Source organism: Chlorocebus sabaeus, chromosome 7 (assembly GCF_047675955.1).
Source record: "Chlorocebus sabaeus isolate Y175 chromosome 7, mChlSab1.0.hap1, whole genome shotgun sequence".
In the NCBI taxonomy this organism is placed as follows: Eukaryota; Metazoa; Chordata; class Mammalia; order Primates; family Cercopithecidae; genus Chlorocebus; species Chlorocebus sabaeus.
The window spans coordinates 21679464-21751552 of NC_132910.1; the positions used below are offsets into that span (position 1 = coordinate 21679464).

The following is a 72089-nucleotide window of genomic DNA, read 5'->3' on the forward strand; positions in this document are numbered from 1 at the left end:
GAGACGGTTACTGAAGCTTGTGCATTTGTCACGTATTTCTCGTGCCATGGTTTTCGTCTCTTTCATTTCGTTTGTGAGCTTCTCTGCATTAATTACTCTAGCCATCAATTCTTCCACTTTTTTTTCAAGATTTTTAGTTTCTTTGCGCTGGGTACGTAATTCCTCCTTTAGCTCTGAGAAATTTGATGGACTGAAGCCTTCTTCTCTCATCTCGTCGAAGTCATTCTCCGTCCAGCTTTCATCCGTTGCTGGCGATGAGCTGCGCTCCTTTGCCGGGGGAGATGCGCTCTTATTTTTTGAATTTCCAGCTTTTCTGCCCTGCTTTTTCCCCATCTTTGTGGTTTTATCTGCCTCTGGTCTTTGATGATGGTGATGTACTGATGGGGTTTTGGTGTAGGTGTCCTTCCTGTTTGATAGCTTTCCTTCTAACAGTCAGGATCCTCAGCTGTAGGTTGTAGCTGTAGGAGATTGCTTGAGGTCCACTCCAGACCCTGTTTGCCTGGGTATCAGCAGCAGAGGCTGCAGAAGATAGAATATTTCTGAACAGCGAGTGTACCTGTCTGATTCTTGCTTTGGAATCTTCCTCTCAGGGGTGTACTCCACCCTGTGAGGTGTGGGGTGTCAGACTGCCCCTAGTGGGGGATGTCTCCCAGTTAGGCTACTCAGGGGTCAGGGACCCACTTGAGCAGGGAGTCTGTCCCTTCTCAGATCTCAACCTCCGTGTTGGGAGATCCACTGCTCTCTTCAAAGCTGTCAGACAGAGTCGTTTGCGTCTGCAGAGCTGTTGCGTTTGTTATTATTTACTGTGGCCTGTCCCCAGAGGTGGAGTCTACAGAGACAGGCAGGTTTCCTTGAGCTGCTGTGAGCTCCACCCAGTTCGAGCTTCCCAGCAGCTTTGTTTACCTACTTAAGCCTCAGCAATGGCGGGCGCCCCTCCCCCAGCCTCGCTGCTGCCTTGCCGGTAGATCACAGACTGCTGTGCTAGCAATGAGGGAGGCTCCGTGGGTGTGGGACACTCCCGGCCAGGTGTGGGATATGATCTCCTGGTGTGCCTGTCTGCTTAAAGCGCAGTATTGGGGTGGGAGTTACCCGATTTTCCAGGTGTTGTGTGTCTCAGTTCCCCTGGCTAGGAAAAGGGATTCCCTTCCCCCTTGCGCTTTCCAGGTGAGGCAATGCCTCGCCCTGCTTCAGCTCTTGCTGGTCAGGCTGCAGCAGCTGACCAGCACCGATCGTCTGGCACTCCCCAGTGAGATGAACCCAGTACCTCAGTTGAAAATGCAGAAATCGCCGGTCTTCTGTGTCGCTCGCGCTGGGAGTTGGAGACTGGAGCTGTTCCTATTCGGCCATCTTGCTCCGCCCCAAAGTAATAGAATATTACAAAGCAAGTGGAGGCAGGACGAGATCACAGGATGGCGTTAAAATTAAAAATGAAATTTTGGGCACGCATTGTCATTGATAACATCTTATCAGGAAACAGGGTTTGAGAGCAGACAACCTGTCTGACCAAAATTTATTAGGTGGGAATTTCCTCGTCCTAATAAGCCTGGGAGCGCTACAGGAGGCCGGGGCTTATTTCATCCCTTCGGCTTCAACCGTAAAAGGCGGCACGCCTCCAAGGGGGTCGTTTATAGGCCTACCCTTAGAGCGCATTCTCTTTTTCAGGGATGTTCCTTGCTGAGAAAAAGAATTCAGCGATATTTCTCCTATTTGCATAAGAAAAGAGAAGAAATATGGCTCTGTTCCGTCCGGCTCACCGGCGGCCAGTTCAAGGTTGCCTCCCTTGTTCCCTGAACATTGCTGTTATCTTATTCTTTCTTTCAAAATGCCCAGATTTCATATTGTTCAAACACACATGCTCCACAAACAATTTGTGCAGTTTAAGGCAATCATCACAGGGTCCTGAGGTGACATATACCCTCCTCAGTTTACAAAGAAGATGATGGAATTTAAGAGATTAAAGTAAAGACAGACATAAGAAATTATAAAGGCATTAACTTTGGAGAACAAATAAATGTCCATGAAATCTTCACATTTTATGTTTTTCTGCCGTGGCTTCAGCCAGTCCCTGCATTCAAAGTCCCTGACTTCCCGCAACGTTCTCCCTCCCTTTTCCTCTATATAAATGTGCCATGGCGATGAAGGCTTGTTCGTTCTCTCGATTCTGACGCAGGATTCTTCGACTGGTCCGGCACACTAAAAACAAGCCAATTAAACAGAGACACATAATTCCAAAATTTACTGCAGTAGAGTTTCCAATAGACTTAATCCAAGTCGTGGGGTTTGATCCATAAAGATTTTTTGCCACTTGATCTAACGCCTCAGCTCCAGGCACAAGATTTAAGTGACTTTGAGAGGCTTCAAAAATTTGTTCTTTTAATTTAGAAATGTCTAAAGTGAGATTATCTTCTCTTCCCTGAAGATGGCGTCTAACCATGTCCCAGTGATGTTTAGACTCATTATAAACTTGGGGTGTAATACAAAAATCTGATGTATTCCAGTCACACTGTAACTGAAAACGATGTTCCAAGCTCATGAGTCTATCTCCCATCCAAATGACAGTTTGTCTAAGATCATTAATTTGATTTGCCAATTTTTGATCAATGCCAGATTGTGAATTCCACAACCTTGTGGAATTCTTTTGCCAATTGTCAACAAAGCTTACTGTCTGAACAGAAGAGTGCAATGCAACTCCTGCCACAGTGGCTGTAGCTGTGACTGCAATTAATCCCATAATCACTGCAATTAAAGTAAAAATGAATCTTTTGGATCTATTTAAAACGCCTTTTAATACTTCAGTCAAAATATGGATAGATGGTGAGGCCTCCCATGGTCGGTCCATGGACACAGGGATCCACACGCCTTCTCTTGCTCTCACCAGCAGAATACGGTGCTGCCAATCAAAAGTCGAATCAATGCAAGTAAACAATCTGCAATTTTCACAAGTTATAGTTTGGGAGTCTGGTTTAATAACTATATTTCCTATGACTAACATATAAGGGGGCTTTACACAACTTTGTAAAGGAACTGTTAGACTGGAATTTAGGTTGATAGAGTAAAATGGCTTATAATCTCTTGTTTCTATAGTTTGATTTCCAGACCAAATTCTAAGGCGGTATGAAGCCACAGTAAGCCTCCATAATTCTGGATGTTCAGGACCAAAAACAGGACTTATCATTTTTGGTCTTGGAGTAGAGATTCCTTTTTCTCCCCATATCCAAGGGTAGAAAGACTGTAATTTTTTGTGCTTATGTTTGTCTAAATTTTCCGTAAAGTCACTATCAACAGTTGGACTCACCAGTGCACTGGGACAGAATTGATTTTGTCCTGTGCAACTGTGGTAGAATTGACCTCTAGGTGCCCAATCTATAACAGTTCCAAATGAATTGTTTTGTAATATTACCGCACTATCTGCCACACATTCTTCCCAAACTAAATCTTTTGATTCTCTGGAAATCTCCTTGGGGCAAGGTTTCCCTTTTGGCCTAAATTTTAATGATTTTTGATAAGAAAAGTCTTGTAAATAGTTTACCTGTGGTTTGAGTGACATTCCGCTTACCATGTGATAAGTAAATCTACTGGTGGGACTGACAGTAGGTACTTCTACCAACCAATTTTGAATAGCAGGCATTAAACATCCTGGTGCTCTCCCTAGGCAAATAGGAGGATAACGATACCCAATGGAAATATTTATCATCATTCCTTCTTCCTCCGGTTTGGCAGGGCAACGATCATCTGTGGGACCAGGTACCCACACACTATTATTAACATATACTTCAATAGGATTATCCATCCATGTGACTGCCCGAATTAAGGGCGGGAAAGGCACATAGGCCCAATAGGTATAATTAGTTGCAGCTGCTCCTGCAGGCATGGGGAGACTTACCACCGTTGATACAATCATTAAAGCTGTAAGCAGCATTTTTTCTGGGGTTTGTGTCACCTTTGTGCTAGCTAGGCTTTTTCCAGCTAACAGTGTCAGCTTCTTTAACTGTGCCCAGGTCGGCAGCTCCGCCTTCTTGGTGCGTGGTGACTTCATCTGTTCTTCTGATGCCATCACTTGGCTCATCATGGGAGTCAATGGTGCTCGATTGCGGTGTTTCCGTCTCCGTGGAGGCGCTTTTCTTTGCATCTCCGATGGGTTCATTGTAGAACTTCAAATGTCTAGTGGGTATCCAAACAGGAAGCTGATTTTCTCCTGGTGAAACACAAGCAAAACCTCTTCCCCAGGTTATCACCTTCCCTATTTCCCATGTCTTATTTTTGTTGTCTTTCCACCAAATCAGTTTTCCTTCATGTGGACTGTTCTTTTTACCAGTAAGATGTTGTTCTGCAGAAGTAGTAGTCTGATTTCTATAAATGTTTAAAAAATTTAAAGTATAGAGTGCTAGATTAAGCTGCATCTGAGGAGTGGTACACTCCTTACTGTCTCCCCCTTTTTTTTGTTTAATTAACTGAGTTTTGAGTGTTCTATTAGTTCTTTCAACTATGGCCTGTCCTTGGGAATTATAAGGAATTCCTGTTGTATGTGTAATATTCCACTGATTTAAGAATTTTTGGAAAGCTTTACTACAATAACCTGGTCCATTGTCAGTTTTAATTTTTTCTGGAACTCCCACTACAGCAAAACAAGATAATAAATGTTTTTTAACATGGGAAGTACTTTCCACTGAAACCTGGTGGCTGGTTCTTTATTATTTATGGCTGGTATAGTAAAGGCAAATTTTTCACAATCTTGCTCTGCCAGAGGAATGGTAAAAAAGCAGTCCTTAAGATCAATTATAATTAAAGGCCAGTCTTTTGGGATCATGGCCGGAGAGGGCAATCCGGGTTGAAGAGGCCCCATGGGTTGAATTACAGCATTTACGGCTCTTAAGTCCATTAACATACGCCATTTGCCTGATTTTTTCTGAATTACAAATACAGGAGAATTCCAGGGTGAGAATGAAGGCTCAATGTGTCCCTTTTCTAATTGTTCCTTTGCTAATGAATGTAAAGCCTCCAGTTTTTGCTTCGGTAGCGGCCACTGATTTACCCATACCGGTTTTTCTGTTTTCCAAGTTAATGGAATGGGTTTAGGAGGCGCTATAGTGGCCGCCCCTAAAAAGGATACCCTATTCCTTTTCTTTCTTGATTTTTCTCAGTCTCAATTGGGACTTTAATGCCATTTTCATTTTTTCCTAACCCCTTTCCTGGTATATATCCCATCTTAGTCATGATTTTTTGACTCGTGGGGCTGTATAATGGAGCGGGCATAATGATTTCCGCACCCCATTGCTGTAATAAATCTCGACCCCATAGATTAACAGGAATTGAAGTAATCATTGGCTGAACAGTACTTTCTTGATTATCTGGTCCTAAACAATGTAAAATCATTGTACTTTCATACACTTCTGAAGCTGTGCCTACGCCGACAAGTCTTGTAACAGCCTTTTGTTTAGGCCAATTTTTTGGCCACTGATTTAAAGCAATGACAGAGATATCTGCTCCAGTGTCCACCAACCCTTCAAACTGTTTTCCTTGAATAATGGCCTTACACACAGGTCTGCTCTCAGAGACCAGACTTGCCCAATATGCAGCCTTTCCTGTCGGATCAGTGCTTCCGAACCCTCCTGTTCTTTTTATCTCACTGTTTCCAACTTTAATATAAGGTAGGAGTAATAATTGAGCAATCCTGTCTCCTGGACTGGCACTCCAAGGAATAGAGGAACTAATAACCAATTGAATTTCACCTTTATAGTCTGAACCAACCACACCAGTATGAATTTGAACTCCTTTTAGATTTAAACTTGATCTTCCTAAGATTAGTTCTACAGTCCCCTCAGGCAATGGGCCATATACCCCTGTGGGGATTTTTCGAGGAGGCTCCCCTGGAAGCAGAGAGACTGCTTGTATGGTGCATAAATCTACTGCTGCACTGCCGCTTGTGGCGGGGGATAATTGCTGTATTGTGATAATTGGCTTATTCCCTGAGACACTTGTGACAGTGGGGGTTGTTGTTCCTGAAAACCCTGAGGAACAAAGGGCTGAATTTTGAATGCCCCAGTTTGTTGCGGGGCCTGAGGCTGGCCCCTCCTCTTGTTTCCCGACAGTGGTTGCCCATTTTTATCAAATTTAGAACGACATTGATCACCCCAATGTTTTCCCTTTTTACATCTTGGACATAGGCCAGGTGGCTCTTTATCTGTTCTTGTAGTAGCTTGAGTAGTTACATTTTGTTTATTTGAGACTAGGCAATTCTTTTTTAGATGACCAATTTGACCACAATTATAACATCTTCCCCCAAATGTTCTAACCTGTCCTCCTAAAGCAACTCCTGTGATTGCTTGAGTCATAAGCATAGCTTTATGCATAGCTCCTCCAATTCCATCGCAGGCTTTAACGTACTCTGAGATTACATCTGATCCTGCGGGAACCCTTCCTTTTAGTGGCTTAATGGCTGATTGACAATCAGGATTGGCATTTTCATATGCCATCAACTCCACTATGACCTTACGGGCATTTTCATCGGTAATTGACTTTTGAGCAGCATCTTGAAGTCTTGCTACAAAATCAGGGTAGGGCTCTTTAGAGCCTTGTCTTATTGTATTAAAGGAGGGGCAGGCGGTTCCTGGGTCTTGGATTTTCTCCCAGGCCCTAAGGCAGATAGCCCTGATTTGCTCAATGGCCTCATTTGGCATTATTACTTGTTGGTCAACAGTGCTCCAATTTTGACCTATTCCTAATAGTTGATCTGCATCTATGTCAATTGGAGGATTGGCAGTCCTATTTTTTCGGACCTGTACTTGTGCCCCATCAATCCACCAAGTCTTAAATTGTAAAAATTGAGAGGGTGAGAGAGAGGATTTTGCCAGAATCTCCCAATCATAAGGAATGAGTCTATGTCCATGAGCAATGGAATCTAATAATGTTCTCATGTAAGGAGAGTTGGGTCCATACTGTTTTACTCCCTCTTTCATTTCTTTTAGCATTTTTATAGAAAAAGACTTATATCTGGCTTCAGCTACGGGAAGCTCTCCCTCTAGGGCTCCTTCTCCAGGTGGTCTTGCTTCTAATATTACTGGGAATTGCCACGCCTCAATATCTCCTTGTTTTCTTGCCTCATCAATAATTTTATGTAACGTACTACCCTGTGTACTAGGCGGTGCTGTAGGATTAAGTCTCATGGTGGGCGGCTGAGGATATGGCACCCTGCCCTGTGGCACTGGAAATGTTCCTGGCTGTCCATACTGATTTTCTGGGGGCTGCCAATACTGCAGTTCAGCTGGCGGCCAGTATTGATAGGCTACTGGTGGCTGGGTCTTATTTTCTACCGGCTGATAATGTGGACACTGCATTTGGATTGGCATTGCCATGACAGAGACTCTATCTTTTCCTATTTGATCTTCTTTTGGAGTTAGTACTTGTTTAACCTGCATTTGAGGTTGTAAAGTTACAGGCATCTGAGCTGCTGGAAGAGGAGTTGGCCATCGTGGTTTAGACTCTGATGGCTTTGCTAATTTTGGATCTTTTTCCTCTAATTTTAACGTTTCAGGATATATTACCTCCTGTAATTGATTATTGTCAACATTTTGCGTTGACTGAGCCATTACCGGCTCTGATACACATTCACAGTGTGAACTTTCCTTTCCTTTCCAGGATTCTATCCCTGCCTCTTTTTCACAATCTACTGCACAGCTTTTAGGGACATCAGAAATTGGAACGCTATCTTCTTCTGTTTGAAATGGTTCTAAAGCTACTTTAATAATGACCCAATCATTCCATACTGTAAGCGGAATGTTTTTACCTTCCCTACTTGCTTGTTTTAATTCTTTGCCAATTTTTTCCCAATCTTTTAGATCTAAAGTTCCCTGTTCTGGAAACCATGGACAAAACTGCTCTATTGTTTGAAATAGCGTAATTAGATTTTTGGTAGAGACTTTAACTCCCCCTCTCTTTAAGAGAATTTTAATAAAGCTGCGATAAGAAGCATATTTACTCTTAGTTTGCCCCATTGTTACCCTAGGTTCTTCCGAGCACACAAGCTTACCGCAAGGCTGACTGTAGACATACTCGGGAGTCTCTCGTCGACTTGTCCTCAATGACCATGCTCCAGCGTACCTTCACCTTAGAGAAAAGCCTCCACGTTGGGCACCAGATGAAGGGGTGGCCTGCCCCTCCACACCTGTGGGTGTTTCTCGTAAGGTGGAACGAGAGACTTGAGAAAAGAAATAAGACACAGAGACAAAGTATAGAGAAAGAAAAGCGGGGGCCCAGGGGACCGGCGCTCAGCTTACAGAGGACCCACGCCGGCACCGGTCTCTCAGTTCCCTTAGTATTTATTGATAATTATCTTTACCATCTTAAAGACAGGGGAGTGGCAGGACAATAGGATCAAAGAAAAAGAGGAAATCGGCAGTAAGACATATGAACAAAACCTCTGAGACATGAATAAGTTTAAAGGAAAATGCTGTGCTTTGAGATGCATATGCAAACATCTCCATAAACCTTTTAGTAGCATTGTTTCAGTCTATCACATGGGGAGAAACCTTAGACAACACCTAGCTTTCTTAGGCAGAGGTCCCTGCGACCTTTGGCCGTGTACGTGTCCTTGGGTAGTTGAAATAAAGAGAATGGTGATGACTTTTAACCAGCAAGCTGCCTTCAGACATTTGTTTAACAAAGACACATCCTGCACAGCCCAAAATCCATTCAACCTTGAGTCACCGCAGCACATGTCTCTTGCAAGGACAAGGTTGGGGGTAGGGTCACAGATGAACAGTATCTCAAATACAGAACAAAGAACAAAATGGAGTCTCTTATGTCTACTTCTTTCTATATAGACACAGTAACAGGCTGATCTCTCTTTCTTTTCCCCACAAGATGGCTATAGATATAGGTATATGCACCATGGAATACTACTCAGCCATAAAAAGGAATAATGAGATAATGGCATTTGCAGCAACCTAGATGGAGTTGGGGACCATTATTCTAAGAGAAGTAACTCAGGGGAAAAAAAAAATCATATATTCTCACTTATAAGCAGGAGCTAAGCTATGAGGGTGCAAAGGCATAAGACTAATATAATGGACTTCGGGGACTGTATTAGTCAGGGTTCCCTAGAGGGACAGAACTAATAGGATAGGTATATATATGAAGGGAAGTTTGTTAAGGAGCATTGACTTACACAATCACAAGGTGAAGTCCCACAATAGGCCATCTGCAAGCTGAGGTGCAAGGAAGCCAGCCCGAGTCTCAAAACCTGTCAGTAGGGACACTGACAGTGCAGCCTTCAGTCTGTGGCCAAAGACCCAAAAGCCCAAAAGCTGGGCTGAGAGTCCAAAAGCTGAAGAACTTGGAGTCTGATGTTCCAGGGCAGAAAACATCCAGCATGGAAGAAAGATGAAGGCTGGAAGACTCAGCGAGTCAGTTCATTTCACTTTCTTCCACCTGCTTTATTCTAGCCGCATTGGCAGCTGATTAGATGGTGCCCACCCAGATTGAGGGTGGGTCTGCCTCTCCCAGTTCACTGACTTAAATATTAATCTCCTTTGGCAATACCCTCACAGACACACCTAGGAACAAGACTTTGCATCCTTCAATCCAATCAAGTTAACACTCAATATTAACCATCACAGGGGCTTAAGGAGAAGGGTGGTAGGGGAGTGAGGGATAAAAGACTACACACTGGGTACAGTGTACACTGCTTAGGTGATGGGTGCACCAAAATCTCAGAAATCACCACTAAATTACTTTAGCATGCAACCAAACACCTCTGTTCCCCCAAAATTATTGAAATAAAAATTTAAAAATAATAATGTTTGTGCCTGCATATTAGCCAGCAAACATATTTCAAAGCACTCTGAACCATGTAACAGAAAAATAAATGTCTTTGTGGTCATATAGATCCTCGTTTGAATTACCCACTAATTATTTACTTACTTTGACAAATTACTTCCTTTCTCTGAACTAGAATTTTTCTAGCAGAATAGAGAGATAACAATACCTAAATAGTCTAGAACCATAATGGCACATAGTAGATGTTCATTCTGTTTCAGTTCCCTTCATCTGTGTAAAAGTTAAGTGAGAATGGTATTATTATTAATACACTTGAATATAAAGTCAAGAACAAAACATACACTTAAAACAAACTGAAAATAACCCTCAAAAAGAATCAAGTATAGGCAGGGCATGGTGGCTCATGCCTGTAATCTCAGCACTTTGGGAGGCCCAGGTGGGTGGATCACGACGTCAAGAGATCGAGATCATCCTGGCCAACATGGTGAAACTCTGTCTCTACTAAAAATACAAAATTAAGCTGGACATGGTGGCACATGCCTGAAGTCCCAACTACTTGGGAGGCTGAGGCAAGAGAATCATTTGAACCTGGGAGGCGGAGGCTGCAGTAAGCTGAGATCGTGCTACTGCACTCCAGCCTGGTGACAGAGAAAGACTCCATCTCAAAAAAAATAAAAAGAAAGCAAGCATCAAGTATATAGTTACGTACTCACATAAGGAGCTGTCCAAGATATTGTTAAGTGGAGAGAAAAAAAAAGTTTAAAAATAATATGTGGGGGGCGGAGCAAGATGGCCGAATAGGAACAGCTCCAGTCTCCAACTCCCAGCGCGAGCGACACAGAAGACCGGCGATTTCTGCATTTTCAACTGAGGTACTGGGTTCATCTCACTGGGGAGTGCCAGACGATCGGTGCTGGTCAGCTGCTGCAGCCCGACCAGCGAGAGCTGAAGCAGGGCGAGGCATTGCCTCACCTGGAAAGCGCAAGGGGGAAGGGAATCCCTTTTCCTAGCCAGGGGAACTGAGACACACAACACCTGGAAAATCGGGTAACTCCCACCCCAATACTGCGCTTTAAGCAGACAGGCACACCAGGAGATCATATCCCACACCTGGCCGGGAGTGTCCCACACCCACGGAGCCTCCCTCATTGCTAGCACAGCAGTCTGTGATCTACCGCCAAGGCAGCAGCGAGGCTGGGGGAGGGGCGCCCGCCATTGCTGAGGCTTAAGTAGGTAAACAAAGCTGCTGGGAAGCTCGAACTGGGTGGAGCTCACAGCAGCTCAAGGAAACCTGCCTGTCTCTGTAGACTCCACCTCTGGGGACAGGGCACAGTAAATAATAACAAACGCAGCAGCTCTGCAGACGCAAACGACTCTGTCTGACAGCTTTGAAGAGAGCAGTGGATCTCCCAACACGGAGGTTGAGATCTGAGAAGGGACAGACTCCCTGCTCAAGTGGGTCCCTGACCCCTGAGTAGCCTAACTGGGAGACATCTCCCACTAGGGGCAGTCTGACACCCCACACCTCACAGGGTGGAGTACACCCCTGAGAGGAAGATTCCAAAGCAAGAATCAGACAGGTACACTCGCTGTTCAGAAATATTCTATCTTCTGCAGCCTCTGCTGCTGATACCCAGGCAAACAGGGTCTGGAGTGGACCTCAAGCAATCTCCTACAGCTACAACCTACAGCTGAGGATCCTGACTGTTAGAAGGAAAGCTATCAAACAGGAAGGACACCTACACCAAAACCCCATCAGTACATCACCATCATCAAAGACCAGAGGCAGATAAAACCACAAAGATGGGGAAAAAGCAGGGCAGAAAAGCTGGAAATTCAAAAAATAAGAGCGCATCTCCCCCGGCAAAGGAGCGCAGCTCATCGCCAGCAACGGATCAAAGCTGGACGGAGAATGACTTCGACGAGATGAGAGAAGAAGGCTTCAGTCCATCAAATTTCTCAGAGCTAAAGGAGGAATTACGTACCCAGCGCAAAGAAACTAAAAATCTTGAAAAAAAAGTGGAAGAATTGATGGCTAGAGTAATTAATGCAGAGAAGCTCACAAACGAAATGAAAGAGACGAAAACCATGGCACGAGAAATACATGACAAATGCACAAGCTTCAGTAACCGTCTCGATCAACTGGAAGAAAGAATGTCAGCGATGGAGGATCAAATGAATGAAATGAAGCGAGAAGAGAAACCAAAAGAAAAAAGAAGAAAAAGAAATGAACAAAGCCTGCAAGAAGTATGGGATTATGTAAAAAGACCAAATCTACGTCTGATTGGGGTGCCTGAAAGTGACGGGGAAAATGGAACCAAGTTGGAAAACACTCTTCAGGATATCATCCAGGAGAACTTCCCCAACCTAGTAGGGCAGGCCAACATTCAAATCCAGGAAATACAGAGAACGCCACAAAGATACTCCTCGAGAAGAGCAACTCCAAGACACATAATTGCCAGATTCACCAAAGTTGAAATGAAGGAAAAAATCTTAAGGGCAGCCAGAGAGAAAGGTCGGGTTACCCACAAAGGGAAGCCCATCAGACTAACAGCAGATCTCTCGGCAGAAACTCTTCAAGCCAGAAGAGAGTGGGGGCCAATATTCAACATTCTTAAAGAAAAGAATTTTAAACCCAGAATTTTATATCCAGCCAAACTAAGTTTCATAAGTGAAGGAGAAATAAAATCCTTTACAGATAAGCAAATGCTTAGAGATTTTGTCACCACTAGGCCTGCCTTACAAGAGACCCTGAAGGAAGCACTAAACATGGAAAGGAACAACCGGTACCAGCCATTGCAAAAACATGCCAAAATGTAAAGACCATCAAGGCTAGGAAGAAACTGCATCAACTAACGAGCAAAATAACCAGTTAATATCATCACGGCAGGATTCACACATAACAATCTTAACCTTAAATGTAAATGGACCAAATGCTCCAATTAAAAGACACAGACTGGCAAACTGGATAAAGAGTCAAGACCCATCAGTCTGCTGTATTCAGGAGACCCATCTCACACGCAGAGACATACATAGGCTCAAAATAAAGGGATGGAGGAAGATTTACCAAGCAAATGGAGAACACAAAAAAGCGGGGGTTGCAATACTAGTCTCTGATAAAACAGACTTTAAACCATCAAAGATCAAAAGAGACAAAGAAGGCCATTACATAATGGTAAAGGGATCAATTCAACAGGAAGAGCTAACTATCCTAAATATATATGCACCCAATACAGGAGCACCCAGATTCATAAAGCAAGTCCTTAGAGACTTACAAAGAGACTTAGACTCCCATACAATAATAATGGGAGACTTCAACACTCCACTGTCAACATTAGACAGACCAACGAGACAGAAAGTTAACAAGGATATCCAGGAATTGAACTCATCTCTGCAGCAAGCAGACCTAATAGACATCTATAGAACTCTCCACCCCAAATCAACAGAATATACATTCTTCTCAGCACCACATCGTACTTACTCCAAAATTGACCACGTAATCGGAAGTAAAGCACTCCTCAGCAAATGTACAAGAACAGAAATTATAACAAACTGTCTCTCAGACCACAGTGCAATCAAATTAGAACTCAGGACTAAGAAACTCAATCAAAACCGCTCAACTACATGGAAACTGAACAACCTGCTCCTGAATGACTACTGGGTACATAACGAAATGAAGGCAGAAATAAAGATGTTCTTTGAAACCAATGAGAACAAAGATACAACATACCAGAATCTCTGGGACACATTTAAAGCAGTGTGTAGAGGGAAATTTATAGCACTAAATGCCCACAAGAGAAAGCAGGAAAGATCTAAAATTGACACTCTAACATCACAATTAAAAGAACTAGAGAAGCAAGAGCAAACACATTCGAAAGCTACCAGAAGGCAAGAAATAACTAAGATCAGAGCAGAACTGAAGGAGATAGAGACACAAAAAACCCTCCAAAAAATCAATGAATCCAGGAGTTGGTTTTTTGAAAAGATCAACAAAATTGACAGACCACTAGCAAGACTAATAAAGAAGAAAAGAGAGAAGAATCAAATCGACGCAATTAAAAATGATAAAGGGGATATCACCACCGACCCCACAGAAATACAAACTACCATCAGAGAATACTATAAACACCTCTACGCAAATAAACTGGAAAATCTAGAAGAAATGGATAATTTCCTGGACACTTACACTCTTCCAAGACTAAACCAGGAAGAAGTTGAATCCCTGAATAGACCAATAGTAGGCTCTGAAATTGAGGCAATAATTAATAGCCTACCAACCACAAAAAGTCCAGGACCAGATGGATTCACAGCTAAATTCTACCAGAGGTACAAGGAGGAGCTGGTACCATTCCTTCTGAAACTATTCCAATCAATAGAAAAAGAGGGAATCCTCCCTAACTCATTTTATGAGGCCAACATCATCCTGATACCAAAGCCTGGCAGAGACACAACAAAAAAAGAGAATTTTAGACCAATATCCCTGATGAACATCGATGCAAAAATCCTCAATAAAATACTGGCAAACCGGATTCAGCAGCACATCAAAAAGCTTATCCACCATGATCAAGTGGGCTTCATCCCTGGGATGCAAGGCTGGTTCAACATTCGCAAATCAATAAACATAATCCAGCATATAAACAGAACCAAAGATAAGAACCACATCATTATCTCAATAGATGCAGAAAAGGCTTTTGACAAAATTCAACAGCCCTTCATGCTAAAAACGCTCAATAAATTCGGTATTGATGGAACGTACCTCAAAATAATAAGAGCTATTTATGACAAACCCACAGCCAATATCATACTGAATGGGCAAAAACTGGAAAAATTCCCTTTGAAAACTGGCACAAGACAGGGATGCCCTCTCTCACCACTCCTATTCAACATAGTGTTGGAAGTTCTGGCTAGGGCAATCAGGCAAGAGAAAGAAATCAAGGGGATTCACTTAGGAAAAGAAGAAGTCAAATTGTCCCTGTTTGCAGATGACATGATTGCATATTTAGAAAACCCCATTGTCTCAGCCCAAAATCTCCTTAAGCTGATCAGCAACTTCAGCAAAGTCTCAGGATACAAAATTAATGTGCAAAAATCACAAGCATTCTTATACACCAGTGACAGTCAAACAGAGAGCCAAATCAGGAATGAACTTCCATTCACAATTGCTTCAAAGAGAATAAAATACCTAGGAATCCAACTTACAAGGGATGTAAAGGACCTCTTCAAGGAGAACTACAAACCACTGCTCAGTGAAATCAAAGAGGACACAAACAAATGGAAGAACATACCATGCTCATGGATAGGAAGAATCAATATTGTGAAAATGGCCATACTGCCCAAGGTAATTTATAGATTCAATGCCATCCCCATCAAGCTACCAATGAGCTTCTTCACAGAATTGGAAAAAACTGCTTTAAAGTTCATATGGAACCAAAAAAGAGCCCGCATCTCCAAGACAATCCTAAGTCAAAAGAACAAAGCTGGAGGCATCACGCTACCTGACTTCAAACTATACTACAAGGCTACAGTAACCAAAACAGCATGGTACTGGTACCAAAACAGAGATATAGACCAATGGAACAGAACAGAGTCCTCAGAAATAATACCACACATCTACAGCCATCTGATCTTTGACAAACCTGAGAGAAACAAGAAATGGGGAAAGGATTCCCTATTTAATAAATGGTGCTGGGAAAACTGGCTAGCCATAAGTAGAAAGCTGAAACTGGATCCTTTCCTTACTCCTTATACGAAAATTAATTCAAGATGGATTAGAGACTTAAATGTTAGACCTAATACCATAAAAATCCTAGAGGAAAACCTAGGTAGTACCATTCAGGACATAGGCATGGGCAAAGACTTCATGTCTAAAACACCAAAAGCAACGGCAGCAAAAGCCAAAATTGACAAATGGGATCTCATCAAACTAAAGAGCTTCTGCACAGCAAAAGAAACTACCATCAGAGTGAGCAGGCAACCTACAGAATGGGAGAAAATTTTTGCAATCTACTCATCTGACAAAGGGCTAATATCCAGAACCTACAAAGAACTCAAACAAATTTACAAGAAAAAAACAAACAACCCCATCCAAAAGTGGGCAAAGGATATGAACAGACATTTCTCAAAAGAAGACATTCATACAGCCAACAGACACATGAAAAAATGCTCATCATCACTGGCCATCAGAGAAATGCAAATCAAAACCACAATGAGATACCATCTCACACCAGTTAGAATGGCGATCATTCAAAAGTCAGGAAACAACAGGTGCTGGAGAGGATGTGGAGAAATAGGAACACTTTTACACTGTTGGTGGGGGTGTAAACTAGTTCAAGCATTATGGAAAACAGTATGGCGATTCCTCAAGGATCTAGAACTAGATGTACCATATGACCCAGCCATCCCATTACTGGGTGTATACCCAAAGGACTATAAATTATGCTGCTATAAGGACACATGCACACGTATGTTTATTGCAGCACTATTCACAATAGCAAAGACTTGGAATCAACCCAAATGTCCATCAGTGACAGATTGGATTAAGAAAATGTGGCACATATACACCATGGAATACTATGCAGCCATAAAAAAGGATGAGTTTGTGTCCTTTGTAGGGACATGGATGCAGCTGGAAACCATCATTCTTAGCAAACTATCACAAGAACAGAAAACCAAACACCGCATGTTCTCACTCGTAGGTGGGAACTGAACAATGAGATCACTTGGACTCGGGAAGGGGAACATCACACACCGGGGCCTATCATGGGGAGGGGGGAGGGGGGAGGGATTGCATTGGAAGTTATACCTGATGTAAATGACGAGTTGATGGGTGCAGCACACCAACATGGCACAAGTATACATATGTAGCAAACCTGCACGTTGTGCACATGTACCCTACAACTTGAAGTTTAATAATAATAAATAAATTTAAAAAATAATAATAATAATATGTGTACTGCTATCTTATATTTTGTTAAAATATTAATATTAATGCTAAATGATAATTTTAAATAATATACAGGTATTTAAAAATATATAGGATTTAAAATATAGAGAGAATTATTATAAAGCATACAGGTATATATTTTTAAATATATAGGAATATATACCAAATTTTTTAAAATTATCTGAGAAAAAGTGGAAGTATTCATAGGGGACTTTAACTTTCTACAATATTATATACTTCTCTAATATCTAGATTATTTTTAAAATATTAACTATGGGTGCATTGGCTCACACTTATAATTCCAGCATGTTGGGAGGCTGAGGTGGGCAGATCTAAACCCGTGTTTAGATTCAATAGCAATTAAGTTCAAAAATGTACTTGGATCCTAAAGATCTATGTTTATGTTTTAGCAATCACACTGAGTAATGTATATTTTAGAGTATGATGGGCTGTACTTGGTTCAGGTAATGTGGTCCCCAACAGTTATTCATACTAGTTGCACATAGTACTATTCTAACATATGCATTTGTGTGTAAGTCTGGGCCTAGAGAGAAATGATTAAGCTTCCAGAAGATTGATATAACCCTCACTCACCAATATATTATCATCTGCATATTTTGCTTCTACCATGAAACTCTGGGTGGTGACCAAGATGTTCTTAACATGTCCCCTCAGCTTGACTAAACTTTATATAGGTTTCTTTCTGGCCATAGGCTCTTGATCACTCTTGTCCTAGAGCATTTTACAAATATTGTGATTGCATATCCTTTCTCTGCCCCTTTGAAATGTAGATAAATCTTCCAGCCTCTTGCCTGTCTTATAGTCCCCAAAATGTCTTTCTCAAGGACCAAAGAACCATCCTTTTGAAATGTCATCATCAAGAAAAATAGCTCCCCCATCTCCCAGTCTCTGGGAGCATAGGAGTTTAACTCTCTAATTAGCTTAACTAGTCTACTAGTCTAACTCTAATTAGCTCGATAGTCTTAACTGAGTCTACTCACATTGTCTAAACACATTGACCAACTTCCCCTCTAAACTAGTAGTTCTTTGCTACTAGTCCACAGGAAGGTTTAAAAACTCTCCTGCCTTTTGTTATAGTGAAATTGAATTTATTCTCTCTCCCCTATGATAACAGGTTTCTTAGCCTGTTTAATTATGTCAACTGCAATTTTTCTTTGACAGTTGTCGGAAGTTTATATCTCTTTTAGAGAAAGTTGCTGCTTTCTCTGCTAAGTATTCTCACATCTGTTAGTACAGCTATTCTTTTTTTTTTTTTTTTTTCTAGACAGAGTCTTACTCTGTTGCCCAGACTGGAGTGCAATAGCACCATCATGGCCCCCACTGCAGCCTTGACTTTCTGTGACCTCCTGGGCTCAAGCAAGCATCCTGCCTCAGCCTCCCAAGTAGCTTGACTACAGACATGTACCACCCCACCCAGCTAAGTTTTGTATTTTTTTTTAATAGCAATAGGGTTTTGTCATGTTATGTTGCCCATGCTGGTCTTGAACTCCTGGGCTCAAGCACTTAGCCCTCCTCAACCTCCCAAAATGCTGTGATTACAGGCATGAGCCACCACACCCAGCCTAGTATAGCTATTCTTAAAAAGACAACAGGTAAGGATGAGGTGTGGAGGCTCATGGTGAGGATGTGGAGAAAAGGGAATCTTTGTGCACTATTGGTGGTACAAAGTTTTTATTAATTTACTATTGGTAAATTAATAAAGCCATTATAAAAAAAATATGGATATCCCTCGAAAAATTGCAAACAGGCCTGGCATGGTGACTCACTCCTATAATCTCATATTAGCCAGGCATGGTGGCTCACGCCTGTAATCCTAGCACTTCGGGAAGTGGAAGCTGGCGGAACACATGAGGTCAGGAGTTCGAGATCAGCCTGGCCAACATAGTGGAAACCCATCTCTACTAAAAATACAAAAATTAGCTGGGTGTGGTGGCACACACCTACAATCCCAACTACTCAGGAGGCCAAGACAGAAGAATCATTTGAACCTGGGAAGCAGAGGTTGCAGTGAGCCAAGATTGTACCACTGCACTCCAGCCTGGGTGACAGAGCGAGACTCCATCTCAAAATAGAAAAATAAATAAAATATTAGTTAATTTAAAATAAAAATAAAATAAAACCTTCTAAAAGAATTCACTTAAGCCTCAAATGCAGCATATCTACACTCACAAAAAAAAAAAAAAAGTAAATTTCAAGGGATAACAGGCTTTGTGTTTCCTAAAGGTATTCCACAGAAGCATAGTCGCATGAAAATAAATTCTCCATTCAAATAAGTTAAAGTATCTTAGACAAAACCCATTCATTGATTGTATGGGTTCTCACCTGTGAGAGCCTTGAACATGCTAGAAGGAACGTGAATCTCTGAGAAGCTTTGCAATATGCAGCCTCTCCCAAACTTATTTGACTATGAACACCTTTTTGTAGGGACAATTAATGGCTAAAAAAAAGATACTACAATCAATTCAATGCACACTTGCCATAAACTAGCACTCTGACTGGGCACCTGAGCTACATTCCTCACCCACAAGGAGACTTGGCTCTATATGGAGACACTGAAAAGTCAAATTAAGCAGGCTGTTCTTGTGGCTTGTGGGCTTTCAAAGCAAAGAGCAATTTATGATTGAAATTTCCTAAACAAATCAGGAATCCTAAAATATGCTTGAGTAATCTCCCCTGGTGTTTTTTGTTGTTGTTGTTGTTGTTTTGTTTTTGTTTTTGTTTGGTAAATTTTCTGATTTGAACTTTCTGGAGTCAAGTCTGTTCACTACCCAGATTCATAGGAATGGAGGCCCTAGAGAAAAGTTAAAGGAGATGGCAGTGCCGTGCTCAGAAAGAAAATGAGCCATGCCAAACTCCCCCTCTCTCCTTCACTAGGTCATGTGGAGTGAGTGGCTAAACAGTGCCTGGACATAGCAAGACTCAGTAAACATACAGTTGAATTAATGGGTCCAAACATCACATTTCCCATAAAGTCTACCTTCTAAATATGTCTCCGATCGATTCGTTCTTGTTTACACTTCCATTCAGTTAAAAATAAATAGCATAAATTTATAATCAAGGAGATCCAGAAAATTTGATTTGAAGTCAGAAACTGTTACAGTACATTGATAAAAAGATGATCAACTTGCATCTTCAGCATCTTTTTAATTTACAAATATGCCTACCACTGTTGGATTTTTTCACTCTTTATAGAAAATTCCCGTTTTTGACAAAGACAGGTATGACTTCAGAAAAACCACCTCGCCAGTCCCACGGCATGGCCTTGACAGAGGCACCCTCTGGTGGCGGCCTCCCTGAAGTGCAGACACTGTTCTTGATTGATGTTTGGTTTGCTTGGGTTTGTTTCCTGGCTTGCCTGCTTTATTATTGTTATTAATTTTTTTTTTTTTTTTTTTTTTTTTTTTTTTTTTTTTTTTGAGACGGAGTCTGGCTCTGTCGCCAGTGCTGGAGTGCAGTGGCCGAATCTCAGCTCACTGCAAGCTCCGCCTCCCGGGTTTACGCCATTCTCCTGCCTCAGCCTCCCGAGCGGCTGGGACTACAGGCGCCCGCCACCTGACCTGGCTAGTTTTTTGTATTTTTTAGTAGAGACGGGGTTTCACCGTGTTAGCCATGATGGTCTCGATCTCCTGACCTTGTGATCCGCCCGTCTCAGCCTCCCAAAGTGCTGGGATTACAGGCTTGAGCCACCACGGAAAGTTTGTTTCCTGGCTTGCCTGCTTTATTATTATTTTTATTTGTTTGTTTTGTTTATTTTTTTGAGAAGCACCGAGTCTCTTTAAAAGGCACAATCTTTAAAAATCTAAGCATGTGGAGTTTAAAAGCAATAGCAAACACCCCACTGCATCACATCTTAAATTGCTGTGACTCAGGATTACTGCAATCTCATTTTTTTACTTTCTAACTGTATTACTAATCTATAATAGCACATACAGAGAATACAGAATAATACAGACATGCTAAAAACAGAACAACATTGTCATCAACAAGAGACTTAAACAAAATAATAATACATTATGCAGACATAATTTCTGATGATCAACTACCTTAGAAGTGAAGCTCACTCTTTTAGGCTATAAGCAGCAGGTGACATATCCTTAATCTTCCAAGGCAAACCTGTCAACCCCAGGAACTACCTGGGAGTAAATAGTTCTTTACCTTGGCTAGGGACTATGGAAAACAAGGAGCAGTAAGTAGCATCCTTACATAATTTCTGTGGACAAATACCACAACTTTGTCAGATAACTTCCAAAATAGTACTTAAAGAACACTTGGATATTTTACCTGTCTTCTCCACTTTATATCAATAATTAGCATATATTATCAACAGTACTCATCATTGCTAGATCGATTTTATTTCTCCACTGAATTTTACATGTAGAAGTATACATGTAGAATTATACATGTATACTGAATTATACATATATACATGTATATATGTGTGTGTGTGTATATATACATATATATATATTTGCTGGCTGTAGTTTGAGCCTTGGAAGGAGTAACACTCCATTCAGGGAAAGAATTGCTTCTTTATTTAACTGCTTTTGATTACACAAAGATAGAATTGATGGGCTCTCTGAATACTGTGATATGAGAAAACAAAGGGCAAAATAGGTGTACCTATTATGTCAGAAACATAATAATTTCCAGCTAGTAGCATGAATGATAGAGAGACAGTGGGGATCTCAAGTCAGATTATATAAACTGCTCCCAGCCCCATCTAAACTGTGTGCTTTCTCTAGTGAATTGTTGAGCCCCAGAAATACAGGAGTCCCAAGAACAATTGACTGGTGGTGCTAACTGTTCTTAACCCACATGTGCTAAGAAAACACAACCGTAATCAAGAACTGGAGAACCAAGAAGCTATAAAGGAAGGAGGGAGAAAAGTCCTTCATCTCTTGTGAAGAAGTAACCTCTTTTTGCTTAAAGCCACCAACAAAGTAACCCAATGAATATGTCCTTCCCACAGACACTACTCTACTGTCAGCTTAGCTTTAGGTCTCAGTTCTTAAACAGAAAATTGATATTAAGTATCCACCAGGAGCCAAGCACGGTACTAAGCGTTCATAGACATACAAACTCTCAACTCCGTAAGGTGAAGATGAAAATGCCAATTTATAGATGAAAAACTTAAAGGTTAGCAATATGCTTTAATTTGCCTGTGACTATCCAGTCAGTAAGTAACAAAGTCAGAAGTGAAATGTAAATAGGTCTGATTCTAATTACAGTGCTGTTTCCACCACACCAAATGCCTCATTCATTCATTCAATAAATATTTGTCAAGCATTTTCAACCATTATGCGCCAGGCACCAAGATAGTAGTGGAAAAGACTATGTCCTTATTTTCATGAAACTTGCATTCTAGCCAAGAAGGGCGCACAATATGCAGGTAAATAATATATAAGCAAGGTCATTAAAGGTGGTGATTAGTACTTTGAAGGAAATAAGCAGCGTGATGTGATGGAAAGTGACAGAGAACACTTCCTTGGGCACTAAAGCATGCTGGGAAAGGCTCTCTGAAAAGAAGACATTTAAGACAAGTCCTACAGGTTGAAAAGGAACCAGTCAGACAAACATCTCAGCGCCAAAGATTTCAGACAGAGGAAAAAGCAAGAGCAAAGGCCCGGATGCATTTGAGGAGAGAGAAAGGAGTCCAATGTGGCACGAACATAGTGAGCTACAAGAAGACTAGTACCAGAGAAGATTGATAGAAACTAAATATTTAAGATTTTGTAGACCATAGTAACAAGTTTGTATTTTACTCAAAATTCAATAAAAAGTCACTAGAGATTTTATGTAGGGAAGACATTATCTGATTGACATTTTATATAGGGGCTCACTACAGGGAAATGTGAGTGGAAGCAGGTGACTGGTTAAAAAAGCTATTGCAGCAGTCTGTGCACAGATAATGCTACCTGGAACTAGGAGGCGGTAAAAGCCAAGAGACTAATTTGAAGGCTACTTCAGCAATGGTGTTAGAGCTAATGGTGTGTTAGACTGGATCAGGGATTCCTAAGCAGTGATGATGTTGTGCCCCTTCCCACACAGGATATTTGGCAATGTCTGGAGACATTTTTGATTGTCATAGCTAGGGGCAGGTTACTGGCCATCGAGTTGGATAGAAGCCAGGGATGCTGCTAAACCTCCTATGATGTACAAGATTGTCCCCCACAAAAAAGAATTACTAGGTCTATCACGTCAATAGAACTAAGGTGGAAAAACCAAGAACTAAACAAGACTTGAAGAAAAAAAGAACCAGAATAGAATTGGAGAACAATTGGGACATTTGGGGTATATTTCAAAAGTAATACCGACAGGACATGCCAATACCTGTGGGGAGGGTTAAATAAAGTATAATTCCTAGATGTTTGCCTTGGGCAACTTGGTGGATGGGGTGCCACTTAGCAAGATAGGAAAAATTTCAGGAAAAGTAAGTTTGAGGGGAAAATGGAGTGCAGTTAAATATTCATTTTGGGTATTACATTCAAGATGACTGTTGGATATCCAGGTAGAGACGTCAGGTAGGCAATTAGGTATAGAAGCTTTGAACTCATAGGAAAAATATGGGCAAAAATAAAATTGTGACTTATCAACATTTGAATTGTATTTAAAAACTTGGAATCGGCTCGGCGCGGTGGCTCACGCCTGTAATCCCAGCACTTTGGGAGACCGAGGCAGGCGGATCACCTGAGGTCAGGAGTTCAAGATCAGCCTGGCCAACATGGTGAAACCCTGTCTCTCCTGAAAATACGAAACTTAGCCAGGTGTGGTGGCAGGTGCCTGTAATCCCAGCTACTTGGGAGGCTGAGGCAAGGAGAATCACTTGAACCTTGGAGGCGGAGGTTGCAGTGAGCCGAGATCGTGCCATTGCACTCCATCCTGGGTGACAGAGCGAGACTCCATCTCAAAAACAGACTTGGAATCAAGTGAAATCACATAGGGAGACAGATTAGAGAAGAGATGACAAGAAATGAGAAGGGAAGGGAACTGAAGGGACAAGAATGAAAGAGAAGGCAAAGGAAGAAAGTCAAGACTAACCCGTGAGGCACTCTTAATTTTTCTAAAGACAATGCAAAAAAAAAAAAAAAAAAAAAAAAAAAAAACAGAAAGAACAGTCAGGAGAGTGGTGTCATGGAGCCAATAAAGGAAAGTATTTCGAGAAAGAGGCAGTGGTTAATGATACAAATGCCACTAAAAGGTTGAGCAAAATGAAGAACCAGTAATGTCCATTAGCTCTGACAACTTGGAGGTCACTGGTGACATTAAGCAAGAGCAGTCTCCATGGAGTGGGAATGAAAGCTATTGTGAAACGAGTAGATGAGAGATGAAGAGTCAGAGAGAGAAAATGCAGATAATTTCTATAAAAAGGAGTCAAAGAAATAAGGCACTTATTGGATGGAGAGGTAGCGTCAAGAGAGTTTTGTTTTGCTCCTTAATGTGGATTATGTTGATATGCTGACGGAAATGGTCCAAGACAAGGAGATGGAAAGATGACAGAAAAAGTAAAGTCTTTAAGAAAGTAAAAAAGAATGGGAACAAAAGTAGAGGAGTTGTTCTTTAGTAAGAGTAAAGATATTTATTTCATTGTAACAAGAAACTGAGTCCAAGAGCAGGTAGGTTGAAAACATAAAACAGTTCTCTTATAATAGCTTTTATTTTCTTGATGCTGTCTCGATTAAGGCAGGTGAGGAAATTGACTGGAAGAAGCAGGGAAGGAGAAGAGATCTGAGGAAGGACAATCCCAAATGAGGATCCTTAATCAGTTGTTCATTTGTCATAACACTATGACTAGTGTACAGACATCCCACTAGAAACACAACCATCTGAACCGCATCACTGTAACCAAGATGCTGAGGATTACTGGAGACAACCGCACAGCAGAACGATTGGAATTACTAGAAATGCTTGCCCCAGACCAGTAGTCTTGTGTTAGAATGTTCATTCACATGCCAAAGGATTACATTATCTATTCTTCAATCTAAAATCTTGGTCTCTTTCCCTTCTCCTCCGACTCTTAGCAAACGAACTTGCCTAACATTTCACAGAATAAACAGAAGTTGTCAAATTGATTCCTCTGATTTACTGTCACCATATCTACAAATCTACCTGCATCTGTTCCGTCATCTTCTTTATTCCTGTTACAATGGCCTAGTCAAAGGCCAATCTCCATTTGTGCTCTAAATCCAAAAACATCCTCTCTCCATAGCCTTTATTCCTGGAAATATTTCCCTGTTTTATATCTTCAGCCACTTCTTCTTTTGGGGAGATTTCCCATAATTATTTAAGTGTCTTATTTTTGAAAAAGAAGAAGGAAGGGAAGAAGAGAAGAGGGGGAGAAAGGAAAGAGAATGGAAAGTAGGAGAAATAAAGAAAAGAAAGAACCACCACATTCCCCTTTATTTAATACCATATCTCATCACACCAATTCACAGCTGAAGTCTTCAAAGGCTGAGTTGCCTACAGATATTGCTCAATTCTGTATTCTTCACCTTCCATTTACTACTCACCGTACTCTAATCCAGCTTTCGCCCTCATGACTCCAGTTCCTAAATTTACCAGTCCTATTGTTGCTAATTTCAATGAACACATTTCAGTTTTGTTATTGTATTTGATCTCTCAGCAACTTTCCACACTTTGATCATTTAGCTGTTCTAAAAAAAAAGAAAGAAAAAGGACTTTCTATGCATTGGATAAAAACCACCTTCTCCAAGTTTTTCTCCTCAGTTGCTGCTTCTCCATCTTTTATACTCCACCACTTGTCACACTTCAAAACAGTGGACTTCCTCAGGACTGATTCTTAGGCCTTGTCTCTTCTCATTTTATATACAAGACAGCGAATTGACAACCTACTAGTTCAATCCCCAATGTCTAGCACATTGTCTGGAAAAATAGTAAATATTGAATAAATATTTATTTGAGTAATTAATTAGAGGTATAGAATGCAATTGGGCTTTAGGAAAAGGGGACAAGGACACATTGTGAAACTAACCACTAAGGCAAGCTCTAAGACAAGCAATTTCTCCCCACCTTACATCAACGCGTTCTCAAGCTTATTAACATAATCTACCTAGACTGGACAACCAATTAACAAGGCAACAATTGACGCTTAGGCACCTCCTTGACATCTGGTGATTTTTAAACAAAATTATGGAGCTATTTGGAGTATTTTAGCCCTTAAGCCAAGGGTCTACAATCAAGAAAACCATATAATTAAATTATAGAGACAAATGAGAGTTAGTTTAGCCCTCCCGGTAAAATGAGAGTCAAATAAAAACACTACCATCAGCTTATCTGCTTGACTCTCTCCTAAGATTCAGTGATAGGTTTTGATGCTTATCCATCATCTCTGTCATCTATTCAGTAATATTCAACAAAGAAAGGCCAGGACAGACAAAGAGCACAGTCTGATTTGCCTCTTTGCAGAACAATGTCATCTCAACATAACCCTGATCAAATTCAACTTTTTCCAAAATCAGCTGATCAACAAAGAATAGCTTCATACTAAATTCATTCAGAAACAGTTGTTCATCCAAGATATGACTCTATATGAAGTCACTGCAGACGAGCCAATCAACAAAGAACTGCCCCATCAAAAACTCATCCAAAAACAGCTATTATTCAAGATTTTACTCTACACAAAGTCTGAAATCAACTTCTCAGGAAAAAGCTCCCTTGCCTAAAGCTCATCCATAAGCAATTGTTTGGGCAGGATAGGGCTCTGCAGTCATCCCTGCTTACCTTCAGAGGGTACATTCCAATATCACCAGTGCATGCCTGAAACCACAGATACTATCGAACCCTATATGCACTATCTTTTTTTTCTATACTATATAATTACATTGTATAGGGCAAGCAGTGCATACAGAGTGGATGTGCCAGACAAAGGGATGATTCACATCTCTTGCCGGACAAAGCTGGACAGTGCAAGATTTCATCAGGCTACTCAGAATAGCATTCAATTTAAAGCTTATGATTTGCCTGTTTCTGGATTTATTCATTTAATATTTTCAGACCATGGTTGACCATGGATAAGTGAATCATGGAAAGCAAAACCAAGGATAAGGAGGAACTGCTCCACACAAATTCAGACAAGGTCATCTGCAAATAATTCTTTTGTCCAAAAAGCTATTCAGCAACCAGCCCCTGCAAAGAAACTCACTGAAACAAGCCAATATACAAAGCGCTGCACCATCCAAACCACAACCAGAAATAGCTGCCTCTAAACAAACCCATCTTAAACTAACTTAGCAGGACGCTTCCCCCATCAAAAGCTGGTCCAAAAACAGCTATTTAGTTACATTCTGGATCTACACAGAACCACTCAAGAATAACAAATAAGCAAAGAGCCAGCCCGATGCAGTGGCTCATGCCTATAATTCTAATGCTTTAGGAGGTCAATGAAGGAAGATCACTTGAGGCCAGAAGTTCAAGACCAGCCTGGGTGACATAGTGAGACCTTCATCACTACAAAAAAAAAAAAAATTAATTAGCCAGGCACAGTGGTGCATGTTTGTAGTCTCAGCTTCTTGGGAGGCTCAGGTGGGAGGAATGCTTGAGCTCAGGAGTTTAAGGCTGCAGTGAGCTATGATCATGACACTGCACTCCAGCCCGGGAGACAAAAAAAATTTTTACAAATCCAAGAGCCAGCTTGTTACTAGTGGAAGTTATCCAGGTTACTGGCAGTGAATCCATACGGGTCTGCCGCAACTCAACTCTTGCCTCCTCAGAAGAAATAATTCGCCTGAGAGGCATAAGACAGAAAAAGAGACCGATGAAAGTTTCAGAGCAGGAGTGGAAGTTTATTTGAAAAGGTTTTATAACAGGAAAGAAAGGAAAGTTCACTTGAAAGAGACCCAAGCGAACACCTGAAGGTCAAGTCCAGTGTTTAACCTTGATCCTAGGATGTTTTAGGCTGGACCCTTTCCCACGATTCTTTCCTTAGGGTGAGCTGCCTGCACACGCAGTGCCCTCCTTACCCTTGGGAGGTGAGCATGTGCGGTGTGTTTAGGAAGTTATATGCATGCCCATCTGAGGTTTTCTTCCCTTTTCTGGTAGTAGGCCCCCAGAAGGTCATACTCTGCCATTTTGTCTCCTAATGTACATACCCAGGAAGTTGCTTCTCCCTGGCATCTACATTCAGTTAACACTTTAGTGCAACAGGTGTGGACCATCAGGAAATGGCCTCTCCCTGGCACTGGCTGCCAATTTATAACCTTTGGAGATGCAATGTGATCACTGCCAAACCATCACCCAACATTCCTTGTGGGTGAGGGAGAGCCCTTTCCTGCCCCGCTTATGCCTGTCTAACTACCTGTAACAAACCCATCTAAAATGCATCCAAAGCAGTTATTTCATCAGGGATTACCTTTTTGAATCATCATCTAGCACAGTTAGAAAGCAAGGAAGTATCCTGTCCAAAACTCCTCTTAAAACAGCAGTTCAGTCAGAAGCCTACTCTCCAAAAACTCATATGAAACCTGTAGCCAATCAAAATCTTCTCTATCAAAATATTTCCCAAAATCTGCTATTCATTTTTAAAAAAATAAATCCCAATTTTATCCAAAGCCACCTTTTAAAAAGTCTGCTTATATCAAATTTTATCTAAATCCACAAATCAACAAAAGACCTGGACAAATTCAATCTAATAAAAGTGAATTTTTTCCTTTTATATCCCTCTATACAAACCCATATCTACATTCAATATTTTTATTTTCAAGCTCTCACTCTCAAACCCAAACCAGTATGATAACTACCCCAGTTATCACTACTTCTAAAGCAACTTCTACCACCACCATATCTGCAACTCCAGTTTTAACTATAACTCCCATGCTATCACCTGCTACAATCATAAATCAAACCACATTATCCTATAACATCCCAGAAGCTGTCATATACAACAGCAACTTTGAAACAAAGCTTCCTCCCTATAATGGCACCAAACTATACATTGACTCGGCATCCGACTTTGAAATCACGGAAACTTCTTATGACACCACAAAATACATACTGACCTTCCATTTGACTTTGAAGCTACAAATTTTCTCAATTGTGTCTACAAAACCGAAAGTAACTGCCCAATTGACAGTATCAACTCAAAGAATATAAATTCCCAAAACTTTCCTTACCCTTACCTAAAGCATTATACTGTCATCCAAACACTGAAATCATGAATTAATTCCTCACACTAGTACTCCCTCTCTTACCTTCCCTTCAGCATCCTCATCTGTTGCCCATTTGCAGGGTGTTCTTTCCTATTTTAAATATTACACCCAAGCTTATTTTTTTAATTCCATAAGTGTGTAATTCTAGTGTTGAGTTGCAATATTTCTACATAGGCCAGGTGCAGTGGCTCTTGCCTATGATCCCAACACTTTGGGAGGCTGAGGCGGGAGGATTGCTTAAACCCAGAAGTTCAACATCATGAAATCTGTCTCTACAGAAAATTAGCCAGATGTGGTGGTGCACACCTGTGGTGCAGCTACTTGGGAGGCTGAGGTGGGAGAATCACCTGAGCTGGGGAAGTCAAGGTTGCAGTGAACCAGGATAGCGCCACTGCACCCGACCCTGGGAGACAGAGGGAAATACTGTCTCAAAAAAAAAAAAAAAGAAAGAAAGAAGAAAGAAATATGTTTACATAGAAAGAATACAAAGTTGCCACACTCCTTCAAGCTTAACCCTGTTTCATGAGTCAATTCGGTATAATATATCCACATTTGTAATGACACTATACACTGAACTTTATCACTTATGACAAAGGTCAATTCAATCTGCCAAGAAGTCTGAACATAGTTTCCTGATACTCCTTCTGAGCAAAACTTTAAAAGATTAGTAAAAACCTATATGGTTTGATCTATTTAGTAGAATTTCAGATACGTTTAATTCAGTGGCTGTTTTTCAGGCACCTATTAAACTACTCCATAGAGAAGTGGCTCTACTTCTGGCCTCCAAGCATAAGTCCTAGATTCCTCTGGGGTCATAAGAACTGGTTGACAATCTTAAATACTTTTGTAAATATATATTTATTGTTCTATCACACACAAGCTGAGAACTAAAGAAAATATCAAAACATATAATCTTCCTTGAAATTTAATATCCCAAAACAGTAATCAAATAACAATGGCATCAGGTGAGGTGGAATAAAAAAAATAAGAAAGTCATGAATTCCAAAAGCATCTCAGAGAAAGAAAAGGCTAACTCCAAATGAGGGGAAAAAAAGAAAGACTTCATGAAGGTGGTAGCATAAGAAGGATCTTTAAGGGTGAGTAAAACATTGACAGTCAGGGATGAAAAAGAGGAGTCCAGGCAGAGGAAATAACATGAACGAATGCAGAAAAATAAGATCAAAATGCAACATGGCTCTTTTCTGACCTTTTGTGCATACATCCGCTTTGCCTCTACCACATTATACAGTGATACAATACTTGCTGCATTTTCCACAAGAACATAAATAAGGGCTTCATCTTATTCACTTTTGTACCCTAGCACCTTGTACAATACCTTGTCCAGTACAGTGGAGGCTTCTGTTCAATCAAGCTATTACTATAATTAATAATAATCTTGTGTGCTGAATCCTTTTGACGTTGTGGTGAGTTACCAAGTGGTGTAAGGAAATATAGAAAATGTTCAGTCTGTTTTATCCTTTCACTGCCAAAAAGATGCTCTTAGACTGAGATTCATAAAGAGTGTCTCAGGTCTGGGTAATCCTAGATCTTCCTACATCCATTGAGTGTGATGGAGTTGGAAAGGGGGTATGTTTCTTGCCTTGAGAAATCCTAGAAAGCTCAGGGATAATACAAATCACTAAGGAATTCCACCAAGACTCCCCTAACCCTGAGATTTTTAACCTGTTTCTTTATAGTTGGGCTCTCAGGAGATCCATGAAATCCCTGAGGTTATTTCATAATCATTACATTCATGAGCACATATGCATTTTTCTGAGGAGATGATATGTGCATTCAGCTTCTCAAAAGGGTCCATAATCCAAAGAAACTTACAACTAAAGCTAATAAGATTAAGGAATGCCTAGACCTAAAGGGCTAAGAGATGTGTCCTATAGTTCATAAAACACTTTAATGAATTCTGATGTTCTATGTCATTTTGGAAACATAAATTATCTCACTCTTTTTGCTGATGTCTCCTTGTCTTGGAATGATTTAAGAATGTTTTTCCTTTTACAATATGTATTTCTGGACTCTCAACTCCGTAATTACATTATTGCAAGTTATCTGCTTTCAGACTTAAAATTTCTTGTCTAAGAAATTACTCAGTCTTCTTAATTTTGCTTGTTTATTTTGATCTAATCCCACTGACTGCTCAGTTTCCTGGCTAGGGCATGTCTGATTCCCGCTGAGGGTTGGAGTCATGTCTGCAACAAGCAGTTGACTCATTGTGAGGTCCCTAAATCATTGATGTCCAGTCACAACGAATTATTCAGTTCAAATGAGCTATTGGGTAGAACCACACTCCAGCACTATAACACAGGTCTCCTCACCTAAGCCAAGAACAACAGTGACATGAAATTCAACTCTACCTCCACCCAAAAACTATATATATAGGACGCTCCCAACCCTCTACATTCACTGAAAATAATGCCCAAAGAAAGCAGATGCCCAGTGTCACGGAGTCTCTCTCTTGCAATGACCTGCTTGAATATTTAATGTTTCCCCCAACAAAAACTAAGCTCTTTGAGGGCAGAGTTTTTGTCCCTTCCGTTAATTGTTTTATCCCAGAGACTGACACAATGTTGGTGAACAAAGAGTGAATCTATGTTAAATGAGGGCTGGAAAAACGAATTGATTGGATAAAAGAAACAATGAATTTGCCTGTGAAAGCCCATGAGAACATTAATTTGCTTTCCTTCCACATCCTTCAGCACCGTGTTTCATTGCTCCTCTCACTATCAACCGCTTTCACATGCTAGTCTGTCTCATGGATTATACTTATTCTCCAAATCCACCTAAAGCCCAATCTCTTCTCTAAAATTTTCCCTCAACTCAATCTTACTCTGTTTCCCCATATTATATGTCTTTACCATTTATTCTTCAACACTGAATGACCATGTGATGCTTTAAAATATTATAAACACAAAAGACTGAAGAAATATAAGATGGGGCCCTAGGAACTCTCCATCTAGTTCAAGAGAAACAAAAAGTCAGGAAATAATAAAAGAACTATATAAAGTAATATCTGACCAAGTACCAAAATCAGTGATAGAAACAAACAAAAAAAGCTATAGATAGTTAAAATTAGATATCATCTCCAACCCTGTCTTCTACTGCTATCCTCACCCCATCTTGTTCCAGTGACAGAAAACAATGTCACTACTTCAAATCTAGACCTTTGATCGGCCTGGGTGCTCTCCTTGTGTTCTTAATAATTTGTTTTTCTTCAAATCCCAACTCAAGGATGATCTCCTCTTTTAAGCTTTTCCTATCCTTTGTCCCCAACAAAATTCACCACACTCTTTCTTATACCTGTGAATACTCCTATATTTGCACGTACTTGTTGATCTTGTGTTTCTCCTCCTACATAGTGTTCCCCATTCCTAGCAAAGTATCAGAGTAACAAACATTGATTATATAGATAAATCAAACAGTTAGAGAGAAGCTTTGAAAAAAATGTATCATCTCAGTTAATTTTCCATTAGTAGACACTCTATAGGTTTACGTTTTTGTTTTTTAAAGATCAAATCCCAAATCCTGGTGCAACACAGGCTCATCATTGATATAGTCTCAGGAATTGATAAACAGACCCCTGCCTCCCTCTGTGGCATATCTCAAAAATTCCAGGTGAAGCCCACGGCTTCATGGTAATATGTTAAGTAGCAATTAACTGTTCTTCTTGTAAAAGAAATCTCAGTTGATTCCCTGTGTTTTGTTTAGGTAACAGTATCATTTTCCCTGTTTAATATAAAGCAAGCCATTCACCATTTGGCCATATTTATTGAAACGTAAAATGTACATATCCTTTGATACATTACTTCTAAGAATAACACCTACGAAAATACTCCCACATGTGTGGAAAAAAAGGTTCTATAAGAATGGTGCTTGTGACACCTTTGTAATTACAAAATAAAATGGAAATGGATTAAATGTCCATCAAAAAGAAATGTGATATGATATAATGTTGTGTACCCATTAAATAAAATAAACCTGTATGTACTAACACACAAAGTTGTCCATTATTTGTTAAGGAAACATAAGTTCCAGAGCAATCTACATAATAGACTTCATTTTTTAACTATGCACAGAACCCTATATTTTGATGTTTGATTTATGTGTTCATACTTACATGATAAAACACGTACATCTGAGAAATCATTTGGGAAGAAGAGGGAGGTGAAGAAGCATTTAAATTATTTTATTGTCTGCATCTTTTTTTAATTACATAAGGTATGTCTCCCTGAAACACCTTCTATTCAAATGGTAGACATTGGGTAATATCATGTCTGCAGCTAATAACCCACCTAATGAAGTGTTGGGAAACGAAGAAAACCAAATGATTTAACAGACAGCTAAATCCTGATTGGTCTCTCAGTTTCCAGTCTCCTGGAACTGAGTTTAAATTTCTTCTACAAACACATCATTGAAGGGTAAAATTTTTCACCAGAGTAAACTTGAGAAATCAACTGGACCTTAAGTATTATACATTTTGCTTCCTGGACACAAAGGTAACATTAATTGACCATGTTTCAAGTAGAACATTCGTTTTTAAAGTATCATTTTCTCTTAAAAGGAAAAACATACAGTGGAAGAGTAACACTGTTTTGTTGTTGTAGGTAGCAATTTGAAACATGAAGACTATGATTCTACTGTTTTGCCTTCTAGGATCAACTCAGTCATTACCAGTAAGTATGTTATGTTTGTTTTATATGCCAACCAGCTTCAACAGCATCTCTAGTTGCAGACCTACCTCTCTCCTGCCCTCCATCAAAACTGCTCTGTTTTGTGACTCATTCCCTGACAGTGTCCAGTGTTTATTTTCCAAGGCAGAAAATGACAAGCTAATAAGTTGTTGGTACATATTTCAGGGTACTTGTATTTTTTAAATGCATCCACTCCATCGTGGTAAAAGGTCAATTATTTTGGCAGAGCAATAGGCTAGAAATTAGGAGACAAATGAATGCCTTAAGTGGATGATTATTTTATTTTCCAAAAAGAAATTTTTTCTTGGCTACTAGTTATTTGCTCATGAACAAAGACTATATTTTCTAATTTGTCTACTTGGAAACACTAAATATCTACATTGTATAAATTCTAAAAAAAGACCACCAAAACATATGATACCAAATGCATATGACTAAAATGATCAAAATTTTTGAGTTAGAACATTCCTCATAAATAGTATTCACATAGAATAGTAAAAAATAAAAAAGCACTAGAACTCCAACATTTGCTCCATTATTTTGTACACATAGAGAAGAATGGTTTGGATCTCTAGGTGGACTTCTCTTTGACTGTTCAAGATGGTTCAAGACCATTAAGAAAAAAATTAAAATATACTTGCTATAAAATAACAGAATAAAAGAAAGCATACTTAGTTGGGCCTCAAGCTTACTCAAAACTTCAGCATCCATTCATACAATCAACAAATATTTATTAAAAACTTTATATATGCCAGACATTGTGCTAGGTGCTGAAGAAACAATAGTGAGAAGGAAAAAAAAGGCATGATCCTTCATGGTGTTCACAAGGATTGTAGACAGTAATCAATTTTTTTATTTTTTTAACTTTTTTATTTTTACCAATATCTCTTGCCAATTTTTTATTTTTTACTCAAATGATTTTTAAAGAAATGTTAAATTATAAATAATAACTGTGATGAGTTATGTGAAGGAAATGAACAGGGTAGGATTACACGGGAGAAGGATGAAATAAGATACAGTAGCCAACCTCCTTCTTACTTTATCCCAAATATATATGTGTGTGTGTGTGTGTGTGTGTGTGTGTGTGTGTGTGTGTGTGTGTCCTCCTTGAAAGAAGTTGTCTGTAAAAGTTTAATTTTCTAAACAAGGTTAAGTATGAAGTTAATTTTTTTATAGAACAAATGGTTCTTTCACTTTGCCAAATACAATTACCGAAAGATTCTTCCAAATATTTCTTTAGTATATTTAAATTACCACATAATTGGTGAAAACGCAAAATAAGCAAAACTTTCCAGGAGCGCAACTCTCATGTAAAGTGGGCTGGGGTGGAGCAGGCCTGCTGTGCAGGCTACGGCAAATTGTTAATAGACAATGAGAGCAGCTAGAGAGTTAGTGGGGCAGGGCAGCAGGGAGGCGACACTGAAATGTCTATTCGGTATAGAAACAATACCAAATGAAACATCAGGACACACAGACAAGGTATTTTTTACTATTTGTAAATGAATTTACTGAGTTAGCATAAAGTTATAAAGAGTGAATCCATTTGCAAATGTGGACACTACAACAGCCTGGCAATTATTTTCAGTAGATCAAAAGTTTGAGGAAAAGTACCAGATGGAAAACATAATGTTAGAAAAAACAAATATAAGACAAATCAAAGTCACGGGAAGTGAAGGCCCTAGAAGAAAACAAGATTTTATTCCTTCAAGAAATACTTGTTGAGTGCTTACTATATGCCAGACATGGATTTATCTTCTTGAGATAGATCACTGAATAAACCACAGTGTTGCCACCCTTGTGAAGTCTGTATTTTAGCAAGGAAACAAATGATAAATGGTGAGCAGTCTAAATCAGTAGGTCACATGACAGGATAGGAGGTGGTGGGCACTACATAAAAAAGACCCCGGAGCAGGGTGAGATGGAGCAGGCTGGTGGTGCACAGTGAAGAAGGGGCAGGCTGCATATTCAGGACAGCAGTCAGGTTTGGCCTCAATAAAGAAGCAGGTGAGAGAGTGAAGCCCATGTCTAGGGAAAGAACATTCCAGACAGAGGGAACAGGTGGAGGTGAAATTCTGAAGCAGGAATGGACTTTACCTGTCCCAGAAACAGCAAAAAGGCTGGATGGCCAGAGCAGAGTGAGGGAAAGGAAATGAGGTGGGAAAGATCAGAGAGCTACTGGGGGCCCGGATCATGAAGACCCTGTAGACCACTGTGGGGTCTCTGGCTTTTACTCTGAGTGAAATTGACAGTCATTGGCCAGGCACAGTTGCTCACGCCTGTAATCCCAACACTTTGGGAGGCCAAGGTGGGCAAATAACGTGAGGTCAGAAGTTCAAGACCAGCCTGACCAATATGGTGAAACCCCATCTCTATGAAAAATACAAAAATGAGCTGGATGTGGTGGTGTGCACTGGTAATCCCAGCTACTTAGGAGGCTGAGGCAGGAGAATCATTTGAACCCAGGAGGTGGAGGTTACAGTGAGCTGAGATCATGTCACTGCACTCCAGCCTGGATGACAGAACAAGACTTCATCTCAAAAAAAAAAAAGCAAAGAAAGAAAAGAAAAAGAATGGTAGTCCTTGCAGGGACTGAGCAGAGGAGCGACGAGATTAGACTATCATTTTCACAGGGTCACTCTGGCTGCTATGCTAACAATAGATTGTGGGAGATGAGAAGACTTATGAAAAATATACATAATCTTAAAGCTGAAAGGGACCTCCTAGAACAGGTAATACCAACCTCTCCTTTTTTTTTTTTTTTTTTTTTTTTTTTTTGAGACATAGTCTCGCTCAGTAACCTCCTGCTCCTGGGTTCAAGCGATTCTCCTGCCTCAACCTCCCAAGCAGCTTTTTGTATTTTTAGTAAAGACAGGGTTTCACCATGTTAGCCAGGCTGGTCCTAAACTCCTAACCTCAAGTGATCCTCCTGCGTTGGCCTTCCAAAGTGCTGGGATTACAGGTGTGAGCCACGGTGCCCAGCCCCAACCTCGCCTCATCACTAAGGGGAAACTCCAATGTGAAACCAGAACTGCTCCAGAGTAACCTTAGATGACTCAAGGTCTGCTGCAGAGCCAGAGGGCCACACCCCTGTGCCTTCCAGGATGCCTCCAGGAGCAAAAACAGATTTGGTCAACCTGCCAAAAGAGAAGCATTTTTATTTGGAGACTAAGAGCACTTACAGAGATCTATCACTGGCTCTGCTGCTCACCATGTCACCTTGGGCAGTTTACCGTAAGCATCAGTTGCCTCATCTATTAGACAAAATAATATAACTAGACCAAATATGTAGGAGGAATATTTTCATATCTAAAATTCAGTGATTTTTTAATACACTAGTAAAATATCCAGGCCAGAAAGAAAACTGAACTTCTGTTACAAGAGTGATGTGGCAGGCATGGCAAAAGTGGGAAGCTTCATAAAAAGGTAGTAAGAATGACGGCAGCTTACCTCAAGCCCTGAGAAAAAGCAAATGTGCACAGAGCTAACGTACAGATTATATATTCATGTCCTGGCAAAAGATAAAGGCAGGTACAAAAAAAGAAATGGGAGCCAGGAACCACCACAAGATATCCCATGTGCTCAGGTACATCCCAGCCCCTGTGCCCCCACACCATCCCACCCCTCCTGGGCTGGCATTTTTCCACTCTACAATTACATTTTTCCACTCTACAATTACATTTTTCCACTCTACAATTACCATGCACATAATGTTTCAGGGAATTAAACTCCTCTAAAATACTCAAAGCCTTAATATAGACATTTTTGCATTGGGGGCAACCTGGATATAAATGAATACAAAATCTTAAACACATTCCTGCCTCATCAAATATGTATTTGTTTTCACAAAAGCAGCTCAAACCTGCTTTGGGACTCCCTCCCACAAAACTGGCTCCGGATCAGGGAACACTACCAAACCAACAGCAGTCAAATCAGGTAAGAGTCCTACAATAGGGAACGTGTACAACCCGGTAAAGAAAACACGTTAAGACTGGTAGGTTTAAAATCAAAATTTACATGAAGACTGTACAAGACTGAACAAGAGAGAGAGGCTTTTCATTTGGGAGTGGGGAAAAGAGCTGATATAATTTGCTGAAAAATGTGCATAGGAAAAGTAAAGCACTCTAATTCTTTTTCCTTTTATCTAAATAATAATTTGGTTTAGTAGTGAAATCTAGTCAACTTTGAAAAGGAATAACTATGTCTATTTGCAAAGCTTGGTCATCTATGGCCTTGAGGTACTATGGCATTATCATATACAGTATTTGCTAGCAATAGCAGGGAATCAGAGGTGATCTATGAAAAATAACTGCAGATTTCCTCCTGGTTTTCATCGTTGTTGACGTGTTGATGTGTTACTGTTTAATCTGTTTCTTCAACGTGTAAATACTTTTGAAAACTGCGATATCTTTTGGCAACTACGCTCCCTCCCACTTCAACTCTTCCTCTGCCGTGAAGGACCATGGCTTACCTACTTCTACATTTTGTGAAGTAGTGCAATCAGATAACACTAGAGTCTAAAGTCTTCTCCTTAGTCAACAGAACGCTCAAGTCAAGAACTATTCCCCCTCTTAAGGAGACTAAATCTTATACAACTTGGGAACCCTCTTTAAGAAAAAGAATACAAAATTAGATATGTAAAATTAAGTACTGAAATAAATATTTATAATTGGATAAGAAATAAGAGTAAATCACAAATTTTCTGAAGCTGATAAGTACTGTAAGCTTGAAACATAGCTAGGGGACCTCCCGGGGTCACAAACGGGGCAATGCTACTGAAAGGTCCCGAGGCTTCATCTTTATTTACCTTCATGGTAAATCCACCTCTTACAGGAGTGTCAATTTTATGAGGTTATCCATCACTGACAGAGTAAGGGAAGCAGGCAACCTCTTGTCTCACACATCACTTTTAATCCCTTGCAGGTCTTTCCTTCTTTAAGTCTGATACCATTAACACAGATGCTCACACTGGGGCCAGATCTGCATCTGGTAAGTGATCTTTTATATCATTTTAATACCCATTGTGAAATAAATATAATGCCTAATGTTATGGTGGGGGGAGCATGCATATGGATGTGTATATCCACAAATGAAAACACACACATACTTATTCATGTAGATAAGTTGAAAGAGAAGAGAGAAGAGTCCAAGGGAGTTGGACATCATTAAAAGTTTTTCTTAGCAAGAGAGTCTCTAAACAAATGGATCTAATTCTTTCCTTCCCCAGTTTCTCTATCCTCTACTCCTCCTCTCTCAATTCCTCCACCATACCTTCCTTAATGCCCCTACAGCATCCACACATCCACATAAACACTATCACTGCTATTATTACCCCCAATGATAGGAGCAAACTGGAAGAGATAGAAAGATCTTCAGTATCTTCGTATAGAATATCTGTATAGATCTTCAGTCTTCTCACAGAATATCTGTATAATCTGTTTGGGAAGAAAAATAAGTTTCTTTCCTGACTTAAAGTGGACTTTTTTAGTGGTCAAATTTAAATATAGTTCATGTTCCAGACAAAATATGTATTCTGAACCTCATGATTTTCACGCATAACCTAGAGGAGTTAATTTCTTAATTGTAAAACAGCTATCAGAAAATTTTCAGGAACAATTGCTCTTGTAGCCAAAAAGGGAAAGCAAGGATACAAATAAATCAACTAAGTAATTCTCAAACAGAAGAGGTTAAATGCCAAAGAAAAACTTAACAGGGGAAAAGTTAGCAATAGCCCCTGTGGTTGTACTAGCAGACTAAATAAGTCTTTAAATTTCATCTTTCTGTCTAAGTATACATGCAATAGAATACTATGTATTTACCTAGCAAATCCTTCCTTTAAATATATTTTATATTTAGTAAAAACATTTTAGTTTCCTAAATATCCAAACTGAAAAAAAGAAAATACAATGAAAGTCTTCTTCCTTGCCCTACAGTTAAATCCTGCTGCAGGAATGACTCCTGGTATCCAGGCCCACCCATTGACCCTGGGAGTGTTGAATTTACAACAGCAACTGCAACCACATGTAAGTTAAACAGCTGGACTTTACTTTCAACATTAGAGAGCATTTTCTCTCAGGTGAAAGCCTACAGTAGAAACTGAATTTTTTAAAGCTTCTTGAAAATTTTGCCCAGATTATTAGCTGATGAATGTTCTACTGAACATAGAACAGTATTTGACAATCTGGTTCTTAATGAAAATTCATGAAAACTTACCCAGAGAACTGATCATGCTACACCACAACCTCTCTAGAATATAATTTTAATGGAAAACAGGAAACCTTGAAAAGTTGGGAAAGATTGAAAAGTGAAAAATATATGGGAAGAAATTGAGAGATCCCAGGATTTTTTTCTAGCATACTGTTTTCTCTTGAAGACTTTCCGGGTGACCAAGATCATCTCAAAGAAACATTAAGAGGTGGATAAAGTTTATCTTCAGCAAATGTAATTGTCCCATTTTTGTGCCCTTTTTTCCATTCCCCCTTGAAAGCCTCCAAGGACTTTTCAGTATCTACCATTTACCACCTCCCACTATCACTTGCTTTCAAAAAAAAAAAAAAAAACCTGAAAATCCTCTTACACTAAGATATAAACTTAAGGCATCACCTGTTTTTGAAGCGCTTGCATTTTAACATTGGACAAATTCCAAATTTTTACCTTCTTGAAACTTTTCTAAATAGTGTAATAGGCTCCAGAGGGGCTGGGTGCAGTGGCCCATGCTGTAATCCCAGCACTTTGGAAGGCCAAGGCAGTAGGATCACTTGAACCCAGGCATTTGAGACCAGCCAAGACAACATAGTGAGACTTATCTCTACAAAAAATAAAATAAAATAAATAGCTGGGCATGGTGGGGCACATCTATAGTCCCAGCTACTCAGGAGGCTGAGGTGGGAGGATCCCTTGAGCAAAGGAGGTCAAGGTTGCAGTGAACAACGACTGTGTCACTGCACTCCATCCTGGGTGACGGAGGGGGATTCTGTCTCAAAAAAAAAGAAAAAGAAAAGAATGCCTCTGGAGGAAAATACAATAATCTTTTTACAACAAGACTAAGTTGTTTGTAGATAACTTATTCTCCACAACATGTGACCTCAGCCCCCACTATTCAACATAATGGTCTAATTTTTTGTAGAAGCATTTATTATTGTGTAAGCGATATATGTTAATTATGAAGAATTTAGGAAATGCAAATTTTCTAAAATTTACATACAAGCAAAAACTAAAATAAAATACACTTGGAATCTCATTAGCCATAATCAAACATTGTCAACATTCTAGAGTATGTCCTTCCAGTCTTTTTTCTATACATATATTTTTAAAGAAAATGTTTTTGCTATATTTAATGTTTTGTAACATGCTTTTTTCCACAAATATATTTTGAACAGCTTTCATGTTTTAAAATATTCACTTACAATGTTGTTTTTAATGACCTCTTAGTATTCCATGGTATACTAAATTACTTATTATGAAAATTTGGGGATTTTTCCAAAGTCTTTGCTTCTATAAACAACACTACAGTAAGCATTCTTGTGACTAAGTCTATGAGTATTCCAGTGACTATTTCCTTGGACCAACTCTTAGGAATAGAATTTCTGGTGCCAAAGACACAAAAAGTATCTTGATAATAAAAATTTGGATCATAAAAGTGACCCTCTGAAAAAGATTTAAGATGCAAATGAAGAGACTCTCTGTAACACGTGATCACAGTATAATCTACATACTGATTGCCCAGCTTCAGTCTCCATTGTTGCCCTTGAAGGTAGACTTAATACATCTTCATGTTCCCCAGAGAGTATCCTCCTAAGTCAAGGCATTAGTGGAGCCTGGAGATGCTACAAAAGTTTCAGTATAGAGAGTTTCACGTTGTACACTCTCTATGCAATATTATAAATCAATCCCCATTTGCTGTGGGAATTCTTCAATGTCTCTAGGCCATGCTACCAACAAGGGTTCCCATACCTGACCTTCCCCTGGGCAGCTCTAGTCCCTCCTACCCTGCCTTTCCCTGTGCAGAGTGGCTTATTATCTCTGCCACAACCCGGACACCTACTGGTGGCTCGCATTTATCAAAGAAAGTTGAACCATGTTGGTGAACTCTAGAACCACACAATTTCTGGTTAAATGTCAGCTCTACACTTACTACTTACATGATGTTGGCCAAGTTACTTAACCACTCTGTGGCTCAATTTGCTCAAAATTTAAAATGGGCATTACAATAGAACCTTCCTCTACAGCTATTGCAAAGATCAAGTAGTAAATATATGGAAAACACTCAAAACAATGCCTACTGCATAGTAAATATGCAATGTGTTAGCTATTACAATTTCAAATAATTTCTCTACCGACAACTAAGAAAAAAGTCTCCTTTATCATTATATTGGTAAACAATTAGATTACCTTTCATTACAGTTTTTACGTAGACATCTATGCTTTCCTCTTTTTATCTTTTTGTTCTTTCCACTCCAACTTCCCATTAAAGAAGAAATTTCCATTTCATCTTCTCTTAAATCCAAAATGTACCAACCACTTTCCCATTGCCAATGTGAAGGCTAGTTGGGTTTTTTGTTCCTGTTCTATTGCCCTTTTTTTGTCAGTAGACAAGCACCTGATTGTGAGTAAGCCTTTTTCATAAATGTATGTAATTTTTCCTTATTGACATTCCATAGTTCCATAATTCCTGCACCAACTGTCTTGGGAAACAATAGTTAAGAGTCTATTTCATAAGACTTTCAAATCTTCTGGTTTGGTTATTATGAAATTAAGAGTCCCATTTTGATGACTTTCCTGACACTTTGAATTTTCTATAGAAATAAAAATAAATTTGTAAAACCTTAGCTTTCTTTGACAAACTTCAGGCCAGTTCTCAGAGTAGCAGAGAGTACTGGAGCATGCCAACACCTCACTCAAATCTTTTTCATCTTTTTATAACTAAATTTATAATATTTAGTTATCAGTGACCCTTGAATTATTTCTTGCCTAGTTCTAAGAGCTATGCCAATGCCAGGGGTTACTGAGCAATATTCCCTATAATTGCCTTATTTTAACAGCAAAATGTCCAGGCAACTATTGCAAGACTAGATATCTATGCCTCAAGAAATCTCACATTTGAAAATACCCATCACATGTTTTAATGTGTCTTCCGAGGTGCCATATGAAAGAAATCTGTAAATTTTAATATAATTGTTACTTGAAATAATTTTCAGTTTGGAGATATCTTGAGACCAATTGTTTTTTTCGTTCATCCAGTTTACTTACTTCTATCTTCTCAATGTGCTACCTTGAACTGGTTTCTAAATCTCTCTGGGACTGATCTTCTTTTTACAAATTGGAAAAGTTCCAAACTCCCATCCAGATCTATGAATTTATATCTATGATTATAGATAATACATTAGTAACAAATATCTGTTTAACAGATACTGTATCCTTTTAAGAAGTTATCAATGGCTGGGCCCAGTGGCTCACACCTGTAATCCCAGAGCTTTGGGAGGCTGAGGCAGGCGGATCACGAGGTCAGGAGTTCAAGACCAGCCTGGCCAACATGGTGAAATGCAGTCTCTAGTAAAAATACAAAAAATTAGCCAGGCATGGTGGCAGGCACCTGTAATCCCAGCTACTCAGGAGGCGGAGGCATCGCTTGAACCCAGGATGCAGAGGTTGCAGTGAGCCGAGACCATACCACTGCACTCCAGCCTGGGCAATAGAGTGAGACTCCACCCAAAAAAAAAAAAAAAAAAAGTATCAATATTTATACCATGTTCCAGAACTTTTGAATGAATTTTTCTCTAATTTTTTTAGATGTTACCAATTTTTGTCACACAACTTGGAGCCCAGGTAAAATTATGCTTAATATTGTCTTGATTTTAAATCACCTTGGTGTGAAATATTTATTCTTACCTCAATTCACTAGATAGTTGTGAGGTTTTCAATGTACTTTGCACTGTATGGACACTGATAATCACAAGAGCTTGCTTTCTGCATAAGTTTTCTTCAATGAACATCCACTTAATGATAGAAAAATATATAATTTTTGGATGGAGATGATGTCGTATTACTCAAAGAGTGAATGTTAGCAGTCTCCCATCATATACTGACTTGAGTTTTGTAATATAGACCATAAGGCAGTTTAACATTTTATTGGAAATGCAAAATCTCTATAAGCTTTGAAAATATTTTAAGTTTCCAAGTCATGTTGTACATATATTACAAAAATATATTAAAATGTGTCTAACAGTTTGTGTTTATCTGTTTGCTTTTAGGGCACTATCCTAAGCTCAGAGGAGTTGGTAAAAAAAAAAAAAATTTTAATACTATTTCAAATTATTTTCACTTCTATCACAATGTTTTCTGTCTTCATATAGTCTCTCTTGACCATAAATCCTGAATATGGTGTGTACTACAGTGAATTGAACATTTTTATAGTTCCTTACATTAGATTATCCTCTCTTTGTTTGGGGATTTTATCATACTTCTCCAGCTATTTTTCTATTAATTTGACTTAGCTTTCATTTCAATTTATTGCTATCAGATTCAGTTCTATCCAGAAAGGCAATACACATTTTTTAACTTCATAAGGATTGCAATCTAGGATTATAAACTGTTGAAATGTATACAAATGTAGAATAATATAAATATTAACTTTTTACAGGAAAGATTAAATTCCTTGACTTGGATTTTTAATTTTTATGGAACAATATATCTTTTTCCAGCATCAGATAGTGATGAACTCTTTCTACACACATAAATAATTGGAGGGCTGTACCTAAATAAAGTTAATATCACCACTGCTAGACACTTCAATGCATTCCTCCATAGGTTCTTTTCTAGAGAAAACAACTTGAATTAACATGATATCTAAACATGACAACGGTACAGAATTTGCGCAATATTTGGAAACAGTTATTCAATCGCTTTTCTATTATAGAAAATGTAGATATTTTCTATATTGTCCCTAAATAACCATCAAGTAATGGGGCTAGTGTCTGTTTTGCCAACACTGATACATGAACATCCATATCCAGCTACTGAGGTTCTTCTATAACCAGGACTTTAGCAGATCCTTTACATATGTTGCCTTCAACCTTCCCCAAAGCACAAAGCAGATATTTTTGACCCAGCTTTACCGATAAAGAAACTGAGGTTAAAAGTTTAAGTAATTTACGCCTCAAAGGCAACAGTGACAAGAAAAGAGTGGATCCAGATCCAATGCCATTTTTTAATCTACTACACTAATGGTTTTTCAAACATTTTTAATACAAATCACAACAGCAACTACATTTTTCATGCAGCTTCACACACACACACACACGTTCATGAAACAGCATTCACCTTTACTATATAGAATGCACTACTAGTCTACTGCCTGTTTTATTATTTAATGATGACTGCCACTCACCTTTTTCAGTTCAAAACTGTGGATATCACAACCCTCAGTTTGAAAACGTCTATACTCTGCTCCTATCTGTCATCTAGCATAAGTCTCATTCTGGTTTCAATATCTCTTAAATGTAACACAGTGTTTCCCAAACTTCATTCCTTGCCCAGCAAATCAGGATGGCATCAAAAGCTGGTTAAAAACGCAGATTGCTAGGTCCTGCTCCAGACCTGCTCGATCAGGATCTCTCTAAAAATAAAAAACTCCAATAGACAGGAATTATCTATCTATCCTCAAGGAACACACAATAGCTGAGTTGCCAGAATAAATGTTTCTGACTGAATATTCCAATGCCTTTGAAAAATACATCAAAAAAAAACTTGAAGGGATGAAAGCCATCAGGATTAATCTACTTGAATCGAAATCGATTATTCCATTAATTTTTAATCTCATATTTTTTTGGGAAAAAAATGTTATGAGCAAAAGAAAGATTACATGTTAGGTTTAATTACAGAGATAAAGCCCATCATAATTGTATGGATTTTTCTGCCTTAATTATACCACCAGATTCAGCTGATAATAATACATTATTGTTCCTTTTCCCAGGACTGGCTTGATTCTGGCTTTCCGTTTCTGAGGGAAATGGAGCATAGCAAAGAGTCCCGGTATTGAATCAGACTAGGCTGGAGCGAGGGAGTATTTACCCTGAGGAATGCCAGGTCTTTGCTGTCTTCTCTGACTTTACTCTCTCCATCTTTCCATTGCTACCCAAACTTGCTCCCCTTAAAAAAGAAAAGGCTTTAAAATGTGTTGCTTTTAACTTTGTTTTCTGTTTGCCTCCCTCATTCCAGCCACAAATCTTCACAAGCCTCATCATCCATTCCTTGTTCCCGGGAGGCATCCTGCCCACCAGTCAGGCAGGGGCTAATCCAGATGTCCAGGACGGAAGCCTTCCAGCAGGACAAGCAGGCGTAAATCCTGCCATCCAGGGAACCCCAGCCGGCCGCCTCCCAACTCCCAGTGGCACAGACGATGATTTTGCAGTGACCACCCCTGCAGGCATCCAAAGGAGCACACATGCCACCGAGGAAACCACCACAGAATAACCAAATGGTAAATTCTCCTAGCTTGGAACATACTTCTTGGCTATAAAAGTCATCTGCAGAATGGAAAAGAGGAGTTCTTTGTCTTGCCTTGACAAATGCAGGTCTTAGTAAGATTAGGAAGCCCCTTTACATACTCACAGTTGACTCCAGCAACGAGGGAGTATTTTTACTCAGCCACCAATCCTCTGGTATTAACACTGAAGGAAGAATGTGTTTGAGTGTTTTTGGTTGTTTTGAGACAGGGTGCGGCTCTGTTGCCCAGGCTGGAGTGCAGTGGTGTGATCTTGGCTCACTGCAACCCCTGTCTCCCAGGTTCAAGCGATTCTCATGCCTCAGCCTCCGAGCAGCTAGGATTACAGATGCACACCACCACACCTGGCTAATTTTTGTATTTTTAGTAGAAACAGGGTTTCACCATGTTGGCCAGGCTGGTCTCGAACTCCTCACCTCAAGTGACCCACTTGCCTCGGCCACCCAAAGTGCTGGGATTATAGGCATGAGCCACCGTGCCTGACCATACTGGCTAATTTTTGTATTATTTGTAAAAACGGGGTTTTGCCATGTTGCCCAGGCTGGTCTAGAACTCCTGGCCTCAAGCAATCTGCCCGCCTCGGCCTCCAAAAGTGCTGGGATTGCAGGCATGAGCCACCATGCCTGGCCTGAAAGATTTTTAATTGTTGGCATAACACATGTTCCATTTTGGGTCAGAACTGAAAATATTTGGAAGCAGACTGTGTTCTTCGCCCCAATACACACACACACACATAGAGGCCTATCACAGACACACTTCAGTTCATCAAGACCCTGTCTCCACTCACTGACGGAGCCTCAGAACCTTCCTACTGTAATACTGCAAGCAGCCACTAGTGATAGCTACCAGAGCAGATAAACCCATAAACCCATCTGCCGTTCTTAGACGGAACTTAAGAAATGTGACAAAAATAAGCTTTTCTTGCACCAACAAGCAAAGTTAATTGTTTAACATGTGAAAATGTCTAGAACCAAATATCCTTAGAGATAACTAAAGAATGATTTGATATGGATGCTCCTAATTCTGGAAAAGAAACTTTGATCTCAAGTAAAAAATATTTAAGTTCAATATACTTTTTACCTACATTTAAAAGGTGTTTTATTTTCTTCCAGGAATTCAGTAAGCTGTTTCAAATTTTTTCAACTAAGCTGCCTTGAATTTGGTGATACTTTGATGTGAATCTTTATCAATGATTATATTATGGAATAGATTGAGACATGCTGAGTAGTCTTAGAAGAAATTAATTCTTAATTTACCTGAAAATATTCTTGAAATTTCAGAAAATATATTCTATGTAGAGAATCCCAACTTTTTAATACAATAATTAAATGGATAAATTTGTCTTTGAAATATAACATTATGCTGCCTGGACGATATGCATATTAAAACATATTTGGAAAACTGACTCTTTTTCTTCTTTGGAGATAGAAGAAAGTTGGCCCTTACAGAAACTACATTTCCTCAGGACACTAACATGATACTCCAGGGTCTAGAACTTTCTTTGGAAGTAGGAAGCACAGCAGTCAAGAAAAGGACACCCAGCAATGTGAAGACAAATTCTGGTCTCTTCACAGCTACTTCATCATTCGCTTTCTTATAAAAGTCACAAATTTAATTTTTAATAAGCAGAGTACTTTTCAACATCTAAAACATACAGTACAAAAAAAGACTTATAAATCATATAATTCTGCCTATCCTCAAGTGTTTATATTCAGAACTCATGATAATGGCACTTAATGTTTAATTTTGGTATGCCTGAGTGCGAAAAATGACTGAAAAAAGTAATCATAATCACTAAAACAAACCAAGGTGATACTCTTGCTCCATTCACCTAAAAGGTAGAAATTAACCTGATTTAAACTTATAACAGACCATTGCAGTTCATCTATAGTGAGGGAGATTAATACAAACTACAGTAGAGCCCCCAAAAAGGAAAGGTATGGATAGGGTTAATAACATTTCTCACTATATACGGCTCAACTCCATCAGTACGCAACAAATGTAAATATGCACCATGAAAGATATTCCATGTTTAGTGTGTCAGGTGGTTATAGATTTGCTAGTGGTTAATGATTTATTAGCCACCTTGTTTCAGATATGCAGAAGCTGAATAACTTACTTATAGACTGTCAAGGTCTATGACCAAATGAGAGTAAATTAGTATTCATACTTCCAAAAATATTTTGCCACTTGTGATAATAATTAAAAGTGCTATTAAAGGACTTCCTGGATAACCATCTATCAAAAAAATATTCTTTCAGTTACTCAGGGGGCTAAAGCAGGAAGATCTCTTGAGGCCAGGAGTCTAAAACTAGCTTGGACACAATAGGAAGACCATATGTCTAAAAAACTTTGAGAAGTTCTCTGGTATGTACCTGTAGTCCCAGCCACTTGAGAGCCTGAGGCAAGAGGATCATTTGAGCCCATGAGTTCAAGGCAGCAAAGAGCTATGATCACACCACTACACTCCAGCCTGGGCAACAGAGCAAGACTCTGTCTTTAAAATAACTAATTGATTAATTTTTTAATTTTTTGAGCTTCTTTTTTTTAATCTGTAAAATGGAGGCAAAAATCCCCGTCATGTCCAGGCACAGTGACCCACTACTGTAATCCTAACACTTTGGGATGCCAAGGCAGGTGGATTGCTTGAGCCCAGGAGTTTGAGACCAGCCTGGGAAGCATGGTGAAACCCTGTCTCTACAAAAATAAATAAATACAAAAATTAACTGGGCATGGTGACATGCACCTAGAGTCCCAACTATTCAGGAGACTGAGGTGGGTGGATCATTTGAGCCCAGGAGGTTAAGGCTTCAATGAGCTGAGATTATGCCACCGCACTCCATCATGGGTGACAGAGTGACACCCTCTCTCAGGAAAAAAAAAAAAAAATCCCTGTCATAGATGTCCCACAAAGTTAATATGGTCATCAAAGCAAATACACAAGGTGCTTTACAAATTCCACTATAGAAATCAATTTTGTTTACTTTCAATGTTCTTCAAACCAGTCAAGGCTATCAGTTATTCCAGCGCCATACCTTCCTCCCTAAACTCCAGCATACATATCGACGTGATTGCATTAATATACGAGGTGTGAGATTACCATCTAGACCATCAAAGCCAGGGTGTCTTCCAAATGGGATATGCTACTCCTGGGGGAACCTGAAGACTTTCTAAGGGCTACATGCACATAGGTTGTCTTAAGGGTTTAATTTCCATCCTCAACTCTCACCTATGTACTCTCTTGAGACATATCTGCCTGAGAACATGTTCTTTTCCTCCTCCCCTTTCATAGTCACTCTTTTCCCACCTTCAAAAGACAGATCTATGAGGGAACTTCAAAAAGTTCATGGGAACATGAAATTAAAAGAAGTAGATTATCGGCTGGCTGCAGTGACTCACACCTGTAATCCCAGCACTTTGGAAGGCCAAGGCCAGGAGTTCAAAACCAGCCTGGCCAACATGGTGAAACCCCGTCTCTACTGAAAACACAAAAATTAGCCAGACATGGTGGTGCATGCCTGTAATCCCAGCTACTCCAGAGGCTGAGGCATGAGAATCACTTGAAATCAGGAGGCAGAGGTTGCAGTGAGCTGAGATGGCACCACTGCACTCCAGAGTGAGACTCTGTTTCAAAAATAAATAAATGGTTTATAGAATAAAATTTATAAAGTAAAAAGAAATATATTATTAAAAATATAAGCTTCATTGCTCAACATAAGCTCCATCAAGTTCAAGACCCTGAAAATTACAACTAGCTAGGGGGAATAAGTACTAGTGTTCTATACCACTGTAGAATGACTGTAGTTAACAATAATATATAGTTTCAAGTAACTAAAGTATTGAACATTCCCAACATAAAGAAATGATAAACATTTGAGATGATGGATATGCTAGTTATCCCGATCTGATCTTTATACGTTATGTGTATCAAAACACCACTACGTACCCCATGAACATGCACTATTACTGTCTGTCAACTTTTAAAAATAAAATTAAAATTAACTTTAAAAAAAAAAAAAAAGGACACTTCTGGCAGGCACAGTGTCTCATGCCTGTAATCCCAGCACTTTGGGAGGCCAAGTTGGGTGGATTACTTGAAGTCAGGAGTTCGAGATCAGTCTGGCCAACATGGCGAAATCCTGTCTCTACTAAAAATACAAAAATTGGCCAGGCGTGGTAGCACAAGCCTGTAATCCCAGCTCTTCAGGAGGCTGAGGTGACAGGATCATTTGAGCCCAGGAGGTGAAGGTTGCAGTGAGCCAAGATCGTGCCTCTGCCCTCCAGGCAGCCTGGGTGACAGAATGAGACTCAGTCTCAAAAAAAAAAAAAAAAAAAAAGACACTTTGGTAAGCAATGATGCCAGCCATTTAGTCCATCCTTAAAGAATGGAGGGTCCTGGGAATTTAATCATGTCAATGAAGCATTTTTTACATTAGTAACTGAAGAAAAATAGGTGATCTTAAAGATGTTTTAAGATTAGGAAACAAAAATAAGGCAGAAGGAGCCAAATCAAGACTATAAGGTGAATGCCTAACGATTTCCTATCAAAACTCACAAAATGGCCCATGTTTGATGAGAGGAACGAGCAGGAGCATTGCTGTGGTGAAGGACTCTCCAGTGAGAAGCATTTTTCTGCTAAAGCTGTAGCCAACTTAACTTTCTCAACACGTTCTCATAATAAGCAGATGTTCTCATTCTCTGCCTTCCAGAAAGCCAACAAGCAAAATGCTTTGAGCATCTCAAAAAAACTGTTGCCATTACCTTTGCTCTTGACTGTCCCACTTTTGCTTTGACTGGACCACTTCCACCTCCTGGTAGTCATTGCATTGATTGTGCTTTGTCTTTAGGATCATGCTGGTAAAGCCATGTCCATCTCCTGTTCCAATGCTTCAAAGAAATGCTTCAGGATCCTTCTCCCACTTGTTTATAATTTCCATCGAAAGCTCTGCTCTTGACTGCACTGATCTGGGCCCCACAGTTTTGACACCCATCAACTGGAAAGTTGGCTCAACTTTACTTTTTCAGTCAGAATTGTGTAAGCTGAACCAACTGAAATGTCTGTGGTGTTGGCTATCGTTTCTGCTATAATCATCAGTGCTCCTCAATTAGGGCACAAACATGATGAATTTTTTTCCTCACAAATTGATGTGGACAGTCTACTGCATCTTCAGCATCATCTTGCCCCTTCTTAAAATGAGTTATCCATTTATAAATTGCTGATTTTTGAGGTGTTGTCTCCATAAACTTTGGTAAAGCACTGTTGACTTCCCAAGTCTCCCACCCAAACTTCACCATCAATTTGATGTTCGTTCTTACTTCAATTTTAGCAAAATTCATGTTGCTCTGATAGGGGTTCTTTTCAAACTGATGTTTTAGGCTTCTTAGTGCATCAAACTAGATCCTGTTCAGAGAAGTTAGTACAAGTTTATTTTGATAGTAAAATATTTTTTAATCCATGCATAATTTTTCATAATACACATTTTCCATACATTTTTGAAGCCCTCTCACATTTCTTATCTATCACTGATCTCACTGTGGAAAATTTTTCTGTCTTAAAAACCTCCAGGACACAAAACAAATTAAGAATCTGAAATATTGATACTGTTGTTAAAAATGAAAATGACCTTTTACAACTCAGGTAGTTCAGGTAGTTTCAATATTAATAGGATTAAATAAGGACCTAATGGAATCATTAGGTGACTAATCATTAAAAATAATTTTGGTGGTAGAAATTAAAAATATTTTGTTATGAATCATTTTAAAATATCAAAATACATAAATTATGTATTAATACAAATAACATACTTTTGATGAAAATAACTCCTTTTTTACTTTGATGAAAAGGTGAGATACTTAGTTTAATGAACAAGATTTTGTGAGAATAGTGGGTTTATTGTTAAAGTGTCTTTCATGTCTGATTTAATAAAAGATAAAGATTTTTGTGCCTGCTTCTCCATTCACTGTATCTGTCACAATATCACATATGTTGTGCTGAAAATTTATACTGTAATTCGAGAGAATAAGAATGAAACAGGAAAATAAAATCTGATATTATAAAAGTACTTTACCTTGATGACCATCAAAAGGATCTCAGAGACTTTCAAGGATCTTCAGATCAAACTTTGAAAAAACCTTTGAACAATATTATACCCATTTATTTTTATCCTCTTTGTAGTTACATGTACTGAAAACCACATGGTTTCATGTATGTATGTAACTCATACATACTCTCATTGCTTGTTGTACATCTACAGGTATATACCCTCACAAACACAGTAATTCTCATAAAACCAGTTTCATTCCATTCTTAACAAAAAATTTATAGTAAATGTATAATTCTATGTGCTTTAACATCAAATATATTCCTGACAGAAGAGAACTTCCTGTTACATAAGGCATCGATGAAAGATGAAAATTCTGCTTCCAATTTTACTGTCTGGTAACTAGGAGAATTTCCCACAGACTAGTTTCTGGGCTTCAAACATTATAGACTTTTTCTCTTTCATTCACCACATAACCACATACTTCTGCCACCAAACATCACAAGACACATTATGATACCAACTCTGGCCTTCCACTTGGTGTCCCCATACCTGTACTTGGCGCATTGGAACTTTGGGGTATGGGTGAAATAGGAGTATTTCTGGAATCTATTTCTAAAATAAAATTACCAGAAACAACTATTTACAAGCCACATGAATATATCCCACTAAACCCAAACTAAATGTGTTCTCAATTTAACCTTTCATAGGTGGATCACAAAAATACCTGTAACCACACCAATGCCATTTGACACAAGATGAAATAGGATAAAAGGAAAGTCAGAGTAGAAGGAGAAGTCATAACTTGTTGTGGTTAAAATATCTTACTTTTTCAAAAGCTACAAAACATAGGATCCCGTGAACCCATGCTAGTATCATCTTAGGATCTTGGAAAAAACCAGTATAAGTGAAGGTCCCTGAAGTTTAAACTTAAACTTCACTAGCTTCATAATAAATACATCTCTGCCTCCCCACCTTTACCCAACTTTAAACATTCTACTTGCCCTTCTTTCCTCTGCATTTTGGGTTTTTTTTTTTTTTTTTCAATAATCCTATTTATGTCTTTATTAGAAGACACCAAGTTTGTAATAATACCTGCCTTGTTCTGGGTGACAAATTCTGCTTAGACCATAAAGTATCTACCTCATGTAGTATATACTGAGGGCATTTTACAAGGGACATACAATATATTTTTGGAAAATTAAATTCTAATTTACTCTCTTTTGGCCAGAAAAACTTTGACAAGGTAATGGGTACCAAAGTCTAGAGAAGTGCTATCCAAAAGAATATAATGTGAGCCACATATGTGTCTGCAAATTTTCTAGTTGCCACGTGAAAAAGATAAAAAATAAGTAGAAAAAAATATTTTTTTTAAGACAGTCTCACTCTGTCACCTGGCTGGAGTACAATGGCGCAATCCTGGCTTACTGTGACCTCCGCCTCCCAAGTTCAAGTGACTCTCTAATGACTCAGCCTCCCAAGTAGCTGGGATTACAGGCAACTGCCACCACACCCAGCTAATTTTGTATTTTTAGTAGAGACGGGGTTTCACCATGTTGGTCGGGCTGGTCTCAAACTCCTGACTTCAGATGATCCACCCACCTCAGCCTCACAAAGTGCTGGGATTACAGGCGTGAGCCACCATGCCCAGCCAGAAGTAGACAAAATTAATTTTAATATTAATGTAAGAAATCCAAAATATCCATTCTAATGTGTATTCAATATTTTTAAATTAATGATCTATTTTACTTCATTTTTGTTACTAAATCTTTGAAATCCAATATATATTATCATTTACATCTCACTTTGAGCTAGTCGTATTTCTTTATATATATATGGATACTTTAATATATATATAAAATATATACATATTTAAAGTGTGTGTATATATATACACTTTAAGTTCTATGGTACATGTGCACAATGTGCAGTTTTGTTACATATGTATACATGTGCCATGTTGGTGTGCTGTACCCATTAACTCATCATTTACATTAGGTATATCTCCTAATGCTATCCCTCCCCCTTCCCCCCACCCCACACAGGCCCTGATGTGTGATATTCCCCTTCCTGTGTCCAAGTGATCTCATTGTTCAATTCCCACCTATGAGTGAGAACATGTGGTGTTTGGTTTTCTGTCCTTGTGATAGTCTGCTCAGAATGATGGTTTCCAGCTGCATCCATGTCCCCATGAACTCATCCTTTTTTATGACTGCATAGTATTCCATGGTGTATATGTGCCACATTTTCTTAATCCAGTCTATCATTGATGGACATTTGGGTTGGTTCCAAGTCTTTGCTATTGTGAATAGTGCCGTAATAAACATACGTGTGCTTGTGTCTTTATAGCAGCATGATATATAATGCTTTGAGTATATACCCAGGAATGGGATGGCTGGGTCAAATGGTATTTCTAGTTCTAGATCCTTGAGGAATCGCCACACTGTCTTCCACAATTGTTGAACTAGTTTACAGTCCCACCAATAGTGTAAAAGTGTTCCTATTTCTCCACATCCTCTCCAGCACCTGTTGTTTCCTGACTTTTTAATGATCGCCATTCTAACTGGTGTGAGATGGTATCTCATTGTGGTTTTGATTTGCATTTCTCTGATGGCCAGTGATGATGAGCATTTTTTCATATGTCCATTGGCTGCATAAATGTCTTCTTTTGAGAAGTGTCTGTTCATAGCCTTCATCCACTTTTTGATAGGGTTGTTTTTTTCTTGTAAATTTGAGTTCTTTGTAGATTCTGGATATTAGCCCTTTGTCAGATGGGTAGATTGTAAAAATTTTCTCTCATTCTGTAGGTTGCCTGATCACTCTGATGGTAGTTTTTTTTGCTGTGCAGAAGTTCTTTAGTTTAATTAGATCCCATTTGCCAATTTTGGCTTTTGTTGCCATTGCTTTTGGTGTTTTAGACATGAAGTCCTTGCCCATGCCTATGTCCTGAATGGTATTGCCTAGGTTTTCTTCTAGGGTTTTTATGGTTTTAGGTCTAACATTTAAGTCTTTAATCCATCTTGAATTAATTTTTATATAAAGTGTAAGGAAGGGATCCAGTTTCAGCTTTCTACATATGTGACCTAGCCATATTTCAAGAGCTCAGTTAGCTACTACAGTGTTGAACAGCACAGGTCTAGGGAAGAAGAATCATGAGGCTAATAGCAACACCCCTACTTAACTGATGGGGAATCTAAACCTTGTTATGTCCAAGATCACACAGGAGCTAGCATTTTGTGAAGGTGGGCTTTGAACTTAGTTTTGCATAAAAGTTATGAAGTTTAAAGAAAGTCTTCTAAATCATCAAAACTAAAATGCTGATTTAATCAATCATGCTAGAGGAAGACTGGATCATCTTTCCATTCCTTTTATTTAAAAAAACTACTATGAAATTATTGTCATATGAAGAGATAATCAAAAGTCAAAAAGTGTGAGGAATAAGTATTGTAAAGATGTGTCAGGGCCAGAAGCAGTGGTTCATGCCTGTAATCCAGCACTTTGGGAGGGCAAGGCAGGTGGATCGCTTAGCCAAGGAGTTAGAGACCAGCCTGGGTAACATGGCAAAACCCCATCTCTACGAAAAGTGAAAAAGCTGGACATGGTGGCATTTGTCAGTGGTCCTAGTCACTGGGGAGGCTGAGGTGGGAGGATCACTTGAGCCTAAGAGGTCAAAGCTGCAGTGAGCTTTGATCACACCACCGCACTCCAGCCTGGGCATCAGAGTGAGATCCTGTCTCAAGAAAAAATTGTCAAGTAAACAATAATATTAATCATCTAGATTTTGTGATGTTTATATGGGTTGTCAGCTTTTTTAAATAATTTGTTGTGACATCTTTCTTCATTTGAAATAAACTTTCACTGTCTTACTAAATTGTATTTTTAATTTTGTACTCTTTTTTCTCTGTTGTCATAAGTCCATCCTGGCATTGCTGAGATATTGACTCTCTGCCTGGCCGTGTCTTCAAAGGTCACTACTACATCCTACTCACCCATATTCTGCCTCCCTGTGCTTCTCCTGGGAAGACTCTGCAAAGCTGCCTTAGATCTCTTTGCCTAAACTCTGTCCTAGGACTATCTTACACTCCATCACTCCGGAGACTCTGGCACAAGAAAACACTGCCATTAGTGCTGCCTCCTGGGGCACGTCTAAAAGAAGAGCTGAGCTTCCCTCTCCTCCCTTTCAGTTTCTCCTAAGCTACCTGGGGTTCTACTGTTCCCCACGCTGATCTCTTCTTCACAGGATATCTTATCAGAGAAACAGATCCTAAGATCTTTCTTCCCTGCTTCCCTTGTCTCCTCCCAGTTCATATAATCTTTTCCGTTAGATTATTGAGAAGAGGGCAAAAATATAGTCATTGATCCATTCTTCCAGATCTATTTTATGGCATTTACTTTATACCGAGTGCTTCAGATCTTGGCTTTCAAGACCAAAATTATTTTCTCTCAAACTACTGTTTCTACCATAAATTTCTAAAGTTTATTTTGAATCTGAAAGGCCAAGAATGCACTACTTTTCATCTTTCAGTATTTCTGCTCTTCCTTTTTTCTCTGAGGGAATGAATTCTAAAGTCTAGTGAAAAGCGATCTGATAGAAATATAATATAAGACACAAATGTAATTTTAAATTTCCTAGTAGCCCCATGAAAAAGATAAAGAGAAGCAGATAAAATTTTATGAATATATTTTATCTAAGTGAATATATCCCCAATATAATATTTTATATACATTCAATATAAAAATTATTAATAAACTATTTTACATTTTTTTGTTATTGTTACTAAGTCTTTGAAATCCAATGTGTATTTCCATTTACATCTCAATTTGAACTAGCCACAATTCAAGTGCTTGATAGTCACATGTGGTTAGTGGCTACCATATTAGAAAATTAGACAGTGCAGGTCTAGATTGAATGAAGGAAGAGCTACAATGTTAAAAGTAATAACATAGAACAAAAATACACTGGTAAAATCTACAAAATTCTAGTGAAAGAAATCAAAGATCTAAATAAATGGAGAAATATTTTATGTATTAATGGATAGGAAGATTTATATTGTCGAGATGTAAGTTCTTCTCAACTTGATTTATAGGTTAAATGCCATCCCACTCAGAATCTCAGCAAGTTATTTTGTGGATTTTGACAAACTAATTTTAGAGTTTATATGGAAAGTCAAAAGACCCAGAATAGCCAACACAAAATTGACACTACTCAACTTCAAGAATGACTATAAAACTATAGTAATTAAGACAGTATGGTATTGGTGAAATAATAGAAAATTAGATCCGTAAAACAGAACAGAGAGTCCCAAAATGGATCCACACAAATATAGACAACTGACCTTTAGCAAAGAAAGGCAACTCAGTACAGAAAGGATGATCACTAGACATTCCTGTGTGGGAAAAAAAAAAAAAAACAGACTTTAGACACATTATACCCTTATGCCTAAATGTAAAATGCAAAACTATAAAATTCCTAGAAGATAACATAGGAGAAAATCTAGGTGTCCCTGAATTTGGTTATGACTTTTTAGATACAATACCAAAAGCACTATCCATGAAAGAAAAAATTAATAAAGTTGGGCTTCATTAAAATTGAAAACTTCTGTTCTGCCAAAAACAGTGTTAACAGAATGAGGAGATATGCCATAGACTAGGGAAAAGAACTTTGCAAAACATATTATCTTATAAAGAAGTGATACACAAAATATACAAGGAACTCAAAAGTCAGCAATTTTAAAAAGCCCAATTTAAAAATCAGCAAAGATCTGAAGACATCTCACCAAAGAAAATACACAAATCTTAAATTAAATAAGCATATGAAAAATGCTCAATATCACATGTCAGCATGAAATTACAAATTCAAAAACACTGAGATATCATTACACATCTATTAAAACAGCTAAACCCCATAACACTTTATACCAAAGCTGTCAAAGATGTGAAACAACATGAATTCTCATTCATTGCTAATGGGAATGCAAAATGATACAACTACCTCGGAAGACAATTTGGCAGTTTCTTACAAAACCTAACAAACTCTTAACCATACAATCCTTGGACCCCAATAGTTCAAAATTTATGTTCACACAAGAATCTACATAATTCAAAATTTATAATTCATAATTGCCAAAACTTAGAAACAATCAAGAAGTCCTTCAACAGCTTAATGAATGAAAAAACTGTGATACATCCAGAGAATGAAATATTATTCAGTGATAAAAATAAACTGTCAAACCACAACAAGCTATGAAGGACCCTTAAAAGCATTATTGATAACTGAAAGAAGCCAATCTTAAAAAGCTACATACTGGCTGGGTGTGGTGGCTCATTACTATAATATCAACACTTTGAGAGGCCAAGGCAGGAGGATTGCTTGAGCACAGGAGTTCGAGACTACCCTAGGCAAAATAGGGAGACCTCATTACTACAAAAATAAAAATAAAAATTAGCCGGCATGGTGGTGTCTGTAGTCTTAGCTACTCAGGAGGGTGAGGTGGGAGAATCACTTGAGCCTAGGAGGTTGAGCCATGATCACACCACTGCACCACTCCAGTCTGAGTGACAGGGTGAGGCCCTGTCTCAAAAAAGACCAACCTGCCCAATATGGTGAAACCCTGTCTCTACACTGTATGGTTCCAGTTACATTCTTTTTGGAAAAGACAAAAATATGGGGATAGCAAAATGATCAGTAGTTGCCAGAGGTTAAGGTGGAAGGGAGGATGAATAGGTGGAAGACAGAAGATTTTTTTAGGGTAATGAAACTATTCCATATGACACCATAATAGTGGATACATGCCATTATGCATTTATCAAAATCCATAAAATACACAATGCAAAGAGTGAACGCTAATGTAAACTATAGACTTTAGTTAAGAATGTATTTTATTGGATCATATATTTAATGTATCTTAATGTACAATTGTAGCACCAGTTGTAACAGATGTGCCACATTAACGCAAGATGTTAATAGAATTAACTGTAGGGGAAAGGAAGAGGGAATGTAAGTGGGAACTCCCTGTACTTCTTCCTCAATTTTTCTGTAAACATAAAACTACTTTTATAAGTCTATTAATTTTGCTAAAATATACAAAAAAAAAAAAAAAAAAAAAACCCACTGGTTAGTTTTTTAAAATATTAGCCCACAGTGTTTGCAAATTGGTGTGGTTTGCTTAAAATGATCTCCCCCTAGTGGTGCTGAGACAGAAAAACTAAAAGAGTTGTGAACTGGCTATGTAGCCAGGGAAAAAGACAGCAAGGTACTACTAGAAACAAATTGTCTCAAGTCAGATTGCAGTCTGTAAACCCAAGTAAGGACTCAAGTAGTCAGGCAGAAGGGTGGTTAAGAATGACACTTTGGGAAAACCAGACAGTGTCTGAGCAAAGTAAATGAATAGGTGATCCCTGTAACACCATAGGAGTGACTCAGAAAAAAGGAAACCAATTCTGTAACTAAGCATCCCTTAGATAGATCTCCCACAGACCAGAGAAAGAAGTCACACAAAAAGGGTCATAAAATGCAGTCTAATCCTCCAAATTAAATGTTTGCAGATTTGACCAGTAGAAATCTAATCTAAGATTTAAGAAGCCATGTTCAGAAAACTCAATAGTGCTAACTAAGAATAAGTTGAACTGTAATTGTTAATATAATTAAAACTTTAAATTTGTAAAACTAAAATTGGTTACTATACACCCAGTATGAAGTCAGTATATAATAGATGTTAGATCAACAAATAGAACAAATAATTGCAACAATTATTCACTTCAGAGTCAAATTAAAAATAACAATTTGAATTCAACTTACTTTACACTTACAATCACAAGAGGAAGTTACATATAAGAACATCTCAAAAAGTCATGTACTTATATCCCTTCTGGAATCTACTAAACATTATTTTAAGAGTCCACTATTCATATCTTATTAAAGTATCTGTATATTAAAGCATCTACTAAGTGTTCCTGTGTAACTGAGAATAGAATCATTTGAGAAGTCAAAGAAAGTTAACACATGTAAAACCACTTTCTTTACAAATATTTACAACATCGCCTCACTGCCTTTCTAGGTAGATACCACTACTGGTTTTGGTAGACTCATTCATGCTGCAAATTGCATCCTTAATACTGTGAGTGCAACCTTATATATATGTGTGTGTATGTGTGCATGTACATGTATAAATATATACACATATAGAGAGAGTATATCTATCTATATATCTATATCTATATCTACATCTATCTATCTATATAGAGAGAGACAGAGAGCCAAGGACTTTTATTATCATCCTACATTCTAAACTTCTGATCTATATTTCATTCAGTAGTTCTTTCCTCAGCAGTGTGTGATCTGTTGTTAAACCCATCTAACCCATCTATTTTTCTATTAATTTTGTTTACTGGCATTTTCACTTCTAGAATTTTTATTTGGCTCTTTTTGAAATCTGCTATACCATATTTTATACTTTCCAGTTCCTTGTCAAATTTTTCAGCCAGGCACAGTGGCTCACTCCTGTAATCCCAGCACTTTGGGAGACTGAGGTCAGCAGATCACCTGAGGTCAGGTCACTTTGAGACCAGCCTGGCCAGTATTGTGAAACTCTGTCTCTACTACAAAGACAAAAATTAGCCAGGTGTGGTATCGTGTGCCTGTAATCCCAGCTACTGGGGAAGTTGAGGCAGGAGAATCACTTGAACCTGGGAGGCAGAGGCTGCAGAGAGCTGAGATGGCACCACTGTACTCCAGCCTGAACAACACAGACATTCCATCTCAGAAAAAAAAAATCAAACTTTGCTTTTCTCTCCTTGAATATAGTCTCAGTTTAAAAAAAAAAGAAAAAGAAAAAAACATAATTCTAATTATCTTGATTCCACATGGGTCTTTTCCTATTGTCTGTCTTTCTTTTCATTCTTCCTCACAGGATCTTGCTTCCTACTGATTCAGGTTGTCTTTGATAGCATATTCAAAGTAGTTTCTAAAACATTTTTATAGAAACAATGAGTACCAGATAATATTTTTGTTTCTGCTAGGAGCCATGGTGAACAACAATCTGAATCATCTTAATCCAGTTTTGCAGTTTGAGATTTTTCTGGGCCACACAAACAACAGAAAGTTAGGCTGCAGTCCTTGTGAAGGCTAACTGACTTCCGGTTCACCCCTAGAGTTCCCTAGTCTATTGCAAGTCATAGTTTTTCAGGGCTCTCACCTTGGTGAGCTCTGAACTCTGACTTTAGACCCTCTAGCCCAACTAGCCTATCAAGTATACAGTTTAACCACTTCCAGATCAGCAACCAGCTCTAGGACAAAAATGGTCCCAAATGCTGGGCTCTCCTTTATTTTTTATGTTTTTTTATTATACTTTAAGTTCTAGGGTACATGTGCACAATGTGCGGGTTTGTTACATGTATATACACGTGCCATGTTGGTGTGCTGCACCCATTAACTCGACATTTACATTAGGTATATCTCCTAATGCTATCCCTCCCCCCTCCCCCCACCCCACAACAGCCCTCGGTGTGTGATGTTCCCCACCCTGTGTCCAAGTGTTCTCATTGTTCAATTCCCATCTATGAGTGAGAACATTCGGTGTTTGGTTTTCTGTCCTTGCGATAGTTTGCTCAGAATGATGGTTTCCAGCTGCATCCATGTCCCTACAAAGGACATAAATTCATCCTTTTTTATGGCTGCATAGTATCCCATGGTGTATATGTGCCACATTTTCTTAATCCAGTCTATCATTGATGGACATTTGGATTGGTTCCAAGTCTTTGCTATTGTAAATAGTGCCACAATAAACATACATGTGCATGTGTCTTTATAGCAGCATGATTTATAATCCTTTAGTTATATACCCAGTAATGGGATGACTGGGTCAAACGGTATTTCTAGTTCTAGATCCTTGAGGAATCAACACACTGTCTTCTACAATGGTTTAACTAGTTTACAGTCCCACCAACAGTGTAAAAGCATTCCTATGTCTCCACATCCTCTCCAGGACCTGTTGTTTCCTGACTTTTGAATGATCGCCATTCTAACTGGTGTGAGATGGTATCTCATTGTGGTTTTGATTTGCATTTCTCTGATGGCCAGTGATGATGAGCATTTTTTCATGTGTCTGTTGGTTGTATAAATGTCTTCTTTTGAGAAGTATCTGTTCATATCCTTTGCCCACTTTTTGATGGGGTTTTTTCTTGTAAATTTGTTTGAGTTCTTTGTAGATTCTGGATATTAGCCCTTTGTCAGATGGGTAGATTGTAAAAATTTTCTCCCATTCTGTAGGTTGCCTGTTCACTCTGATGGTAGTTTCTTTTGCTGTGCAGAAGCTCTTCAGTTTAATTAGATCCCATTTGCCAGTTTTGGCTTTTGTTGCTATTGCTTTTGGTGTTTTAATCATGAAGTCCTTGCTCATGCCTATGTCCTGAATGGTACTGCCTAGGTTTTCTTCTAGGGATTTATGGTTTTAGGTCTAACATTTAAGTCTCTAATCTATCTTGAATTAATTTTTACATAAGGTATTAAGGAAGGGATCCAGTTTCAGCTTTCTACATATGGCTAGCCAGTTTTCCCAGTACCATTTATTAAATAGGGAATCCTCTCCCCATTGCTTGTTTTTGTCAGGTTTGTCAAAGATCAGATGGTTGTAGATGTGCGGTGTTATTTCCAAGGGCTCTATTCTATTCCGTTGGTCTATTTCTGTTTTGGTACCAGTACCATGCTGTTTTGGTTACTGTAGCCTTGTAGTATAGTTTGAAGTCAGGCAGCATGATGCCTCCAGCTTTGTTCTTTTGGCTTAGGATTGTCTTGGCAATGCGGGCTCTTTTTTGGTTCCATATGAACTTTAAAGTAGTTTTTTCCAATTCTGTGAAGAAAGTCATTGGTAGCTTGATGGTGATGGCACTGAATCTATAAATTACCTTGGGCAGTATGGCCATTTTCACAATATTGATTCTTCCTATGCTGGGCTCTCCTTTCTAGACTTCCATACTCTCCCTGATCTTGACCTAGTAATTCCTCACTATCTTATTAACTCTACGATAGTTTTCAGTTTTTTTAACACACCATTCAGTTTTTTAATTGTATTGAACACAGCTAATTCATCCAAATGACTCAATCTAGCATTATTAAAACTAGAAGTCCATTCCTGATCATTGCTCCTAACCCCTTTCCACAGTATTTTGGCAAGAAGATCTATTACCAATCAATAGGTGCAGAGTCCATAAGAAGGTTACTGGTCCTAATACCTGATGATTTCCTGAAACAAAGAATGTGGAGACTCAGTCCCTGCTGTTCCCATTTGAGGTTTAGTCACTAATTCTGATGAAGTAGGAACAACTCCACATGGTGTCTCACACCACCCTATATCAAATAAGTGATTATTTTAAAATACAGTACATCTACAATTCTCAAAAATTAACATTAACAGTTCTCTCCTTCCTGAATGAAGAAAACATTAACAAGAACTCTATAAGGAAGGCATATGAGTGTGTTTGTGTATATGCATAGTGGACTCCAGAATATTACTCTAGTCATCTTTGTGTTTACTTTGAATACGTATAAATATTTTCATTTAAAAAGTAAAACAATTATACCAGTACTGTAAAATATGTACTATTTTTTAAAATTAATTTACTTATTTTAGTTGATAAAAATTATATATATTTATCATTTACAACATAATGTTTTGAAATATGCGTACATTGTGAAATGGGTAAATTGAGGTCATTAACATATACATTACCTCACATACTTTTTTGTGATGAGTACACCTAAAATCTACTCTTTTTAGCAATTTGAGAAAATAATATATTGTTAATGACTATAATCACCATGTTGTACAATGGCTCTCTTGAACGTATTCCTTCTCTCTGAAATTTTGTACCCTTTGACCAACATTTACCCAACCTTCCCCCTTGGCCCGTGGTATTTTGTCAAGCTGGTATAGCATATCAAATAATGAGACTTATGGTCACCAACTGATTACTTTGACTTCGTTTTTTAAAACAGAAGCAGATACAAATTTTTCTAAATACAGAAAATTATTTAAAAAATTAGTCCCTCAGGCCAGGCATGGTGGCTCATGCCTGTATTCCCAGCACTTTGGGAGGCCAAGCCGGGTGGATCACTTGAAGTCAGGAGTTCAAGACCAGCCTGGCCAACAAGGTGAAATGCCATCTCTACCAAAAATATAAAAAATTAGCCAGGTGTGGTGGCTCATACCTGTAATCCCAGCTACTTGGGAGGCTGAGGCTGGAGAATCAAGTGAGAATCACTTGAACCCGGGAGGCAGAGGTTGCAGTGAACTGAGATCGCACTCCAGCCTGGGCGACAGAGCAAGATTCCATCTAAAAAAAAAAAAAAAAAAAAAAAAGTGGTCACTCAACTCCTACCACTCATGTGTTCCTACCATCCTACCATTAACATTTTGATGAATATTTTCCATTAACTTTTTTCTATGTGTATTATATGTATGTTTTCACAAAGTTGGGTTTATACTGCAGTAGTATATACTACCATATATACTACTATCTATATATCCTACTATTCACATTTTGTAACAAAAATGTCTTTTTTATTCTAATGTGGACAGGGATTTTCCTCATGGACCATCTGTGGCTATTTCTCGGCTGAGCTCATCCTTTTGGATTTCATGAAGGCCATGCCGTGTGTCCACATGTGAGTATTTAAGGCAGCTTCAGTTGCGAAAGTTTTTGCTCACACTTTGCACTTTCTGTCTGACACGGCACCATCAGGTGATTCATTCTCATGGCTGGGTTTGTTCTCTTATTCCTTATCTTACCCAGCCCCATTTTGCTTGGGCGCTGGCTGAGGTTCCTTTAACTTGTGTACAATGAAGAGGTGCCTGGACAGAGAGACGTGAGACGTGTAGCAGAGGCCACACTCCAGGCACTGGTAGGAAGAACCATCCTATTTGTGCTGACAGACATATTCATGGAACTGCAGCAGTTTTCGGTGGTGATACCACACAGGGCACACTTGTGAACCTTAAAAACATTGATTTTCAGCTTTTTCAGTGGTTGAGTGATTGCTCCTCAGGGAGGCCTGAACTCCAGAACTGGTTCTTCTAACTTCCACTTGGGACTGGGGACCTTGGTGTCTTCTTTTATTTCTGTTTCCTCCTCATTGGTGGCATCCGTCATTTCTTTCAGGTCAGGGTCCTTGATGCCGTGCATCAGCTGGACGTGCTTCTCCAGCATCAACTGTTGGGTAAAGGTACATCTGGAGTATGGGCAGTGCGAGCAGGCATACACTTTCCTGATGCCTTTGTGCTTGATCCGATGGTGCTGGCACAGACTGTGAGAGGAGCTGAAAGACTTGTCACACTGGCCACGGGTGTGTTTCTTCATTTGCTTCCCGTGCTCCTTCCTCACGTGGGATATGTACACATCTCTCTGCACAAACAGGTGGTCACACTCCCAACACATCCACCCAGGACTGGCCACTTTCTTGGTTTCCATTTTTTCACAGGAGATGGAGGGTTTTTTTCCGATTTATCTTTCCCATTCATGGATTTGGTGTCCTCTTTGTTCTGATTTGCTGAATTTTGAGTTACAGGCTTAATGCTCAAAGGCAAGTTCACACCCAAGTTTGGAGGCCCTTCAACACTTTTCAATGTTCCATGCATAGACTTGATACGGTCCATCATAAGTTGCTTCTGTGCACATAAAAGAGAACAATCTGGACACTTGAAAACAGATACTTTCTGTTTTTCAATATGTTGGTCAAAGTGGCGATACAGCAAGGTTTGCAGGGTGAATGCAGTGTCGCACGTGGAACACTTACGTATTATTTTTGGTTCTCCTATCTTGATGCCGGGATGCTGTGTATAGGCATGGGAATGCGTGTTTGGGGCAGAATTAAATGTCATTGGACAAATAGGACACTTGTAGAAGATTTCACAATGAGAACCTTGAATGTGAGACTTCAGAACAGCCACATCAGAGTACACAACATTGCAATGCACCCATCGAAAACCAACTCTCCTCTTGTAGTTCAGACAGTTCTTGGTGACGTGGGTCTGAAAGTGCACCGACCTGCAGATGGCCCCGCACTCAGGGCATGTGTAGGGAGATTTGTGCTGATGGATCCTCTGGTGTGATGCATAACTGCACCAGTTAGGAAGCAGCATCTGGCAGATAGTGAGTCTTTTGTCCACTCATATCTGCAGCCCGCTGGAAATGTGTGACATCTCATCCTGGAAGACTTCATTACACTCCAAACCTTTTAGGCTATGTCTACACAGTTTGGAGGGGTCTTCATCTTGGGGCATGGCTGGGGTGATGGGAGTACTTGAAGGAACCGGTATGACTGTTCCAGTTATGCCAGACTGAATTTTTGTGACAGTGTGTGTGCCAGCTCCCACAAGGCTCTGAAGAGTGGAAGTTGAAGTGGAAGTATTACTTGACAGAGAAACTCATTTGATCTGCTGGGACTAGCTTTAAAATTAAGTGGGAGCATTGCATTACCACCCCTTTCTCCTTATGCCCATGGGCATGGGAAAGGAGGCTACATTTGTTGTAAAAAAAAAAAAAAAAAGAGGTTCTTTGTACAAAGGTTGCATGTTACTTCGATGCACACACTCCGTCTGTCGCAGTGCTGGGGTCAAACTCTTTTCAAGTGCGAAGGAGTCCCCATACTCCAAGTACTTGTACCCATGCATTGGTAATGTGATCCCTGCATTGGCAGAAGGACTGAGGTTTGGGATGTAAACAGGGACTGGATTGACACTGCTCAGCACCTTGTTGAAAGCTTCCACCACGGAACTCTGCAAGGATAATACCACCTGGACTCAAGATACCTTTTTTGGGGGATGTGAGGCTGCTGCATTGATTATTGCCTGCTTTATTTGTTGCTGAGGTTTGGTTAGCACTTGGCAGAGTTCAGAGTGGCCTGGGCACCCTAAGGCAGAAGGTAATGGTTGGCAAAGTGCACTGTCTTTGGCACGAGTTTGGCGTCATCCAGGCTGGATGCTGGCGTGACAGTTTGCTGCTGGATGACGTTGGCAGCTTTAATGATGGTGCTGCTGGCACTCTGAACAGAGGCAGCAGATATGACCATGGCTTTCACCCTGGTACTGTTAGCGAGCTTCAAATCAATGACTTGGGATCCTGCCATCTTCACAACAGACACTGGGAGGAAAGCAGTAGCCACAGGCTTGATTGTGACCTGTTTGGTGGTGAACTCCGCAGGGGAAACTGCACCGGTCATGACCGCAGACTGGAGAGGCACCCTGGAGGTAAAGGAAAGGATAGCGGCTGATGCTGGAGACAACAGAAGGGATGTCACAGAGGCCATCACGCTACTATTCACATATTTTCTTATGTCATTATTCTGCTTAAACATGATTTTAATGACTAAATTGCATCTTCTTTATTGATAAACCATAATTATGCACCAATTCCCTAACATTCTTAAAGAAATTTTGGAGGTAGCTGGCAAGATGGCCGAATAGGAACAGCTCCAGTCTGCAGCTCCCAGCCAGATCAATGCAGAAGGCGAGTGATTTCTGCACTTCCAAGTGAGGTACCCTGCTCATCTCATTGGGACTCGTTAGACAGCGGATACAGCCCACGGAGGGCAAGACAAAACAGGGTGGGGCATCGCCTCACCCAGGAAGCACAAGGGATTGGGGAACTCCCTCCCCTAGCCAAGGGAAGCCATGAGGAACTGTGCTGTGAGGGATGGTGCAACCTGTCCCAGATACTGCGCTTTTCCCATGGTTTTCACAACCCGCAGACCAGGAGACTCCCTCAAATGCCTACATCACCAGGGCCCTGGGTTTCAAGCACAAAACTGGGAGGTCATTTGGGCAGACACCCAGCTAGCTGCAGGAGATTTTTTTTCCATACCCCAGTGACACCTGGAACACCAGCAAGACCAGAACCGTTCACTCCCCTGAAACGGGGGTTGAAGCTAGGGAGCTAAGTGGTCTAGCTAAGTGGATCCCACTCCCATGGAGCCCAGCAAGCTAAGATCCACTGGCTTGAAATTCTCACTGCCAGCAGAGCAGTCTGAAGTTGACCTGGGACACTCGAGCTTGGTGGGGGGAGGGGCGCCTGTCATTGCTGAGGCTTAAGCAGGCAGTTTTCCCCTCACAGTATAAACAAAGCTGCTGGGAAGTTCAAACTGCACAGAGCCCACTGCAGCTCAGCAAAGCTACTGTAGCCAGACTGCCTCTCTAGATTCCTCCTCTCTGGGCAGTATTGGGGGAAACCACCCCCAATATCTCGACTTAGGTTCTTTCTATTTTCCATAAGTCTCGGCCAGCTGAGAAATAGAGACAGTACAAAGAGAGGAATTTTACAGCTGGGCCACCGGGGGTGACATCACATATTGGTAGGACCGTGATGCCCGCCTGAGTCTCAGACCAGCAAGTTTTTATTAAGGGTTTCAAAAGGGGAGGGGGTGTAAGAACAGGGAGTAGGTACAAAGATCACATGCTTCAAAGGGCAAAAACCAGAACTACTAATAAGGGTCTAAAAAAGATCACATGCTTCCGAGGGAACAGGTCAAAGGGAAAAACCAGAACTACTGATAAGGGTCTATGCTCAGTGGTGCATGTATTGTCTTGATAAACATCTTAAACAACAGGAAACAGGGTTCGAGAACAGAGAACCGGTCTGACCACAAATTTACCAGGACTGAGTTTTCCCAACCCTAGTAAGCCTGAGGGTACTCCAGGAGACCAGGGCATATCTCAGTCTTATCTCAACTGCACAAGACAGACATTCCCAGAGCAGCTGTTTATAGACCACCACCCAGGAATGCATTCCTTTCCCAGGGTATTAATATTAATATTCCTTGCTAGGAAAAGAATTTAGCGATATCTCTCCTACTTGCACATCCATTTACAGGCTCTCTGCAAGAAGAAAAATATGGCTCTTTTTGCCTGACCCTGCAGGCAGTCATACCTTTTGGTAGTCTTCCCTTGTTTCCTAAAAATTGCTGTTATTCTGTTCTTTTTTAAGGTGCACTGATTTCATATTGTTCAAACACATGTTTTACAATCAATCTATACAGTTAACATAATTATCACAGTGGTCCTGAGGTGATGTACATCCTCAGCTTACAAAGATAACAGGATTAAGACATTAAAGTAAAGACAGGCATAAGAAATTATAAAAGTATGATTTGGGAACTGATAAATGGCCATGAAACCTTCACAATTTTCCTCTGCCATGGCTCCAGCCAGTCCCTCCATTTGGGGTCCCTGACTTCCCTCAAAAGGGCAGGGCATCTGAAAGAAAGGCAGCAGCCCCAGTCAGGGGCTTATAGATAAAACTCCCATCTCCCTGGGACACAGCACCTGGGGGAAGAGGCAGCTGTGGGAATAGCTTTAGCAGACTAAAATGTTCCCCTGCCTCCTGGCTCTGAAGGAGCAGTGGATCTCCCAGCAAAGCAATCAAGCTCTGCTAAGGGACAGACTGCCTCCTCAAGTGGGTCCCTGACCCCCAAGCCCCCTGACTGGGAAATACCTCACAGCAAGGGTGCCCCTCTTGTATGAGGTGCCCCTCAGACACCTCATACAGGAGAGCTCTGGTTGGCATCCGGCAGGTGCCCCTCTGGGATAAAGCTTCCAGAGGAAAGAACAGGCAGCAATCCTTGCTTTTTTGCAGCCTCCACTGGTAATACTGAGGCAAACAGGGTCTGGAGTAGACCACCAGCAAACTCCAGCAGACCTGGGGCAGAGAGGCCTATCAGGAGGAAAACTAACAAACAGAAGGGAATAGCATCAACATCAACAAGAAGAACGTCCACACAGAAACCCTACCTTAAAGTCACCAACATCAAAGACCAAAGGTAGATAAATTCACAAAGATGAGGAAAAACCCGCACAAAAAGGTTGAAAATTCCAAAAACCAGAATGCCTCTTCTCCTTCAAAGGATCACAACTGCTGGCCACCTAGGGAACAGAACTGGATAGAGAATGAGTTTGACAAATTGACAAAAGTAGGCATCAGAAAGTGGGTAATAACAAACTCCTCCGAGCTAACGTAGCATGTTCTAACCCAGTGCAAGGAAGCTAAGAACCTTGAAAAAAGGCTAGAGGAATTGCTAACTAGAATACAGTTTGGAGAAGAACATAAATGACCTGATGGAGCTGAAAAACACAGCACGAGAACTTCATGAAGCATATTCAAGTATCAATAGCTGAATCAATCAGGCAGAAAAAAAGGATATCAGAGATTGAAGATCAACTTAATGAAATAAAGCACAAAGACAAAATTATAGAAAAAAGAAAGAAAAGGAATGAACAAAACCTCTAAGAAATATGGGACTATGTGAAAAGATCAAATCTACATTTGATTGGCATACCTGAAAGTGAAGGGGGGAATGGAACCAAGTTGGAAAACACTATTCAAGATATTATCAAGGAGAACTTCCCCAACCTAGCAAGACAGGCCAATATTCAAATTCAGGAAATACAGAGAACATCACAAAGATACTACTCGAGAAGAACAACCCCAAGACACATAATTGTCAGATTCACCAAGGTTTAAAATGAAGGAAAATATGTTAAGGGCAGCGAGAGAGAAAGGTCAGGTTACCCACAAAGAGAAGTCCATCAGACTAACAGAGGATCTCTCTGCAGAAACCCCACAAGCCAAAGAGAGTGGGGACCAATATTCAACATTCTTAAAAGAATTTTCAACCCAGAATTTCATATCCAGCCAAACTAAGCTTCATAAGGGAAAGAGAAATAAAAATCTTTATAGACGAGCAAATGCTCAGATTTTGTCACCAACAGGCCTGCCAAACAAGAGCTCCTGAAAGAAGCACTAAATATGGAAAGAAAAAACCAGTACCAGCCACTGTAAAAACATACCAAATTGTAAAGACCATCGACACTATGAAGAAACTGAATCAACTAACAGGCAAAATAACTAGCTACCATCATAATGACAGTATCAGATTGACACCTAACAATATTAACCTTAAATGTAAATGGGCTAAATGCCCCAATTAAAAGACACAGACCTGCAAATTGGATAAAGAGTCAAGACCCTTCTCACGTATAAAGACACACATAGGCTCAAAATAAAGGGACAGAGGAAGATTTACCAAGCAAACAGAAAGCCAAAAAAAGCAGGGGTTGCATTCCTAGTCTGATAAAGCAGACTTTAAACCAACAAAGATAAAAAAGACTAAGAAGGGCATTACATAATGGTAAAGAGATCAATGCAACAAGAAGAGCTAACTATCCTAAATATATATGCATCCGATACAGGAGCACCCACATCCAAAAAGCAAGTTCTTAGAGATCTACAAAGAGACTTAGACTACCACACAATAATAGTGGGAGATTTTAACACCACACTGTCAATATTAGACAGATCAATGAGACAGAAAATTAGCAAGGATATTCAGGCCTTGAACTCAGTTCTGAACCAAGCAGACCTAAAAGACATCTACAGAACTCTCCACCCCAAGTCAGCAGAATACACATTCTTTTCAGCACCACATCACACTTATTCTAAAATTGATCATATAATTGGAAATAAAACACTCCTCAGCAAATGCAAAAGAAGAGAAATCATAACAAACAGTCTCTCAGACCACAGTGCAATCAAATTAAAACTCAGGATTAAGAAACTCACTCAAAACCTCACAACTACATGGAAACTGAACAACCTGCTGCTGAATGACTACTGGGTAAACAATGAAATTCAGGCAGAAATAAGTTCTTTGAAGCCAATGAGAACAAAGATACAACCTACCAGAATCTCTAGGACACAGCCAAAGCAGTGTTTAGAGGGAAATTTATAGCACTAAACGCCCACAGGAGAGAGTGGGAAAGATCTAAAATAGACACCCTAACATCACAATTAAAAGAACTAGAGAAGAAAGAGCAAACAGATTCAAAAGCTAGCATAAGACAAGAAATAACTAAGATCAAAGCAGAACTGAAGGAGATAGAGACATGAAAAATCCTTTAAAAA

General features: G+C 39.5%; 2 protein-coding genes and 1 pseudogene across 3 annotated transcripts; 1 reads left to right on the top strand and 2 right to left on the bottom strand.

The window, feature by feature from the left end:
• Positions 1 to 1427: 1427 nt before the first annotated feature.
• Positions 1428 to 5770, bottom strand: LOC140711992 (endogenous retrovirus group K member 8 Rec protein-like). Its single transcript, XM_073017394.1, has 2 exons — positions 3884 to 5770; positions 1428 to 2193 (listed from the first exon to the last, which is right to left on the bottom strand). The coding sequence occupies exons 1-2, from the start codon at positions 4142 to 4144 to the stop codon at positions 1921 to 1923; spliced, it is 534 nt and encodes a 177-aa protein (XP_072873495.1). The 5' UTR covers positions 4145 to 5770; the 3' UTR covers positions 1428 to 1920.
• A 27760-nt stretch (positions 5771 to 33530) lies between these two features.
• AMTN (amelotin) lies at positions 33531 to 46070 on the top strand. Of its 2 annotated transcripts, none has more exons than XM_007998789.2 (7): positions 33531 to 33584; positions 37452 to 37535; positions 38523 to 38588; positions 39533 to 39622; positions 43389 to 43424; positions 43850 to 43876; positions 45816 to 46070. In XM_007998789.2, exons 1-7 carry the CDS (start codon positions 33531 to 33533, stop codon positions 46068 to 46070), a joined length of 612 nt encoding a protein of 203 aa, XP_007996980.1. The 2 variants fall into 2 exon arrangements, with proteins under 2 accessions (XP_007996980.1, XP_037850663.1); XM_037994735.1 differs by having other exon boundaries at positions 37455 to 37535.
• Positions 46071 to 65344: 19274 nt separating this feature from the next.
• On the bottom strand, positions 65345 to 67491 carry LOC103235749 (zinc finger protein 532 pseudogene; annotated as a pseudogene).
• Positions 67492 to 72089: the final 4598 nt, after the last annotated feature.

Bases quoted from the DNA above. Each gene is read 5' to 3' on its own strand.
- LOC140711992 (XM_073017394.1), bottom strand. From the start codon at position 4,144: ATGAACCCATCGGAGATGCAAAGAAAAGCGCCTCCACGGAGACGGAAA. The intron at 2,194-3,883 runs GTAAGTCTCCCC...GCTTGTTTTTAG, and splicing joins TAATGATTGTATCAACGGTG to TGTGCCGGACCAGTCGAAGA.
- AMTN (XM_007998789.2), top strand. From the start codon at position 33,531: ATGAAGACTATGATTCTACTGTTTTGCCTTCTAGGATCAACTCAGTCA. The intron at 39,623-43,388 runs GTAAGTTAAACA...TAATTTTTTTAG, and splicing joins AACAGCAACTGCAACCACAT to ATGTTACCAATTTTTGTCAC. The intron at 43,425-43,849 runs GTAAAATTATGC...GTTTGCTTTTAG, and splicing joins TCACACAACTTGGAGCCCAG to GGCACTATCCTAAGCTCAGA.